The 72,089-nt window shown below is 33.0% G+C and overlaps 2 protein-coding genes and 1 long non-coding RNA gene across 3 annotated transcripts; all 3 read left to right on the top strand.

The window, feature by feature from the left end:
- The first annotated feature begins 5,430 nt into the window (after nucleotides 1-5,430).
- On the top strand, nucleotides 5,431-22,772 carry LOC110607377 (omega-6 fatty acid desaturase, chloroplastic). Its single transcript, XM_021746475.2, has 10 exons — nucleotides 5,431-5,785; nucleotides 5,888-5,942; nucleotides 18,389-18,627; nucleotides 19,759-19,902; nucleotides 20,019-20,170; nucleotides 20,576-20,698; nucleotides 20,862-21,039; nucleotides 21,631-21,749; nucleotides 22,209-22,323; nucleotides 22,417-22,772. Exons 1-10 carry the CDS (start codon nucleotides 5,747-5,749, stop codon nucleotides 22,576-22,578), a joined length of 1,326 nt encoding a protein of 441 aa, XP_021602167.1. The 5' UTR covers nucleotides 5,431-5,746; the 3' UTR covers nucleotides 22,579-22,772.
- Nucleotides 22,773-26,459: 3,687 nt separating this feature from the next.
- Nucleotides 26,460-57,991, top strand: LOC110607378 (formin-like protein 13). The gene is made up of 17 exons (XM_043950207.1): nucleotides 26,460-26,915; nucleotides 27,487-28,178; nucleotides 31,104-31,325; nucleotides 31,434-32,764; nucleotides 32,855-32,978; nucleotides 34,699-34,770; nucleotides 39,630-39,728; nucleotides 39,861-39,902; nucleotides 40,087-40,167; nucleotides 40,255-40,305; nucleotides 40,401-40,482; nucleotides 45,838-45,932; nucleotides 49,908-49,979; nucleotides 50,059-50,175; nucleotides 56,032-56,100; nucleotides 56,199-56,265; nucleotides 57,429-57,991. The coding sequence occupies exons 1-17, from the start codon at nucleotides 26,843-26,845 to the stop codon at nucleotides 57,599-57,601; spliced, it is 3,462 nt and encodes a 1,153-aa protein (XP_043806142.1). The 5' UTR covers nucleotides 26,460-26,842; the 3' UTR covers nucleotides 57,602-57,991.
- LOC122721705 lies at nucleotides 40,490-45,154 on the top strand. The gene is made up of 2 exons (XR_006348432.1): nucleotides 40,490-40,647; nucleotides 42,749-45,154. It is a non-coding gene; the product is annotated as an uncharacterized LOC122721705 (long non-coding RNA).
- Nucleotides 57,992-72,089: the final 14,098 nt, after the last annotated feature.

Below are 72,089 nucleotides of genomic sequence, written 5' to 3'. Positions count from 1 at the left end.
AGAATAAAAAAATATTTTAAGAGTGCATTCTATATTTTTTTAGAGAATATACATTTATTTATTCAATTTTTATTGGGTTGTTGTATCATAGAAGATTATCTAAGTGATACAAGTATTATACTATATAATTACTCATGATCATGTGCATGAAAACGTTTAAAATGGATGTTAAACACATCTGGAGCTTTGTGGGACTGCAAGACATTCTTAGTTCTAACTTTCTGCTGGCATTGATAATGCTTCTTTCCTCCATCTAACAGCTCTGCAGAGAAGTGAAGTTTCAAACTGCAGCAGGCAAAAAATCTGCCTTGATACTATTTCGATGCTTAAATCTAAAAATGGATCAAACTCGTCGGAGCAGGGTGAATATTGTCAGTATTTCACTTGAAGAGGTACCAAAATGAAAATTGGATACTACAAGTCATGTATAATTTAAAAACAACAGAACAGTTTTATATAAAACGGTTCTTAAGACATACGTGCTTAAGCCGATGGCAAAGCTAAAACCATCACTATGGTGAGCAATTAACCGTCTTAAATTTTGAAATTAATATATGGATCTGTTTAATTATATAGTTATAGTTTTACCTGGTTAATGTTTAAGAATACCCAGATTATTTAGTTTAATTTTTTTAAAAAATTACTATTTAGTCCTTATAATATGAGAAATTCATTGATTAATTTTTTAATTTTGAAAAATATATTAAAACGTTTTTAAAGTTTTAAAAAGCCTATTAATTAACCTTTCATTAATTTTACCGTTAAGTATTTTACTATTTAATTCATATAATTATGAAAAAATTTATTAGTTAATTTTTCAGATTTTTAAAAATTTTCCTAATTAGTAGGAGTCAGTTCAAACCGAAAAAATCGACCGAACTGAATTAATTTGAGAATTTGATTCAGTTTTTTATTCATTTTGGTTCGATTTTTAATTTTAAAAATTTTTACTGTTTCGATTCTGTTTTGGTAGAAAAAAAATAGAAAAAATCGAATTAAACCGATTAGTGATAATAGTATATTATTTTTAATAATATAGAGATTAAATCATATTAAAATTAAAATATTTCAATTAAATTTTAAAATATTAAAAATAAAGTATAAAAAATAAAAAATTTATTAAAAATTCAAATCGATCAAATTAATTTAAATTGAATCGAATCAGACCGATTCAATTTGATTCGGTTTCTGACTAAAATCAGTTTGGTTTTCATAAATACCAAAATTTTACTTTTTAATTTATTCGATTCAGTTCGATTTTGAATTAAATTGACCAAATACTCACCCCTACTAATTAATCCTAAATATTTAAAATTTTTTTATAATATTTAAATTTTTTTTATAATATTTAACTATTTAATTAATCCCAAATATTTAAAAAAAATTTATAATATTTAAAATTTTTTTATAGTATTTAACTATTTAAATAAAAAAAACTAATGGAGAAACTTTTTAAAATATCAACAACTTTTTAATACATTTAGCAAAACTGAAAAACTTATTAGTGAGTTTCTTAATATTATAGGAATTAAGAAATAATTTTTTTCTAATTTAAAAAAAAAAACTATAATATATTTTCTTAGTTTTATTTTAAAAGATTTATCAGTATTATAGAAATTAAATAATAATTTTTTTAATTTTTTTTAAAAAAAATTATAATATATATATATTTTTTGAAATAGGACTGAAAGAGTAGAATTGAGATCTCTCTGATGCACTTACCATCAAATTAAGTTCGTCAGGGCTTATAATACATTTTCTTAATTTTATTTTAAAATTATAATTTTACTATTAAAAATGTACGGATAAATCAGAATAAAATTGCAAAATAGCATATAAGCACTAAAATAATTGGTTAAACTTTTTAATTTATAATAAATAGTTTTTTTAATAATAATAAATAGAAAGATGGATTAAAAAAAATTAAAGTTTATAAAGATATCGATTAAACTAATATGCTCGTTAGATGATCATTCCATAAACTTAACATGATTATACAAAATAAATGTGGTAAGATTGTTTAATTACGAGTTGTAAACTCTCATTTTCGAGGAAATAATTAAAAAACAAAAATTAAAAACAAATAGTGAATAAAATAATTTAATGTTAGATGTTTATAGATGAAAAATAATTTATTTAAAATAAAAATTTTTATAAATTTAATTTAATTCAATTTTTTCTATTAAATTTTTGTTTGAAATCGATTTCTATTTTAACTTATAAAAGGTTTTATTTTTAAATAAAACAAATTTATGTATAATTTTATAAAAAATGATTTATTTATTTAAAATTTAAAAAATAATGTTTGAAACCTATAATAAATTTAAATTAGTTGATTCGGTAAATTTTGAATATAATAATACACATTAAAAAGTCAACTTATTTTTAAGTTTAACTTTCATTTATTTAAGAAAAATAATTTATTTTTTTAAAATATTTTCATGAAAAAATTTTCTATGGATTGTTTTTTAAAATCATTTTGTCTATTCAATTTTTATTTTATTTTACCTAAAAATAAAAAAATAATTTATATTTACAAAATACTTTTCAAATAAATATTTTTTAAGAAAAATATTTTTTAATAAAATAATTTATTTACAAATTATTTTTTATTTTTAGGTAAAATAAAATAAAAATTGAATAGACAAAATGATTTTAAAAAACAATCCATAGAAAATTTTTTCATGAAAATATTTTTTAATAAAATAATTTATTTTCATCGTTTTATTATAATTTAAAAAATAAAATATATTAATAAATTTATATATAAAAATTTTAATAAGATTTTCAAAAAGTGCATAAAGTGATTTCTTTTTTTAAAGAAAAATTTATTTTTTTAAATATGATTTAATTTATTTTTCATTAGTTAATTTTTTAAAAGTATTTCAAAGTGAAAAATATTTTTTAAAAAAATATTTTGAGTAAAACAAACGAAATTAGTTGCTCTTTTAAAATAAGTTATTTAGATTCTTATTAAAACTTCTGTATATAAATTTATTATTAAATTTTATTTTTTAAATTAAATAAAAAATTATAAAAATATTTTTTAAATACAAGTTATTTTTTGAAAATAATATAATAATTAAATTCACTTTTAACATGATTATACAAAAAAAAAAGTGGTAAAATTATTTATGACTTGAAAATTCGCATAGAGCAAAGAAACACTTTAATTTTCATGACAAAATAATTAAAAGAAAATTCGAAGTAAAAAACAAATAATAAAAAATACAATTTAATGCTTCATATTTATAAATGCAAAGTGATACAATTTCTTTTTTTTTTTTTACTAATAAAAATAAAAAAGAAAATTAATTGCATTACCATTGTATTCACCATATATATGGCTGCAAAAAATAAAATAATTTTAAATTATTTAAACGTTAAAAACATGTACATAAATTAAATTGAATAACTTATACATATTGAGTGCAATCGCTGAATTTAAATTAAAACTATAATAATTTTAATAAAATTTATTTGGTGATATATAAATTAACTTTTTTATTTAAAAAAGAAAACTAAATTGAATGATGTGCACAATTAGTAAAACTAATTAATTTATAAGAAAAAAAATAGTCATTCAATTTTTTTTTCCTTACAAACTCAAATGATTAAATATGTAAAATTATTTCTAATTTTATAAGTCAGAATATTTAGTCGAGTCAAGTTAAGATTTTTTTAATTCAAATTAATTTCAAAATTTATTTATTTTAAATTTTAAAAAATATTAATGAATATTTTAAAAAAATTTAAGATGAATTGAATTTTTATTGAATATAAATCTCAAATATATCATGAATGACTCAACTTATTTCCTCTTCTAATAAGTTTAATGCTAAAAATAAAAACTAAGCAATTTTATTTAAATGAGCATATTTACTAGCAGTTTACAAACTTATTAAATAAATAAGCTCTAAAATCTTAAAATCAAATATTTTTAAAATTAAATTTTGCCCATTTATTAAATGAAACACAAAATTATGTTAAAAATTGACTCATTTATAAATAAGTCACGAATTCTTATAAGTCGATCTTAAATAAATTTATAATAATTTAATTTATTTACTGCCTAAAAATTAAATTCAGTAGGGTCACTAAAAAAGGAATTGTATTTATGTACAATTTTATAATCAATACCAATAATATAATAAAATTTAGATTCTTTTTAACATATAATTTCTCCATGCAATTTATATTGCTAGTTGCTGATCTAGTCAATGTTTTTTTTTTTTTTTTAAAGCACCTAGTCAATGTTATAGATAGTTTTTGTTGTCCTAATGCAATCTCAAAATGTTTTCTTAATTCTCATTATATTGATAAAAGTATTTACGATAACGTATAATTGAAGCATGAAAAAAAAATTTCAAAATTTAATAATATATAAAATATAAATTTAATCTATTATAATTGAGTTTAACGTCAATCGTCTATAAATAAATTTTTTTTTGTATATTTTTTAATTTATAAATACACGTACAATAAACTAAAATGATGTGATATACGAATAATTATGATATGAATTAGCTGATATAATTATAAAAGATATTTATATTCTATTCGAATTAAAATAATTAGAAATATGTATATATATATTCTTAGCAAGTCCAAAAGAAAAAATATAGGGTGAGAAAAATCATCATTTTAAATTTTGAGAATAAATCTTAATCTCTTTAAATATAATACTGAACCTAATTATTTTCATTTACTACTAATATTTACTCCTCTTAGTTAATTTCTGTTGATTAATTTTTTCATTAAATTAAATTAAAATAATTTTTTTAAAAAATAAAATCTAATTTTGAATAATATAATTTAATGCTACATGCATGTTTTGTAATGCATTTGATTTTTTATTAATAAAAATAAAATTAATTAATTGGCTATCAAAGATAAAATTTAAGCTCCATGTAGCTATAAAATTAAAATTTTTTATATAAATTTCTCGACTTATTTACTTAAATAAGAAAATGAAGAAACTAAATTTTCACATTTTTAGAAATTTATTGATTTTTTTTCTCTAAAAATCAATAAGCCTATTTTTTCAATTTTCTTGATTTTAAGGTGAATTAAAATTAAATTAAAAATGTTAAACTAATTTAAATAAAATTTAAAAATGTGTTAAACTAAATTTTCCATCAAATTGAACTTTATTTTTTATTTTCTACACTAATTTTATGAAAAATATTTTTTATATTTTCTAAAGTCACTCAAAAAATTAGTTAATAAAAAATATTTTTTAATTAAAAAAATTAAAATATCAATATATAAAATTATTAATATATATTTTTATAAATTAAATTAAAATTTAACAATAAAAATAAATTATTTTATTCTAAAAAATTTTTCATAAAAAATATTTTCACATAATATTAAGTCATTTTCTGCAAATAAATCCAGCTTAAAAAGAAAAATAATGATTATTTTCCTCTTTCTATTTCCTCTCCTGTTTTGGAAGCCTTGCAGACAGAATGTAACAGTACCGGTTCCATGCGGAACAAAGGCGGCTAAGCCTCCGCATTTGCTATTCACGACTCCCACTCTTCGTTTCTCTCTTTGGCATTTCATCAAACATTTTTAAGGCTATCTCCATTCCAGCCCGCTCTTGAGCTCCTCTTTTGTTTTTCTCCCAGCAGAGAGGAAAAGAGGAAAGAAATCTGATACCCCTTTATCTCTCTCTCTTTCAAAAACTCATTGAAGTCCTTTTTGTTAAAGTGGGAGTTCTCTACACCTGCATTTCTGCTCAATGGGTTGCAGACTTGCAGATTCTGTTTCCCTCTTCATGGTATATCTCTTACCTTTCTCTATGTGTGAAAAAGATCAGTTCTCCTTGTCCCTTTTTTTTTGTGTGAGTTTTGTTAGTGTTTTTTTTTTGTTTGGTTTTCAGAACCCCCAACCAAGGCCAATCCGGAGTCAGAGGATTACGACTCATTTCTCTCCAGGTGCGTTTGTTTCTCAGTCTCTGCAACTTGGTTGGAACTTCAATGTTTTTCTCTAGTTGAGGTTCTCTGTTGTGTTAGTTCATGGATAAACTTAGATGCAGTAATTTGCATATCCATACTACTTTAAGTACTGTATTTTGGGTGAAGAAGAAATTCAAGGTTTGTGCAAGAATAGTTTAGAATATAGGAAGAATGTATTCTCTCAAACAATTAGCTGTATGCTTTGTAAATCAACAGCTAGTTCCTTTAAAATTAAAACAACTGGTAGTACGTTGTAGTATGAATCAACAGGTAGATTGGTACCAAGTTTTTGCTTCCTAATACCCTCTAAGTACTAATTTTCATATGAGAAAATTTTCAAGTATTCAGTTCTCAGATTTCCATGCTAGTACTACTGTACCAGTCAAAATGTTATGAGAGTTCTGCAACTGGTGAAACGCAGAGTACCACACAGGCCTCTCATTTGGGTGACGTGTGACCTTTTTGCAAGGGATGGAAATTTAGGAGGACTTGGAGGAAGTGGATACAATTTTAGTTCTGAATGATGCATATTACTTTTTGTTTTGAATGGGGCTGTATAATCACCTGGTTTGCCTTGCTGGTGCCTGCATGCTTAGAGATTTTTTTTCTATTTATGCAAATTTAAAAAAGAATTTATCAATTCATGCAGAATTCAAAAAAGAATTTATCAATTAATGCAGAATCCAATTTTCGGATTAATTATGTAAAACGACTATGTTCGGCAGTTGCTGATTCGACGTCAATGATGTCGAATAATGGAGTGTTCGAAACCATTGATGTCGAAGCTACGGAGTATTTTAAAATACTCCCGTAGCATTAGAGGTGGCATATTTGGCACCATATCGAGCACTTAAAGTGCTCGACAGACCACCTCTTTGTTAGAGGTGCGGAGAATCTCTGCACCCCTAACGAAGAGGGGAGGTGATTCACTGAGCCCACTCCTTACTACGCCGCGCACAGAAAGGATGGAGACTTTGGCTTTAAAGCCAAAGTCTCCTTTCTTTATTCCCATTTGTTTCACTCCCCTTTCTCTCCCAATTTTTATTTTTTGCTCTCCCCATTTCCTCACTGCTCCCGCTGCAGTTTATTTTCCTCTCCATCATCTCCATCGTCTCCTTCTCCACCATTTGCCAACATCTCCTTTAATCTCCGTCAGCAACTCCTTCTCTATTTAACAGATTTGTCAATAACCTAATTTTTTTTAAATGGTATATATTTTTTTTTCTTCATAAATAAAAATAAAATTATAAGTTATAATTTTATATAACAATTTAGTTGAAAAAATTAGTTTAGTAATAATTATGATAATTTTATAATAGAATGAATTAATAATATTTAGTAAGTCATATTATTATTGTAGCAAATTTTAAAATATAAATATGTAGATTTTATTTTTTTATGAGAGATTCACCTATATATATTATAATGAACTTAATTTATAATGGGACAAATATTTTTCTGTATAGATATAATCCATAAATCAGTGCTAATTATTAAAACTAATCATTAAAGATGTGTTTGGTATAAGGTTAAAAAAATATTGATTAAATGTTACTTCTGTAAATTTTTTAAAAAATAATTATTAATGATGTAATATATAAGTATTGGTATAATTGTTAATAGAGATGAATCTGATTTTCCTCTTACTCCATGATAGATCTGGTTTTCTTCTAGGTTCATCATATGAGTCTCTCAATGTTCGATTTGATGAAAGGACCTGCAAAATAAGGAAAGATGGTCAGGGGTCTACCGGGGATGCTCCCGGTGGAGACCCTCCGACGTTCAAGTCAGGTTCATGAACTAGTGTAATATGGATAGGTCAGAGCTGCAAATAAAAATAAAGTAAAAGAATATGGAGTCGAGGAAAAAGCAGGAAGAAGAAGGAAGACCCCCTCCTTTTTACCTGCCCCTCCTGTTTTTTTCCTCCCTGCTATTGTGCTATCTGTCTATGTCACTCAGACCCGTACGTACGGATGTGTCAGACCCCCTCTTCACACTAGGCAGCCATTTAATTCCCCCGGCGAGCGTGCGGGCGGGGCTGCGAAGTGACTGGACTGGCTCCTCTCCCTCACATCACATCACCGGACTGGGCTTCTTCCTGTTGGGTCTGGGCTCGCGGGTAACCCATCCGGCCCGGCGTGTCTAGGTCGAGGCCTGAGATGCTGAGTTGGTCAGTCTAAGGAGGGCTCGATGGGCTTTAGGCCATTGCTCTCCTCTTGGGCCCAGCCTCGCCCAGGGTAGAGGAAGCACGGCGGTCATTAATTTACCCCTTTACCTCCTCTGCAGTTATTACATGAGTGGCGAGGGGGTAAATCCTTAAACTCTATTTATGACCGCGTGGCCCGAGAACTGCTCCTGTCAAAAGTGTCATTTCCTTGCCTTTTTATTTCTTTATCTCTTTACTTTGATGTTTGAATGTATGGCGATCTTGAGATGTGTATTTGATGATGCATGATATTTCACCTCGGCCTGTACCTCATTATTATTTTTTACTTAGATTGTCTTCTGGCTTTGTCAATTTTACTTAATTGATGAACTAGACTACCTCTACTGGGACTTTGCTAGTCGAACTAACCCGGGCTAAGAGGTCGACATCTGGCTAAGCTTCTGACTTGCGAGTTTTTCTTATTCTCATGAGGGCATTTCTGTTTTTGGCTCATGACCTCGTCAGTGCTACGAGCTTGGATATATAATACCTAGAGGAATGTCTTATTTGCATGAGTGCCCCGCATTAGACGATTTTAAATCTTGTTCTTATTATGAGCTCGGACATCTTGTCCCTCTGGATATAACCTTCTGGCGGTCAGTGTGGTCTGAGCTGTGTGCTCCGCTGGGATAGGGAGCTTGGCCTTTTGTCGTCTTCCTCTTCCTGGGTCATCTTTGCTAGGTGTTTGTTTACTGTGGGTTAATCCAAGCTGTGAGACGACCATTCGCTTTCGTTTATCCTTTTGTGCGTTTCGTATTAGCGGGCCTTTTCATATAGGGAGCTCGGCTCTCTATTGTTTCTTCTACACTTAGTTTTATTCAGCTTGATTGTTTACTTGTTGTAAGTCCGTCCGTACTGCGAGTTCGGGAGCTCGGATTTTTGTTCTTTGCTTAGGTTTTTATGCCTATAGCCCGTGATGTTGCTTGTACTATGAGCTCGAGAGTTCGGAATTTCGTTTTCTTTACTTTGGTGCCCCGAGCTCTTTTGTGAAGTCGGACTTAATTTCTTACTTTCTTGTCTAGCCTTACATAGGCTATGTTTCGGCCTGACTGCTTGTTTGTTCAGCTTTTAACCTTTCTTTTATAGGTTTATAGCCTCGCCAGTACAGACATAAGGCTCAGGCCCCTCTAGGCTTTTGGGAAGATCGACCCCGGGTCGAAGAGGTTGGACTATCTGCTTTGGGTTTGACCATACTAGGGTTCGATTTTTTTTTTGTATCCAATGAGTCAAGACTTTCCACTGCCCTGTCCAATCATTCAGAATGGTTCATTTGGCCTTTTACATTGCTCCTGTCCCTTTGATTCTTTATCTGAGCATTTGGTCCTTGAGTATGTGTCGGTTGTTTGGGTTTTTTGCCTCCGAGTGCTTTCCGAGCTGTCTTCCCTCAAGCGTTTTGCAAGCTCTTTGCTGCTTAGACCTTTCTCTAGGCTAGCCGAGCTGGTTTAGTGCTAGCGGTCAATTCTCAAGGTCAGTGCCTCCTATGATTGCCCCTGATCCTTTGTTTGGTTCTCTATCTTGGTATGCATTTTGCTTAGGATTCGCCCCGCCTTAATTTGGTCTGCCTATTGGATTTACCAGTACCGAGCTCATTTTCTTGAGATCGGCATGGTGCTTTGGCGCTTTGGCACCGTGAGCCTTGCATTGGCCTTTAGTAGGTCGCATTGTTAGATGATACAGGCGTTGGGGCGCCTTAGTTTAATTTCATTATATGCTGGCTATTTTGCGAGATCGAGGTCTTATTAGCCTGTAATCCGAGCTCTTTCGAGAGGTCGGATTCAGATTTTTTTATTTTTGTTCCAACACCCTCTTGAGGTCAGCATGGCGCTTTGGCGCTTTTGGCTATTGTGTGAGATCAAAGTCTCTTTACCTTATGACCCGAGCTCCTTTGGGAGGTCGGAGTTTAACTTTTCATTTATTATCCAGTGACCCAATCTTTTATGTGAGGTCGGAGCTGTGTTCTTATGAGTTATTTTTGCGTGTTGTCATCGTATGCCGCTGTTTGCTGTGAGCATACAGTATTTTTTAATAAAAGGCGAAATAATAGTTCCCTTCGTCATCTCAGCCGGTTTTGTAGTGCTGACGGTCATTTTTCGAGACCAGTCACCTACCTCACTAAGGGCTTGCTCAAGATTCAGACTCTTAGGCCTTACTGTCGCTTCCAGGCTCTTTAGCCTTGCATGAGATTCAGGCTTATTGGCCTTACTGTCACTTCGTCATCTTAGCCGATTTTGTGGTGCCGGAGGTCATTTTTCGAGGCCGGTCACCTACCTCACTGAGGTCTTGCGCAGGATTCAGGCTCTTTGGCCTTACTGTCGCTTTATCATCTCAGTCGGTTTTGTGGTGCCGGGGTCATTTTCTGAGCCCGGTCACCTACCTCATTGAGGTATTGCGCAGGATTCAGGCTCTTTGGCCTTACTATCGCTTCATCATCTCAGCCGGTTTTGTGGTGCCGGAATCATTTTCTGAGCCCAGTCACCTACCTCACTGAGGTCTTGCGCAAGATTCAGGCTCTTTGGCCTTACTGTCGCTTCATCATCTCAGCCGGTTTTGCGGTGCCGGAGTCATTTTCTAAGCCCGGTCACCTACCTTATTGAGGTATTGTTCAAGATTCAGGCTCTTAGGCTCATCTCAGCCGGTTTTGTGGTGTCGGGGTCATTTTCTGAGGCTGGCCACCTACCTCACTGAGGTCTTGCGTAGGATTCAGGCTCTTTGGCCTTACTGTCGCTTCATCATCTCAGCCGGTTTTGTGGTGCCGGGGTCATTTTCTGAGCCCGGTCACCTACCTCACTGAGGTCTTGTGCAGGATTCAGGCTCTTTGGCCTTACTGTCGCTTCATCATCTTAGTCGGTTTTGTGGTGCCGGGGTCATTTTCTGAGCCTGGTCACTTACCTCACTGAGGTCTTGCGCAAGATTCAGACTCTTTGGTCTTACTGTCGCTTCATCATCTTAGCCGGTTTTGTAGTGTCGGGGTCATTTTCTAAGCTCGGTCACCTATCTTACTGAGGTCTTGCGCAAGATTCAGACTCTTAGGCCTTACTATTGCTTCCAGGCTCTCTAGCCTTGCATGGGATTCAGGCTCATTGGCCTTACTGTCACTTCGTTGTCTCATCCAGTTTTGTGGTGCCGGGGGTCATTTTCTGAGGCCGGTCACCTACCTCACTGAGATCTTGCGCAAGATTCAGAATTTTTTCTGCAAAATAAGAGCTTGCACAGAGCGTATATAACGAGGATGCTCGTTGTTAATTCAATAATATTCATCAATAAATAATATGTCGCACATGTCACTTAGTTTCATATTTCAGATGAATGTAAATATTAGCTCTAACTAACAATATTAACTCATGCAATTTAGAGATTCAATAAATAATATTTTGCATGTGTAAATTTTTCTAAGATTTTTCAATCTATAAAATACATGATCTTTTTTTTAGAAATGTTTGTACTAACATTAATAATAAAATTGTCATGACAATACTTGAATTTTAATGTTATGTAAGCAATTATCAAGATATTTAAACTCAGAGAAGTATACTTTAATTAAATTTAGCATTATTATTTATATGCAAAACATATCTTTTAATAATCTATGAAATCCTTTGTATTCAATAATAATTAATAAAAAACAATTGCCAGTAACTAAAGGCAGTCTTGAAATTCTAAAGCAAAATAATAAGCATACACAGCAAGAGGCAATTTTGATCTTCCGCTGATCTATTTTTCATCATTTGTTGTGCAGTCCGACCTCGCCTATTTGTTGTTGTCCAGTCAGAAAGCTGTCCAATCTACTCAACCTGCTTCATTTTTTCTCGCAGATCCTTCTTTTTTATTTTATTTTATTTTTATTTATTAATTTTCTCTCTAATTTACTAATTTGGGACTCTATAGTCGATCTGTCCATCTAACCTTTACAACATATATACGGTCGACCTCACAATTTCAACAAATATATACATCACTTATTTTATTTATTTATTTATTATTTTTTATAAAAAATATTAAAATTTTATATTCATAGATAAATATTTCGATCTGAAATTTCACTTCACCAGATTTTAAAGAAAAAGTTAGTAGTAATAAAATTCAATAAATATTAAAATAAACTATCTGAAAGACTATCAAAATATTCCTGAACATAATGAATCTTTATTTTCAGCTGGATTATTGTAAACCTCCCATTTCCTTTTTGTTTAAACTTTCATACTTTCATGTGGATCTCAATGGGTGAATTTAGGAACTTTAAAGATAGTAAAAATCTCTTTCGTCCCCATAGACGGCGCCAATTGATGAGTCTAATTTTCCTCTTACTCCATGATAGATCTGATTTTTTTTCTAGATCCATCATATGGGTTTCTCAATGTTCGATTTGATGAAAGAACCTGCAAAATAAGGAAAGATGGTCAGGGATTTACCGGGGATGCTCCCGCCGACGTTCAAGTCAGGTTCATGAACTAGTGTAATATGGATAGGCCAGAGTTGCAGATAAAAATAAAGTAAAAGAATATGGAGCTGAGGAAGAAGCAGGAAGAAGAAGGAAGACCCCCTCCTTTTTACCTACCCCTCCTGTTTTTTTCCACCCTGCTATTGTGCTATTGTGCTACCTGTCTATGTTACTCAGGCCCATACGTACGGACGTGTCAGACCCCCTCTCCACGCCAGACGACCATTTAATTCTCCCGGCGCGCGTGCAGACAGAGCTGCGAAGTGACTGGATCGGCTCCTCTCTTTCACATAAAAATCACCGGACTAGGCTTCTTCCTGCTGGGTCTGGGCTCGCGGGTAATCCATCCGGCTCGGCGTGTCTGGGTCGAGGCCTGAGATGCTGAGTTAGTCAGCCTAAAGAGGGCTCGATGGGTTTTGGGCCATTGCTCTCTTCTTGGACCCGGCCTCGCCTAGGATAGAGAAAGTCCGGCAGTCATCAAATAGTGTTTAGTATAAGGCTAACAATAAAATTGAAATAAAAGTACATAATTTATTATTATTTTATAATAATGAATATTAATTATTTTTTATTAAATTCATTTTCATTATGATATATTTTTACATTTTATATCCATAAAAAATTATTTTTTACACCTTATAATTTTTATTAAAATTTTTATATATAAATTAATTAATAAATTTTATTTTTTAAATTAAAAAATTTTATTTTCTATCAGCAACTCCTCTATTTAACAGGTTTGTCTATAACTTAATTTTTTTTAGATATGTATATTTTTTTCCTCATAAATAAAAATAAAATTATAAGTTGTAATTTTATTTTATAATTTAGCTGGAAAAATTAGTTTAGTAATAAGTATGGTAATTTTAGAATGGAATAAATTAATAATATTTAGTAAATTATATTATTATTGTAGTGTTGAATTTTTTATTGTTATTTAGTGATATATTTAATATTGATAATTAATTTAGGTTTAAAATATATAATATGATTTAATTATAATGAATTAATAATTTGTTGTGATTTTTGGATAGAATAATTTTAGTAAATGTATATTATTGTAGTGTTAAATATGTTATTGTTATTTAGTGATATATTTAATAATGATAATTAATTTAGGTTTAAAATATATAATATGATTTAGTTCTGTGATAATTATTTTATTGTGATTTAGTGAGGTAAATTAATTGGGATTAAATTTCATAAAAATTTATAAATGATAATTTAAATTGATGTTTGAATATTGTTGGTAAATTTGAATATAATAAAATTAGTAAATGTGTATTAGTATAACATTTCATTGTGCTGTGATATTGTATATTATCTTATATAATTAGTTATGGAGGAACGACGCAACCGCCGTGATTATATTTTACCGGGTATCCATACACAAGCAGAGTATCAGTCTGAGACTATATGGCAACAGACTATAGAAAGTGGAGCGATAGGTTGCAAAAGAACGGGTACAATTTTGCATTTGGACGATATTCCAGAGTAAATAATACCTCACCTACGGCGTATAGGTTTTTATGGCGTGATACGGCTAGATTTTTTTGCTTTGAATTAGCACTTAATTACTGCCCTCGTTGAGCGGTGGCGACCAGAGACCCATACATTTATGTTTCCGGAACGAGGAATGATCATTACCCTTCACGATGTGTGGCTAATTATCGGGTTGCCGGTCAATGGTGCTGCTGTTACAGGTCGATCACGTCACCATTTGCCATAAGTATGTGAGACATTATTAGTTGTCGTTCCACCTAATAATACCATAAGAGGGTGCTATTTGAAAATGATCTGGCTAGTTGAGGAGTTCAGTCAACTTCCAGATGATGCTGATGAGAAAGTTGTACAGAGGTTCGCACGAGCATATATTATGAGGTCATTTGATCTATTTTCAGTGATACATCTGCTTCGCGTGTGAATCTAATGTTTTTACCGTTGCTAGTCGATCTGAAAGAAGCTGGAAATTATAGCTGGGGTGGGGCATGTACGACATGGTTGTACAGACAATTGTGTAAGGCGACAAACCCTGATATTATGCAGATGACTGGTCCATTGTTCATACTTATGGAACCGTATCACAGCAGTATCGCCGACACTGTCTTACCGAATACCACATCATAATGCTCCACTAGGCAGCAGGTATGTGATATTATAAAATTGTTAATTTTTTTTAAAAATTTAATATTTAAAAAAATATTTGATAATAAGTTATTTGTCTGGTATTACTCCACCCGCAGAATACATTATATTATCAAATATTTCTTTAAATTTTAAATTTCTAAAAAAATTAACAATTTTATAATATCACATTCCTGCTGCCTAGTGAGCATCATGATGTGGTACTCGGTTGGACAGTGTCGACGATACTACTGTGATGCGGTCATTAATGGATCTGCCATCTGCATAATATCAGGGTTTGTCGCTTTACACAATTGTCTGTACAACCATGCCAGACATGTCCCACCCCAGTTATAATTTTCGGCTTCTTCCAGATCGGCTAGCAACGGTAAAAACATTAAGTTCACACGTGAAGCAGATGTATCACTGAAAATAAATCAAATGACCCTCATAATATATACTCGTGTAAACCTCTGTACAACTTACTTATCAGCATCATCTGGAAGTTGACTGAACTCCTCAGCTAGCTAGATCATTTTTAAATAGCAACCTCTTATGGCATTATTAGGTAGAACGACAACTAATCATGCCTCACATACTTATGGCCAATGGTGACGTAATCGACCTGTAACAGCAGCACCATTGACCGGCAACCCGATAATTAGCCCACATCGTGAAGGGTAATGATCATTCCTCCTTCCGGAAACATAAATGTATGGGTCTCTGGTCGCCACCGCTCAATAAGGGCAGTAATTAAGTGCCAATCCAAAGCAAAAAAAACCTAGCCGTATCACGCCATAAAAACCCATACGCCATAGGTGAGGTATTATTTGCTCTGGAATATCGTCCAAATACAAAATTGTACCCGTTCTTTTGCAATCTATCGCTCCACTTTCTATAGTCTGTTGCCATGTAACTTCAGACCGATACTTTGTTTGTGCATATAACAACGATGGATTGTTGGAATCCAATAAAATATAATCACAACGGCTGCGTTGTTCCTCCATGACTAATTATATAAAATAATATACAATATCACAGAACGATAAAATGCTATACTAATACAAATTTCCTAACTTTATTATATTCAAATTCACCAACGATATTCAAACCCCAATTTAAATTATTTATACATTTTTATGAAATTTAATCCCAATTAATTTATCTCACTAAATCACAATAAAATAATTATCACGAAACTAAATCATATTATATATTTTAAACATAAATTAATTAATTATTATTAAATATATTACTAAATAAGAATAACATATTTAACACTATAATAATATACATTTACTAAAATTATCCTATCAAAAAATCACAACAAATTATTGATTCATTACAACTAAATCATATTATATATTTTAAACTTAAATTAATTATCAATATTAAATATAAAAAATTTAACACTACAATAATAATATAATTTATTAAATATTATTAATTCATTCTATTCTAAAATTACTATACTTATTATTAAACTAATTTTTTCAGCTAAATTACAAAAAAAAAATTACAAATTATAATTTTATTTTTATTTATGAAGAAAAAATACACACATCTAAAAAAAATTAGGTTATAGACAAACCTATTAAATAGAGAAGGAGTTGCTGATAGAAAATAAAATTTTAATTTAAAAAATAAAATTTATTAATTAATTTATATATAAAAATTTTAATAAAAATTATAAGGTGCGAAAAATAATTTTTTATGGACATGTAGAAATTTATCATGGTAGATAATTTATCAGTACAGGATATAAAATGTAAAAATATATCATAATAAAAATGAATTTATTATTCATTATTACAAAATAATAATAAATTATGTACTTTTATTTCAATTTTATTGTTAGCCTTATACCAAACACAATTAACAATTATACCAATAAGACTTATATATTACATTATTAATAATTATTTAATAAAAAAATTTACAGAAGTAACGTTTAATCAATATTTTTTTTAACCTTATACCAAATACATCTTTAATGATTAGTTTTAATAATTAGCACTAATTTATGAATTATATCTATACAGAAAAATATTTATCCCATCATAAATTAAGTTCATTATAATATATACATAAGTGAGTCTCTCATAAAAAAAATAAAAAAAATAAAATCTACAGATTTATATTTTAAAATCTGCTACAATAACAATATGATTTACTAAATATTATTAATTCATTCTATCTTAAAATTATCATAATTATTATTAAACTAATTTTTTTAACTAAATTATTATACAAAATTACAACTTATAATTTTATTTTTATTTATAAAAAAATATATATACACATTAAAAAAATATTAGGTTATAGTAAACGTGTTAAACAGAGGAGGAGTTGCTGATGGAGATTAAAGCAGATGTTGTCAAATGGTGGAGAAGGAGATGATGGAGAGGAAAATAAACTGCAGCGGGAGCGGTGGGGAAATGGGGAGAGCAAAAAATAAAAATTGGGAGAGAAATGGGGAGTGAAAGAAATGGGAATAAAGAAAGGAGACTTTGGCTTTAAAGCCAAAGTCTCCACCCTTACTGTGCGTGGCGCAGTAAGGGGTGGGCGTGGTACCTGAGGGGTGAACGTGGCACATGGGCATGCAGGTGCCACGTGGGCGTGGCACCTGCATGCATGAAAAGTGGGGAATTCGAAAATAGATTTTGGGTCATATGAATTGAAAAAAATTTCTCATGCTTAGGTAGTATGGATTCGGGTTTAGCTGTATTGCTGAGTCTTGGGTTTAGTACAGGTTAACACTACACCAAAATCACATATTTGATCTCCAATTATTATTTAACATATGGCTTTTGTTCTGGATTCTTGTTCTATCTGTCTCTCTTTCCCACCTGTCCCCACCATGTTTCTATGTTCCTTCTTTGAAGAAAATTAACATCATGGCGTTGAAATACTTGAAATTTGTATGCTCTGCATATACTCATAATTTTCAAATTCTAGATGACTAAAATCATGTTACTCCACAATCTACTTCCATTTGTTTAATTTCAATTCAAATGAAAGATATCTAGTGAAATGTTTAGGGAACATGGTGTAAACCTTAGAGTTATTTATTTAACATCATTCATTTCATACACATCATGATATGTCTGCTTTTAAACAACCTTTGATAATAACTCCAAAATTTTAATTGGAAATATCAGCTTTGCACGCAGCCAAGGTGCTTATCCTTTACTTGATTTCCTCAGATTGCCTTCTATGACTTGGATAATCCTCTGAGTTTTTCGGTAACCTCAAATTATCAAAGACAATGTTTTCCTTCAAAGCTATTGAGCTTGGCAAAGAACTAGTCAGTTTAACAACTTCTCTATCTAGTCCAACAAAAAAAAAAATGTTAAAAAAAGAAAAAAAAATCCCATTTCCATTATTGCTGCAGCTTTATTGGGAGAATCAAAGTTGAATTGTTCTTGGTTATAATGAAACTTCAGTAAAGTATACTAACTTGGCTCCTTCGGTTCGTCATCGATTTTCTTGCCATTTATCACTTAGGCTTCTATATCAAATTCTAAGTAGTGTCTTGCTTATAGTCTGAGTTCATCATTGAAATTGTGCAAGCTTTTATATCCTTGTGTTCATCCACTTCTTGAATTGTTTCTCTTATATGTTATTGATACATAATGCTTGTTTTTTGGTGGACAGTCATTCATCACTTGACATGGGACAGGCTTCTTTGGAAAGGAGAGAAACAGAAACATGATTTGTTCCTCTTGAGAAGGGCCAAATCTTTACAAGCAGTGGCCACATCAGTTGTACCAGCATCAGCAGACGGTGCTCAGTATAGAAAACAGCTAGCAGAAAGTTGTGGGTTCAGGCAAATTGGAGAACCCCTTCCTAGAAATGTTACATTAAAGGAAATCATTGATACTCTGCCGAGAAAGGTAAATCTTCAAGGAGCTTAATCATGCTTTTGACTAATTTATTTTCTCTGCCCTGAACGTGGTCCATTGTTTTTGGAATTTTTCTCTTCTAGGGGAGCCAACGCACTTTTTTTATTATCATTATTCTGTGCACTATTTTAGTTTACTCTGGTATGTTTTCCACCAAGTATACACCCAGGAAAATATTAAATGCATAATAGGTGGTCCCAGAAATTGGGTTCACAAAATGTTGTGTACCCTTGGATAAGTGGAATCTATTGATCCATGTGTACATGAAAATTGTGCACCCATTTCATGTGCTACGAATGTAATGATTTTATGTAAAATATTTTGTGCTGGGATAGAAGGGAATATCATTGTTGTTCTGTTGGGTAATGATGCTTCACACTTCGATGTCAATTTCTCAATACTCAATCAGGGTACTTGATGGGAGTGATCTAGATATTGTCTTGCTCACTATCATTAGAATCTTACAATTCTTAACTCAATTCCCTATCCTAGAGATTCAAATTTATGGGATGAATCTACCTTGTTAGAATTTTATGACACATACAATTTGATTTTTGCAATTATGATCTTGTCCTTGAATATTATTTGCAAGTTCGAGGTCTAAGAAGATAGTAATGCAGAAACAATGAAGGATTATAAGGCTAATCTAGATTTCCCTTCTCAAATGCTGCTTCATTGGGATTTTGTAAAGATCCGCTTGTATTCTTCTTAACAAAGCTGGGCCCCTGATGATCAGGAACTTTGTCAGAGAATTATAGTTGATTATTGAATACTCGATCACTCAATGGCTTGATATAAAAATTACTGAAATTTTGACAGTGGCGGGGTCTAGGAAAATTTTTTTCCTGGGGTCAACAATAAAAAAAATTCTGTTTTTTTTTTTATATAAATAAAAAGAGGGTTAGTTGACCTTTTATTTACAGAAATGCATTTGTGACTGAAAAAGAGGGTTCGATAATTAAATCTATGAGGGGTCAATTTAGACAAATATATACATACACACATTCGAGTAATTTGTTTTTCTTTTTTTTTTTTTTATAAAAAAGAGAGGGGTCAATTGTTCCTTCCACTTCTATTAATTCTTCCACCAATGCTTATTCTTTTTCAATTTTTGCTTGTTAGGTGTTTGAGATTGATGATATGAAGGCATGGAAGTTAGTTTTAATATCTGCCACTTCATATGCATTAGGGCTCTTTATGATTTCAAAGGCCCCATGGTACCTACTTCCTCTTGCTTGGGCATGGACAGGGACTGCAGTCACAGGGGTTAGTTCTATACACGTAATTTGTTTAGGTTATCTAACTAGTTAATGGGCTTCCTTACGTTTTGAAAGTATCATCAAATATACATCTATTAATATTATCTTTTTCTCTTCATTCAGTTTTTTGTTATAGGCCATGATTGTGCTCACAAATCGTTTTCAAGGAACAAATTATTGGAAGATATTGTGGGAACTCTAGCCTTTCTGCCACTAATATACCCATATGAGCCATGGAGGTTTAAGCATGATAGGCATCATGCAAAGACAAACATGTCTGTAAGATATTCCTTATTAATTTGTTAATTCTGTAGAAATAGTTCCATTTCATGTGTCCCAATCATCAAGTAGTCAGCAACATCCAGGCATATTGGGAAGGAATACTTTATTAGAATGTCAGTATTTCTGAACCTAGAAGAATAAAGAATGATAAATGTTTACATACTGATGCACATAGTCTGTATTTTCATTTTATTTAAAGATAAACAATCCAATATTGAGTATGCAGAGTTACAAGCACAACTGTAGATTTAACATGATATATTTACACATATGTGAGATATCTATAAAAGCAAAACCAATATTTTGTTGCTTGCTTAGTAATCAGTCTAGATGACATCCCTTATCCCTTTGCCTTAGTTTTTGAATTATCAATTTCCACACTCATCTTGTGTTTATAGGTTGGATGAGGATACAGCTTGGCATCCTGTTTGGAAAGAAGAATTCAATTCATCTCCTATGTTGCGCAAAGCTATTATATATGGATATGGTCCATTTCGGCCTTGGATGTCTATAGCTCACTGGTACGCGATCAATAATAGAAGTATATACGTTTAGAATTATAATGTTTCTAACTACTTTTTTCCTTCTCATCAACATTACTTTTTTTGGAAGTAACTTGTGAACTCCATTCATAAATTGCTAGTCAATATACAACTGTCCTAACGTTGATAAGGTTCCTAAAAGGTTGATCTGGCACTTTGACGTAAAAAAGTTTAGACCAAGTGAAGTTAAAAGGGTGAAGATAAGTTTGGCTTGCGTTTTTGCATTTATGGCAATTGGATGGCCATTGATTATCTATAAAACAGGGATCATGGGATGGATCAAGTTCTGGTTAATGCCATGGTTGGGCTATCACTTTTGGGTAATGCTACTTTCTGATCGTTACTAGTGTTATAATTCGGCATTGGACATGTTAGATTATTGTGTCTTTTCAGTGTTTTGTTCAAGTAATTTTTTCTGTTTCATTGTACTTTTGCGGTGATATCATCATGTTATCATGAAGTCATGATTGGAAATATATATAATTCAAATGAATCTTCAATGCATAAGCCTATTAGTTAGGGCTGGATGCAACTTAAAAATTTATATTGCTCATTGGCTCATGAAATACTACTAATGCTTTATTTTGGAGAATGCAATGCACACATTTATTTTTATGACAACTTTGCCCTGCATATAATTGTTGTCTCTGCCGAAAATCATGCCACTGCACTTCTCTTTCCAGATTAAGTTTGTTGTTAATGTTAATTTACTGATCCATTTCGTAGTAATAAATTTGTTACCAAATCGTAAAGCTCTTTGGTTCTGGAATATCTACAGAACATATGTTTTATTATGGGTTCAATGCTTCGACATGCTGATCTCTCCTTTTTCTTGCCCAGAATGACTTAACAACGGAATTGCATTATCTATCCTTGGACCTGATTATCATTATTTTCCTTGAATTTCTTAGATGAGTACATTCACAGTGGTGCATCATACAGCTCCACACATTCCTTTTAAATCATCAGATGAGTGGAATGCAGCTGAAGCCCAGCTTACTGGAACAGTTCACTGTGATTACCCTCGTTGGTAATTAGTCTTTTCTGCTCTGTTCATGTATTCCATTTATTGTCTCTTGATTTTTAATTGGCAATAGGCTTGGGGTGTATTCCACAAAATGATGCTGTTAGACGTAGAAAGTGTATTTAACTTAATTGCTTGCACTTTGGTCAAAGCTCTCTTTTTATTCTTCTTCGTTTTTCCTATCGTAGAATACCTTAAATTTTGGGAAGTCAGATCTTCTGTCGACCATATTTAGTACCAACTAACGAGGTCATTTTTAGTACTTCTCTTCATAAAACACACAAATAAGGGAAGTCAGAGCTTTATCTAATATTAGCATGCTCAAAGTCTTTTTCAAGCCTGGAAGTGTTTCAACCAATGCAGCCAGTCAAGATTTAGAACATCACTTAGTTGCTGGTTTCCATATGGTAAAGTACTTCCTACCTGTAAAAATAAGTGAAAGATTTGTGATTTTCCACTTGGCAGGATTGAGATCCTCTGTCATGATATCAATGTCCACATCCCCCACCATATTTCTGCAAGGATACCAAGCTATAATCTACGGGAAGCTCATAAATCTATCCAAGACAATTGGGGAAAGGTAACATCATTTTGCTTTTGAATGTCTTAATAAGAATGAACTTGATTGATTTGAATGTTACCGTTCAAGTTCTTCCATTTATGCTTTCAACAGTACCTAAATGAGGCTACATGGAATTGGCGTTTAATGAAAACGATAATGACAATGTGCCATGTTTATGACAAGGAAGAAAATTACATTGCTTTTGACAAGCTTGCCCCAGCAGATTCTCAACCAGTTACATTCCTGAAAAGAGTGATGCCTGATTATGCTTGAATTTTTATGCTTCTCTGATTTTTGATTCCTCCTTGTCTTTATCCTTTTCTCCTTGGTTACATTAGGCATGCAATTGCAATTTTATACATGTTCTTTGCTGATATTGAACCATTCTTTTAACATTTCGACCATGGTGGCTGGGAGAAATTGTGGCAAGAAAATGATGAGGAAACAGAGAAACTTTTGTTCTGTGACTCGGGTTACAGAGAATTTCTTTAAATTATTTGGCCTGGGTTAAGAATTGGGCAGGCCTCTAAAGGTTCAATGCAATTGGCTCAAGTTTTAATTGGCTTTTTTTTTAATTTATTATTAACAAACCGAGGAGATTTGAACTTTTGTTTTAAATTGAACTGACTTGATGTAATAGAATAATTGAAAAAAAAAATCAAATTACATCGATTTGGTTCAGTTGTTTAATTTTCAGACCATTGAATGTTTTCATCTCCAGAGAGACTAGTATAAAATTGCTTCTTTCATAAGCACTCTTAGCAATAATGAAAAACAGTTCAAACCTAATTTTGAAGTCCTAAGTGTTAAAAAAAAAAAAATTCTTTCTATTACTGATATTCAAATTTTAAATTCAATTGTGATCAAATGGTTGATTTTTGAAGTTTAATTTTATATATTATTTAATAAAATAAAATATTTTAAAATAGTACAACTTTTATTTGTAAGAATAAATAAGCTTTTTATTTTTTAAAATCAGTGTATAAATAATTAACTATTAATGTTAACAATGAATTATTATTAAAATGGCTAATCTGGCTAATCTAATCGTTATTATAACAGTTAATATGTTGTTTTTTTTTTTTAAATAAATCTATCGATTGTATTAATAAAATTTTATTAAAGAGGGATATCATTCCAAATAGAGATTTTCTAGCCAAAGTATGAGCAGTTAGAGTAGTATTACGACAAATTTATTTAACAGAAATATTAGTTCTAGAGTCTAACAAAAATTTACAATCATTCAAAATCAAACCCTATATAAGATAATTTGGCAAAAATACTCTTGTTTAAATCTCTGCATAAGATAATTTGGTAAAGATACTTATCATTCTTTTTCATCTCTCGAGCATAAATCATTAAAATCTCCCGAATAAAGTCACAGAAGAGAGTTTCTACGAGATAAAACTCGAAAAAAGTTTTAAAATTGACGTCGTCGTTGCGATTCTAGAAATTCATAATAACTTGTAAACCTCCATTGAATATTACCTTTCGAAATAACCGAATCAATAAAATTTAAAGAAAAGTCAATCACAGAAATAGAATCATGACTCTTCCACATTAACGAAAGACGTTCTATCAATTATTGTCTATTAACTGAGAAGCAATCATCAAAATGTAAAAAATTACGAAAAAATTTCATACGAGAACTAAGAGTTTTTATTTCTATCAAAAATAAAATGTCCGACTTGTAACTAAGAATCAAATCCTTCAATGCAATAACTGTCCAATGATTGCCGCCATAAATCTATAAAAGATGTCTGCATATTCTGAACATTGATTGGATTGTATGTGAGAAACATTCCAACTATACAGAAATCATAAGTGACGATCGGAATATTTCTGGAGTTCTTAATAGGGACAATATCTTCTTTTTTATCGATAGTTAATTGACGCAGATCGTCTTTCATAGAAAAGGAGAAAGAAAAAAATTAAGTTTAAGAAAGAGAAAAATGCGAGAGTATCGAGTTACAAATGGACCACGGAGGGAAAAGGCGGAAGCCGCTCACACCTATTTAAAATTAGGTTAGACAATGTCTAATTTGTTTTTTTTTTGAAATGGAGAAATGTTTAAATTAAAACATAGCAAATAATAAATTAGATATTTTAATTTTAATTACATTTCAAAAGAAATATATGATTGAATGTTTGGTAAAAGTAAAATTAATGGAAGCTCTTAATACTAATAATTGAATTTTGTAGACAAATACTAGATTTCTAAACCTATGATTTAATTGTATAATTGATTTAATGTAAATAAATTAACTATAGAATATAATTTTACAATAATTTACCACTAGTTTAGTACTACATGGAAAATCACGTTTTCAATATCATTTGTTAAACATTCATATCCATTATTCATACTTCGTAAAAGGAGTCGGAGGAGCCGAGAGCAACGTCTGTAAGTAAGCAGCGGCCGTTGTAAAGCAATCACATCAATAGTTGCAGCATCCATCGTACTTAGAAACTCTAGCTCTGTATTATTTTTCAATTTCGATCTAATTCATTTGTTTGTAAAATTATTTATTTAATCGTAGACATTTTTAAAACACCTCAAATAGAAGGATAAATAGTTAATTTTAAAAAGTTTTAATAAATATAATAAAAAATAAAAATATTTTAATAAATTTTTGAACATATAAAAATAATAATATTTAAAAATTAAATAAAATATTTTATTTGAATACAAAATTAAATTTTAAAAATTTTATCTCTTATTTTTTATTTATTTTTAACAAAAAAAATATAAAATAATTATTTATTGACATAAAAAAATTTTTAAATAAATTTTTAAAAATATAAAAATTGATTTATTAAACATAATAATAATATCTAAACATTAAATAATAAATTTCACTGTATTTAAAATTTTCCATCCTAACTTTTTATTAATGATCATTGCATTAATAAAACTTAGCCGGTACAAAGCTATAAGATAACACCCAATATTTTCTAATTTCTTTGTTTTCCTTCCCTCTCGGGAGTTCCTCTCCACCCTTCCTATCTCTCTTATTCTGTAATCTAAGGAGTTCTTCAACACAACAATCTAAGTATTCCAGAAATTAATTAACAAATCAATGTGATGAGGAATCAAGTTGCACAGGAGAAGTGGGGACTTACCTCAATCTTATCTCATCTTCTCGACTTCTCTGCAAATGTCACTGCAACAAAAATCTCTAGCAACCCTTAGTGAGGACTCGATTTGAATTTGAAAGCAATGAGGAACCTTTAAATCATTAACTAAATTCAAGCAATTTAAGATTGAGGAGGCTATTATATATGTTGTTTTACTATTTTGGAGCTTTGATGCTAGTTACTGACGGCGAGAGTAAAGCGACGATGAGAGCATGTGTAGAGGTGAGTTCAATGAGAGCAAAGAGATAGTATACTGTGGGTGCAGAGAGACATAGAGCATGGTCTCTGTGGAAAGCAGTTGAGGATTCGTTGATCTTCCAATCGGAGATGGAGTAAGATATGAAGAGCAATGGGGAAGTCCATGATCACGCGACTATGAAAATCGTTGGCGTTGGGTTGGAATTGACCTTGGGCACTAATCAAGCCAAATTGGGACTGAAATCACAAGTTTTATGCTATATATGGGTGTATGTGGAGATTATGCATACAAGTTGTTTGATGAAACGTTGAAACGAAAGATTGCTGAACAATCTAGCTTTAAACGTGAGTATTGCCTTTTTAGGAATTTTTGAAGTTAAATAAGGTATTATGGTGGTTTCATATTTTTCCAATAACAATTTTAACAGAAAATTTTTAATTTACAAAAAAAAAATCAAAAATCAAAACTCAAAACTCAGGAATAGAAATATTGAATTTTAAAAGTAAAAGTAATTATGATATACAGAGATTAAAAAATAAATTTTTAAATATTTTTTTTATGAATAGTAGAATAAATATTGTTTTAATTAAATATTAATGTTATTCTATTAGTTATAAAAAATTATTATTTTTAGAGTTTAAAATATTAATATTTTTTTATATTTTTAAAATTACATTATTTTTTTATTAATTTAATAACTCTTCGTAAAATAATTATTATTGCATATAAATTTATAATAAAAATATTATAAGAAAAATTAATTATTTTTATAAAAATTAAAATAAAATATAAAATTTCTGTCACTATTCTCAGCAGAAAATAAAGTACCAAAATTGCTCTCAACAATTAACTGACACAATGGCCGTTATTCGTTAATGGTTTCCACGTCATAAAGAAAAACCCGCCACCGCCAGGCTACGTCGGCAGGTAAAGAGAGAAAGGAGAAAATGAAATCCCAGCAGCTGACCTGACAAACAGCTAACGAACAAATTCAACAGACACAATCAATCAATCGATCGATCTGATTGGTTTCTTGACCCGAAAGCGAAGTTTTAAACTCTCAACACAAACACCAAAATTTAACAAAAACCCAAAAATTCCCTTTTTTTTTTCTTCGAGCGAAAACCCAGGTACTCGATCATCACAAAATACTTTCTATTTGGATAATTTCGGAAGGTGTTGATTAAAGTTGAATAAGAGATGGCGTTGTTTCGTAAATTGTTCTACCGGAAGCCTCCTGATGGGCTTCTCGAGATCTGTGAGAGTGTTTACGGTACGTTTTTCTTCTTCTCCTTCTTCTTCTTCTTCTTCTTTTAATTTATTGGGAATTGCAAATTCTGAAATTCGAATTCTATGGTTTTAATGGATTATGACGATGAATAAGTATAGAATTGAATTGGATTATTTAAACTCAATTTTTGCACCTATTGTATCGATGGCAAACATAAATAAAGGTTAATTAATGTGATCAAAATGAGTTGGGGAGGTTTTAACAATTGAACTACTGGGTTCTGTTGCCTTGAATAAATAGGTTTAGGATCGTTCTTTTTTCTTTTTCTTTCCCCCCCACCCCCTTTTCTCAAGGCATAATGGTCCTAACAATACCATAGCTGTGTTATCTAAAGGGTATCATGGTTTTTGTTGGGTATGTACTACTCTCTTTTTGTAATGACATGTATAGAAGAAGGCTTTATACTTGAGCTGATTCAGTAACTTACTTGAAACTTAAAATGTTGTTTTGGCATAGAAATTTCAGACCGGCAACTGGGTTTCTTTGATTGGTTTAAATTTGCAACTAATGCTTTAATTTCATGACTAACAACCTACATTCTTTGTAAACATAGTGTTTGATTACTGTTTCACCACCGATGCTTGGCAAGAAGAAAATTATAAAAGCTATATGCGTGGAATAGTCGGTCAACTTAAAGAACACTTCCCTGATTCTTCATTCTTGGTGTTCAATTTCCGTGAGCGACAGAGACAGAGCCAGTTTGCTAACATCCTGTCTGAGTATGAGATGACCATCATGGATTACCCTCGGGAATATGAAGGTTGCCCATTGCTCAAAATGGAGGTGATCCACCATTTTCTAAGATCAGGTGAAAGCTGGCTCTCAGTTGGGCAACAAAATCTGCTTCTGATGCATTGCGAACAAGGTGGCTGGCCAGTTATGGCTTTCATGCTGGCAGCACTACTGATCTATAGGAAGCAGTACATTGCAGAGCAGAAGACTCTTGACATGATCTACAGACAGGCGCCTCGTGAACTTTTGCAATTGCTGTCACCACTGAATCCTATCCCTTCTCAATTGCGTTATCTACAATATGTTTCAAGGAGGAATGTGGCTTCAGAATGGCCTCCATTGGACAGAGCTCTTACATTGGATTGTGTTATTCTAAGATTTAATCCTAATTTTGATGAAGAAGGGGGTTTTCGTCCATTATTTCGAATATATGGACATGATATTTCAGAGAAAGCTATCAATATTATGTGCACAACTCCTAGGAAAGGCAAAACTGTCAGGGTTTATAAGCAGGTATTTCATATCATCTTCATTTTTTTATTTTATTTTATTGCCTTTTTATTTGCAGTCCTCATATTTTTGCTGGCATTTAGAGGCATTCTTATTTTTTTCCCATCTAAATTGTTCTTGTTTTTCAGATTGTAACATTTCCCTCTGTTGAAAAATTACCAGGCAGTGCACACACACACATGTTAAAATAATCATGACAGAAGAGGAGAAAAAAAAAATGTACAAGCAATTTTACGTGTTTCATTGATGTTGCTATGCCCATGGGGAGTAGTTACCTGCACTTTTCAGTATAAAATTTGGGTTTTCCTTATACAATTAGGAAGAAGATAAACTCAGCATTAGAAGATATCCCCCATAACCAGGAATATATATATATGAATGAAGGGAGACTTGCTATTGGTGAAACTAAAACCTGGTTGAAGTGCAAAAGCATAAATGTTGATAATATTATGATCATGTGTCTTATGTGGACTTTTAGTTATTTTGATGTGTGAAAACTAGAATTATCATGATTAATATTAAACAAAAACTAATATTGTAATTCTTACTTCACTTTGATACTAACCATGGATTTTTGAGTTGTAAGGAATTTAACTATTTAGTGTACATATCATGACTTCAAATCATTGTTGCGGCCACATTTGCAGTCACATATGATAGAAATAGGCCTGTAAACGCAATGATACTGTCCTACTGCTACACAAATTCTTCTGAAAAATTTGCAAAGTTAATGAAATGAATAAAGATGCAAATATTTACATGAAATTAAGATATGCAGCTAAATAATAAGTATAAATATATCAAATACAGATATTAAATTCATGTCTTACAGATTATTGATAGTAATCAATTTAAAACAAAAAAAACTAGGTTAATTGACTAAAAAAGGCTTACTGTTTACGTTATTTTTTACATTTTAATTTAAATATTTAAATTTTGGATGAATTGGCCAACATTTATATTTGAGTGTAATTTTGGCCAATTTTCAATAATTAAAATATGAGAGTTGACATGCCACATGTATTATTTTATTATTTTTTAAATGTAAACTATACTTATGAAAATAATATTAAATAGTTAATTGATATATTTAACTCTAAAGATAATAGTAATTTAACTATTAAATATGTGATCCATACCTTCAGCAGCAGTAGATTGATTTTGCTTTGTAGCAATAATTATAAAGATTTATAGCAGACATATTATTCTTGATTAGTTTTGTATATGTTGCTATTTTGGATTAAATAATATGTCTACTATAAAATATTCCTAATTATTGCTAGAAAAATTTTGGAGAATTTTAGAATATTCTTGTATTTCACTCTTAATTTGTACAAGTGATTTACATGACTATTTATACACAAATAATTACAACTAAACAGAAAGCAAATGTATTACAACTAAACAGGAAGTAAATAATCAAATAATTACAATTACAGAGATAATGAAGGATCCTAATTTATGCCTAAAATCCGTAATCAAATCAAATCATATCACTAGAAATCAGCAAATAAGTCGACAGATAAATAAACAATATCTCTCATTTTTCCCTAAATCCTTTCAAAACTGCCTTGTGTATTTGATGGTCTATGCTCTTAAACACAAAAATTTTGTAGAGAAATGAAGGATTTAACTTGAGTTGATTGTGGAGAAAATTGAGAGAGTTGAAAGAAAATGGCTTAGTTGCCTAGAGAGAAATTGAAGAGGAGCTAAAATGAAAATGCCAAGATGGTTTTCTGCCCAATAAAAGACCCCCTCTGCCACCTTTCATGTGGAAAATTTTGAAAAAGCCAAAAAATTTTTCAGCTGGAAAAATAATGGCAGTTACATATTTAAATAACAGTTGGTAACAGCTGTTACCTTTATATAACAGCTTCAATTTTAAAAATCCTTTAAATTACAGTGATAATGGTAATGGCAAGCTAGATTCTTTTAGATAATGGCCATTATGGCCTAACAGCTGTATTTATAGATTTTAAGACTATCAATTTAGTTTGCAGTTTATATTTTAATTTTATGCTTGTATTATAATTGAAGAGAATGAATCATCTTGAAACATTTATATTTACTCTATACAGACTAGAAAACTCATATATTATGCGTTTAAGGTTAATTGTAAGTTTGGAGATTATTTATTTTTCTTTTAAATTCTGCAATTATCGTGTATAGCTTGAAACGATTGATTTTAGCATAATTTTTAAATACTGCATGCAATTATCACCAGGCGATGTAAATTCATTTAATTATATGCAAAATTAATATACAAAAAGAGTCTCCATTTCATAAGCACCAATACAAGCGAATTGTGCCCTCATCATAGAAAGGAACTGTAGAATATTAATACTGTTCAAATTCAAGGTCTTTTTTTTTTTTCACATTACTTTTATTCTAATTGAATAAATTTGATTGCATAGTTAAACCATCCACTTGTCATAATCACTCTCCTAAACTACTACTTTATGCTCCAGCATTACTAAATTAGTAGTTAGATTCTACAACATGCTTATAGATATTTCTGAGAAATTTAATTTTCTCTCTTCTACATCATCTGTGCATACAGGATCCTCACTGTCATTATGGTTACTTTAGGTCTAGAATTTCTAATACATTGTGACTTTAACAATTGGAAATAGGAAGTCAAAACATGGCTAAGATTATCTTGTACTGTATCCTTATATTAGTAATTGGAAGGTAAAGCCAAGGACATATCCATAGGAGAGAAGATAATATGAGGTTGTCCAAATTCATTTTTTTAGGAGGGATTAAGTTAATGAGGAGTTTAAATCTTGTTCTCGCAACTTCGGCAGTCACTTTTTCCTCGTTGGTAAATTTTTTTTCTCTTTAAGCGTATTTTCTCCCAAAATATTCTAATAAAACTTTTCGTGCCTTAGAATGTATGATTTTTGAATTCCTTCACATTTTGTGCAGACTGAATGTGAACTGGTTAAAATTGACATCAATTGCCATATCAAAGGTGATGTTGTGCTTGAGTGCATTAGCTTGGAGGATGACATGGAACATGAACACATGATATTTCGAGCTGTGTTCAACACTGCCTTTATCAGGTCAAACATCTTGATACTTAACCGTGATGAAATTGACACATTGTGGGATTCTAAAATTCAATTTCCAAAGAACTTTAGAGCAGAGGTATAATTCTTGGCCACATGTATTTATTATAGTTGTCTGTGGTGCTTTTTTTGGGGGTGCGAGTGCACGCATTCTTTCTTCTAACACAATGTTTATTATCTGGTGAAGATTCTTTTCTCAGAGGTGGATGCTTCTGATTCGGTTGTTGCAGTAGATTTCTCTTGCTTTGAGGAAAAGGAAGGTCTACCAGAGGAAGCATTTGATAAAGTTCGAGAGATCTTCAGCTATGTTGATTGGCCAGATTCCAAGGCAGATGTTGCCCGTAATAAGCTTCAACAAATTAGTGCATCAAATGTTATCCAAGAAAATAGCCCTCAAAGTCCTCGAAGCCCTCGAGTACTGGACATAGGTCCTAGAAAGCGTCAAGAGAGAAAGAAACATGCAATCTTGGATATTGGAAAGGAGAGCTCCATGTTCTCAGCACAAAAGATTGAGTTTCTACACTCACCAAATTCATCTCCACATGCTCATGTGATTGAGAAGGCTAAGCACAAAATCCTTCAAGTTGGATCTCAACTTGCCAATCAGTCTGATCTAAGGTGTCAACAACCACCTCAGTTACCATTAGATTTTCACACTAAACCTCTATCGCATGTTGATGCCTCATGTGAAAGTGCTGATGTCACTCATAAGGTGATTTGCAAGGATACCTCAAATCAAACCTTGTCAATTCCAGATGGAACTGGACCTTTGGAACCTTCAATTGTTTCTATTTCACCATCAACACCTCCATTGCGACCTAGCATAAATTCTAGTGCCTCAAAAACTCTTCCAACTTCACCACCATCTTCTCATCATCTTTCTACTTCAAAACCAATAGATCCCTCATTTATAAAAGAGACTAAAACTCATTTAGGGGGAAAAGATCAATTATCATCAAGCATTCCCCAAACTACTGGTACTCCCTTAACTTCGCCACTACCTCCCACTCCTCCTTTGGGACTACCAACACCTCCCCCAATGGCACCTTTGAGAGATGAGCCGTCCATTAAGGATAGAGCTCCACCAACACCACCACCTCCTCCTCCAACTCCACCTATGAAGGAGAATGGTGCTATTAGAGCTGGACCTCCTCCACCCCCACCCCCTCCTCTTCATTCAGGCCAAGCAACCAGTTTGACTATTTCAACTCCAATGCCACCACCACCACCACCTCCATCCACTTTGTCATCCAATCCTTCTCATGTTCCTTCCGTGCCTCCTCCTCCCCTTCCTGGTAATAGTGGAGGTAATAATTTATTTGAATCTCCATCTCCTGTGCCACCAACTCCTGCTCCACCATTCATTTCTCCTTGTAGCACCAAGGGACGATTATCTCGTACTATAAGCTCAAGGAGCAATCAAACCAAAAAGCTGAAGCCATTGCATTGGTTGAAGTTATCAAGGGCTGTTCAAGGAAGCTTATGGGCAGAGACACCGAAATCTGGTGAAGCCCCCAAGTATGTTACAATCGAAAAAGAGTTATAACATTTCTTGGAATATGCTTTTAGTATCCCTTTAAGTAACACATTTGTTTTAATCACCTCTAGGGCTCCAGAGATTGACTTCTCAGAGCTTGAGAGTCTTTTTTCAGCATCAGCCCCAAATTCAGATCATGGGAGGAAGTCAGGCACGCGTAGCTCACGGGGACCTAAAGTTGATAAAGTGCAACTGGTAATCTTATATTCTATTCCTGATTATTATCATCTCTTTTTAACATTGCTTGAAGTTTTTGTGTATCTGTGACTTATTCTGACGCGAAGCACTTTAAGCTTATTACACAAGTTCGGAAATGATTTCTTTTATTTTTTATTATGTTATTCATAATTTCATATGGTGTTCATTGATTATTTATTGCAATTTGCAATTTTGAGGCTTTCATATGGACTCCTATCTCAATCAAATATAATTGTCATGTCTCGATAGTTTGTTAAAGTTAACTTCTTAGTCTTGTTAAAATCCAATTAAAATATCTCTATATTTTGTAAATTCATACTCTCTACCCCTTTTTTAGATGTTTATCGAAAAGAAAATATTAGTCAACTTGTTTAGCCTGGATCATAGGCCCTATATAGTGTAAATAATTATTAAAACTAAAAAGTATGTAGATTGGATATTATAAATATCCAAGCTAAAATTAGTTGACATACATTTTTTTTTAACAAAGGAATAGGACATTTGATGTTATAGTCCTGGGTCATGGATCGCGTCACAGGATAAAAATAAAGAAGAAACTCATCAGGCGAAACTCTTAACACCTCAGACTCGTTAACGAGAGAGTCTTAAGTATCAAATGTGTTTGTAATTAATTTTCTTGTCTTATTACTCATAAATCAACCCCATATATATAGTGAAGATTATACAATAGGATAAGAATTCCTAACGAATTAAATGTCCTACAACACTTGATAATTACTAGAGTGTTTATCCTAATCTAAACAACAATAAAGACTGATAATGATTAGAAAGTTTATCCTAATCTAAATAATGATAAAGATTGATAATAATTAAAAGTCTATCTTAATCCAAACAATAATTAAAATTAATTGATTCTGAAAAAAATTCCTTAATATTTGGACTCTATTGAAGAATGGATTTGGTGTACCCATTATCCATAACATTTGATTTTACAAAATACATAAATATTTTAATTAGGTTTTAAAAAATAGAGACCAAGTAGTAAGTAGTTAATTACGAAATATTACAGAAACTTGATAATAATCTACCCTAATAGATAACTATTATCTCTTGTATTACACATCACCAGAGAGTTAGGCATCATCAAACTTTCAAGTTATCCATGGTTGTCTTTCCACTGTTGCGATCTCATTGTCTCAGTTGTTTAGGTCTATATGGGGACTCGAGGTTTGAGAATCATTATGTTGTGAGAAATGATATTAAAATAAAAAAGGAAATATTTTTTAGGTCCACAACTCCAGATATATCAAGTTTGACATGTAAAACTGTTAGGTTGTTTAATTAAGAAACCACTGTGGTCTGGAAAGAATATTAGAAGAAAAAGAACTATTTGTTTGGATCCACATATATCACAAGTTTGACATGCAAAACTATTGGGTTATTTAATTAAGGAACCTTGTTAATTTTAATTGTTGTGAAAGTCTGTGTATCTCCCATGATTGATTCCTCTGCTTCACTCAGATGGATTAACATCAAAGCTTGGTGTATAGGACAAATCTGAAGCATGTTGATATTATTTTCATCCATCACTTTATTAACATTTTGTTTTTGGAATTTTACAAAAATTTGGGGTAAGCTGAATTAATTTTGCAGGCTATTATGTTTCTTATAAATTGTAATGTGACAGTGTGACTGAGGTGTATGATTTATGTGTTTGTATTTTGTATTTTCCTTTGTTTAATATTCTTTGTTGCAGATTGATCACAGACGAGCTTATAACTGTGAAATCATGCTTTCGAAGGTGAAAGTGCCACTAAATGAATTAATGGTAAGCTAAATGCACCACTTAGAGCTTTCTAGGATAGCTTCTATTCAACTGTAAATTAGACTCCATTTTGAATTTAGATGAATCTAGAACTTCACTCAACTCAAACAATTTGCCACAAACTATTGTAGTCACATCTTTTATGTCTTTGCTGGTGAAATATCCTAGTAGTGTCGCTCATTATTTCCTTAATCCCTCCATCATCCTGCTTCAGTTTGTCTCAGCATCTTCTTTTTTGTATGCTCAATAGAATCAGCTTCATATAGGGCCAGCGATGTGGAACATATTTCATCTGCATGAAAGTATATGGTGAACTAGGCCCAGGGTTTGCAATATGGGAATGTTAGGGGATGTAGAAAGGGTTTACTGCTCTTAGATTAATTCTGGTTTGTGTAAGCTTTCAGGAGCTAAACTTAGATTATGTGTCAAATAAAAGTTGTAGGCCATCTCACAATAAATGAATCTCTCTCTCTCTCTCTCTCTCTCTCTCTCTCTCTCGTATTATTATTTTTTCCATGTGGTTTGGATCTAGGTGCTAAGGTTGATGGTGTAAGACAGTGGGATTATGGAAAAAAGATCTCTCTCTCTCTCATATTATTATTTTTTCCATGTGGTTTGGATCTAGGTGCTAAGGTTGATGGTGTAAGGTGAGACAGTGGGATTATGGAAAAAAGATCTGAGGTTATCGAAGTTGGGGAATAAGAAATTAGAACCATTTATGTGAGCAAGCATGGTTGCAGAAGTTCTGGAAAGTTATTCAAAGAAATGAGAGAAGAAGAAGTCCAAAAGCAGAGAAAGAAGAACAAGTGTGCCTCAAGGAAAATATTATTGTTCTTGTTGCTTTCACTTTAGCTTGTCACTTGCTCTAGTGTACTTCCCTTTCATTTTCCTTTTGTCTTTCCTTTCTTTATTTTCTTTCCCAAAGAAAAGAAGAATCTTGCAGAATTTCTTAATTATTTGATTCTATTTTAAGCAACTAGTTCACTAGCAAATGCTATGTGAGCTGTTTGCTTATTGAAACAAACTAGATTTGTAGGAAATAATTGATTTGTTTATTCTATTCTGAATGGTGGTATCTATACACATATACAAGACCTAAAACAGGAAGAGATCCTACATTTAATCTTATAATAATTGATCCTATGAATCTTACTATGATTATGAACTCTATAAAAGATAAAGTAATTATATTGATTTTCTATATCTAGAGCGGTATATTGCACTACTCCCCCTTAAACTGGAGTATAGATGTTAATCATGCTCAGTTTGTTACAGAAATACTCTACTTGAGGCCCATTTAATGCTTTTGTGAATAAACACCTAGTTGTTCTCCTGTGACTGTTAACTTCGATGTGCTTGGTACCCTCATGACATACCGGATTAGAGGCAATATGACAGCTCACGGCCTTCTTGTCTTGGGGTAAATTAGCTAGTTCCCATATATGATTATATCTAGAGTCTTGATCTCCTCAAGCATTGTATCATGCCACCTAGATGTCGGTGGGATTAATTGCTGGAATATTACTAGCAGAATATCTGCCATTATTAGCATAATATTCTTACAGAATATCTATCATTTAAACCAGCAAAATTTGTGGGATTGTACAGCTGTAATTATGTAATTATGTTATTATCTCCATAATTAAGATGGCCCAGTTGTAGAATAGCATTTATAGTAATTTAGCTAATTTTTAGGGCTAAAAATCAGCTTTGTATTGCACTATGTATATTAGAATTCTCCAGCAGAAGAGAACACAATTTTGACCTAAATTTCAAGACTTTGACATGGTATTAGAGTGACGATTTTATTCTACCCCATCCAGAAATTCTTAGCCTCTTGTCTCTTTTATCTCCAATCTGTCCTTCTTTAGTCCAAGTTCCTGTTGTTTCTTGTCCCTTTTGTAATTTGTTCTTGTTCAGTTTTCATGGTGATATCTCTTATAAAATTTTATTTTCCACTAAATCTTTGTTTCCTATTGTGCCACGTATCATTGGTTGTATTTGTTTTGTTCGTGATGTTCATCCACAGATTACTAAATTGAATCCCAAATCACTCAAATGTGTCTTTCTTGTCTACTCTCGACTTCAAAAAGGGTATCGTTGTTTTTCTCCTGATCTTAATCGGTACCTTGTGTCTGCTGACGTAACATTCTTTGAGTCCACTCCGTTCTTTCTGCCATCATCTGTTTATGACACCCAGGGGGAGAAAGATGATCTCTTGTTATATACTGTTTGCTCTCTGTCTCCTTAGACACTTCCTGCACCTTCCGCTCATGTGCCAGGTCGCCCTCTCATTTTTCATGTTTATTCTAAACGCTTAGAGGACTCTGACTCCGCTTTGCTCCCAACTTCTTCATCGACAAACCCTGCTCCCATCGATCCTTCACTGTCTGATTTGGATTTGCCCATTGCTCTTCGCAAAGGTAAACATACTTGCACTCATCCTATTTCGTCTTTTGTCTCTTATGGTTAATTATCCTCTTCTTCTCATTGTTTTGCCACTGCTTTAGATTCTATTTCAGTCCCCAAAACTGTTATTGAGACTTTATCCCATTCTGGTTGGCATGCTACAATGAAAGAAGAAATGATGGCCCTAGACACTAATGGCATTTGGGAGTTGATATCCTTACCCCCAGGAAAGCGGGCTATTGGGTGTAAATGGGTGTTTACAGTGAAAGTAAATCCTGATGGACCGTTTAGTGGCCAAAGGTTATACTCAAACTTATGGAGTTGACTATTCTGATACTTTCTCTTCAGTCGCCAAGCTCGCATCTGTTCAATTGTTTATTTTCTTAGCAGCTACACATGATTGGTCTTTACATTGACTGGATATTAAAAATGTTTTTCTCCATGGTGACCTTCAGGAGGAGATTTATATTGAACAACCACTTGTTTTTGTTGCTCAAAGGAAGTTAGGCAAGGTTTGTAAACTTCGAAAATCCTTCTATGGCTTGAAACAGAGTCCTCGGACATGGTTTGGCAGGATTAGGGAGGTGGTCCAACAGTTTGGAATGAATATGAGTAAGTGTGATCACTCAGTGTTTTATAGAAACTCTGATAGTTGAGTAATTCTGCTTGTAGTTTATGTGGATGATATTGTTATCACAGGAAGTGACGTTACTAGCATTGCATCTCTAAAAGAATTTCTCAAAACACAATTTCATACAAAGGATTTAGGCTCCTTAAAATATTTTTTGGGCATCGAAATTGTGGTGTAAGAAAAGTATTTTCTTATCTCAAAGAAAATATGTTCTTAATTTGTTGACAGAAACAGGAAAATTGGGTGCTAAGCCTTGTAGTGCACCAATGGCCCCTAATCTTTAACTTACCATAAAAGACAGTGAACCATTTGCAGATCCTGAAATGTATAGAAGATTAGTTAGCAAGCTGAATTATTTGACGGTGACTCGTCCTGATATTGCATATTTAGTGAGTGTGGTAAGTCAGCTTATGTCCTCTCCTATTGTTGCTCAGTGGGATGCTCTGGGATAGATTTTTTTCTACTTGAAAGGAGTCCCAGGACGAGGCCTCTTCTATGGTAACCATGGGCACTCAAATATTGAATGTTTTTCTGATGTTGATTGAGCAGTCTCGAAGGTTGATAGGAGGTCAACCACTGGATAGTAAGAAGCAAAATGTGGTCTCTCGTTCTAGTGCTGAATCTGAATATCAAGCTATGGCACAAGCCGTATATAAAGTCTTGTGGGTGCGTCAACTGTTGGAAGAGGTTGGGTTCACAAATTCGGTGCCTGCTAAGTTGTGATGTGATAATTAAGTTGCTATCCACATTGCCTTCAATCCAGTATTTCATGAGAGGACTAAACACATCAAGATTGAATGTCATTTTGTTCATGAGAAGGTCCAACAAAAGATAATCTCAACAGGACATATCCGAACCGGAGAACAATTAGGAGATATCTTCACTAGAACTCTAAATGGGACTCGAGTGATTATATATGTAACAAGTTGCGCATTGTTGAGATTATTTCTGTAAATAGCCTAGATTTGTACTGATAATTAGGGATATGATTGTGTGATATGATTGAGATATGATTAGGCTATAATTAGGGAATTAATTTATTTTCTTATCTAGTATGTACTCTTGTAAGTAGTATATATACCCCAATTGGCTTGAGGGGAATAATCAAGTATTTTCTCTCAAATCTTCTGCTCTCTTTTTCTTCTTTTCATCAAAGGTTTCACGCATGATTAACATCTATACTCCAATTTGAGGGGGAGTGTTATAGGTTGTAGGAAGTAAATATGTTAATATACAAAATAAATATTGATAGATGTGTTAGTTGCTTAATCTTAGAGATTACATGATCATATGTTTGATTTCCTTTCCTTTCTAGATACGGTCTCTCATGTATAAATATATTGTAATCTCTATTGTAATTAACAACAAATATTATCTTTCTACAATTTGTTTGTGATTACTTCTTTCAACACTATGTATGCTCTCTTCGTCCCTCCTCCTCCTCCTCCTCCTCCTCCTCCTCCTCCTCCTCCTCCTCCTCCTCCTCCTCCTCTAGTGTTTTGCTTCCTTAGTCCTCCTTTCCTCTCTCTCCCCTTCTTTACCCATAACCCCACTACAGAAAAAAAAAAAAAAGGAAAAAAGAAATGAAAAGCATGTATTCACAAGCACATAATTGCTAATTATACATATCTATGTTTACTTTCCTATCTCATTCCTTTTATGCTACAAATAATTTCCATGACTCTCAGATTGTGATCTTTTCGGAGTTATCTAGAACATTTTTCTCAGATCATGAAATGATTTTACCTGAACTTCTTACGATTTAGTGGTTTTGGTTACATCATCCATCAAGTCCTCAACCTAACCCATGATTCATTTACAGAGTTCAGTGCTTGCCCTAGAGGATTCAACATTAAGTACGGATCAGGTTGAGAACCTCATAAAGTTCTGTCCTACAAAAGAGGAGATGGAACTACTGAAGGTGAATAATTTTTGGAATTGCTTTGGACATAATAATTTTCACCGTTGATCTTATGGCCTATGATCAATACAACAGCCAGTAGCATCTGGATGATACTCTTAACTAGTTCATGTTTCGCATTCCTGTGTTCAGGGCTACACTGGAGAACAGGAAAAGTTAGGGAAATGCGAACAGGTCTGTAGTATTTTATTTCTGCTTGGCCCATTTGTATTTTTAAAATGAGTAATTATTGATTAAAATCCTTTCATGTGCAAAAGAGTATTCTTAATATTCAGCTTAATAAGATTACAAATCTGTGCTGTAATAAAGGCGTGCTTTATTTTTCCCTGATTAATATGTGAATGAATCTTTTTGACAGTTTTTCTTAGAGTTAATGAAAGTACCAAGAGTAGAATCTAAGCTCAGAGTCTTCTCATTTAAGATGCAGTTTCATTCCCAGGTTAGATGATGAATTCAGTTGTCTACTTGCTAATTATTCTCAGTTTTGTGTTGAGTACAGATCTATCATTTCTTATTTGCTATCTAGGTTTCTGACCTTAGGAAAATCCTGAATGTGGTGAATTCTACAGCAGAAGAGGCAAGTTACAATGCATTGTGCCTTTTTTTTGTAACACATCTCAGGTGACTATTCACGTTTTACATTTATTTCATGCTTCTAATTGTATTTTTCAGATCAGGAGTTCGGCCAAATTGAAAAGCATCATGCAGACTATTCTTTCATTAGGAAATGCCTTAAACCAGGGAACTGCCAGGGGTAAGTCTATTTTTGTTAGTCATGTCTTGCTGTCATCTTGTTCAATCAAAATGTACCAAGTCATCAACTTCCCTGTTGTACCTTCCAGCAGGAATCAATGTTTGATAGAAAATATTACATTAAAGATATTAAGGACTCGACCCTTGTGCTGGAAAATTTTATGAAGTTAACTGTCTTTATTAAAAAATTTGGACAACGAAGCATGTGCTTCATTCTTAGAACATCAACCATTATGCAGACAACCAGTTATATGTGTGCACTGAAATCTTCATTACATGTCCTGGAAGAGTTCTTTAGTGCACAATATCTGATGTATATTTTACAACATCACGAGTATGCGATTATTTGAATTTTATTATTGTTGTCAGTAGCATTATCAAACCCTAAAATAACTGCACTCTTTTATCTTAAAAGAGATTATAGACAAATCCATAAAAAAGTTGAGCTGCTGTTTAATTCTATATTTACATTATTCCTCAGGTAGATTATATAATTTGTTTATGAATCTTTATTCAATAGATATTAAGAACATTGCCAGTTCAAGCATATTGCTCTTTTGTTCCACATGTTCAATTATCACTGGGACGTAGAAAGTAATCTTATAATGAACATGAGAAACTGCATGTGGCCAAAAATAAATTTAACCTAAAATAGTCAAAATAACAGGCCAAGCATTTTGCACTCTATTCCTCCATACACACCTTCACTTGTCACTAGGATGTGGAAAGTAATATGAGACATGTAATGAATGAACGTGAGTGCATGGATAAAAAATAAATAGTGAAGAATTTTGAGAGAAATTTTTAATTTTATTCCAATCGAATTGATCTTATATACAAGGAATCAACCTAAATTAGAAATATTTATAATAAGAATAAAATCTTTATAATTAAGCCCTATAATCAAGCCTAGTTAAGATCTCAAAGATCTGAATCTTTCTAATTAGGAACTGTCTATGTTGGTCAACACTCCTCCTCAAGTTGGTGTATAGACTATAGATATCTCACACGCCTAACTTGCAAACCAAGGTGTGATAGGTTTTGTTGCTGAGCCCTTTGTAAACACATCAGCTAGCTGTTCATCGGAAGTCACGTGATGTAATCTCAAGACACCATTTATTAACTTTTTTTAATGAAATGTCGATCAATCTTTATGTGCTTCGTTCGCTTAGGTTGAATCGGATTGTGAGCTATACTAGTGGCAATTTATTGTCACAGTGTAAGAGGAGTTTGTCCCTCTACAACAGTTTCAATTCTTCCAACAATCTCTGTAACCATAGGAGTTCATAAACACCTTGCATCATCGCTCTATATTCCACCTCAGCACTTGATCGAGCAATCGCACTTTGTTTTTTGCTTCTCCAAGTAACAAGGTTTTCTCTCATAAGTGTACAGTAATCATTAGTTGACCTTCTATCATCAAGGGATCCAGCCCAATCTGTATTTGTGAATACTTGTATGCAAAGATGACCGTGTTTAGAGAATAGGAGACTTTTTTCAGAAGCAGATTTCAAGTATTGCAAAATGCGAAAAACAGCTTGAATGTGAGACTTATGAGGATCATGCATATACTGACTGACTAAGCTAACTGTATATGCTATGTCTGGTCAAGTATGTGGAAGATAAATCAGTCTGTCTACTAACCTCTGATGTCTGCTAATATCCACTGATTTACCAATCCCTATTTGTAGCTTGTGATTGCTCTCAATAGGAGTTTCTGTTGGTCTGCAGCCTAACATACCAGTTTCTCCCAAAAGATCCAGATTGTATTTTCTCTGAGAAATAAAGATTCGACCTTGATTCTCAAGAAATATTAAAGTTTTCCTAGATCTTTAATTTCGAACTCGTGAGCCAAAAGCTGTTTCAACTGAGTTTTGTCATTACTATGTCATCAATATAAACTATGAAAAGAGTAATTTTACTTTTATGATGTTTGATAAATATAGTATGGTTAGCATTGCTCTGTTGATAGCTAAAGGAAATCATAGCTCTGCTGAATCGATCAAACTAAGCTATGGATGACTGCTTCAAGCCATACAAAGTCTTTTTTAACCTGCACACCTCTCCTTTTGTTTTTTCATCAGTAAATCCAGGAGAGATTTCTATATACCCTTCCTCCTCCAAGTCTCCATAGAGAAATGCATTTTTCACATCAAATTGTTGTAAGTCCCAGTCAAGATTGGCAGCACAAGATAGCAATACTCTGATTGAGTTCATTTTGGCAACTGGGGCAAAAGTCTCTTGATAATCTACTTCATAGGTTTGAGTGTATCTCTTGACAACTAGTCTGGCCTTGAATCTTTCAATTGATTCATCTGCTTTGTGTTTCACAGTGAATACCCATTAGTGTATCCTACCTTGTGTTTCATAGTGAACACCCATTTGTAGCTAACTGGCTTTTTTCCAAGTAGAAGAGACATCAACTCCCAGATCTGATTTTTAGTCAAGGCTTTCATTTCTTCAATCATTGCTCCCTTACAATTAGAATTTTTGAGAGCTTCCTTCCAATCCTATGGGATAGACAAAGCAAAAGCTCTATAGGATGGAGACAAAGAATCATAAGAGAGAAAGTTATGAATAGAGTGCTTTGTGCAAGCTTAACTCTTTTTTTAAGCAATTGGTCTATTTAGATCATCAATAGGCTCAAGGTTTAGGGATGACTCACCAGATAGAGAAGAAGAAGATTCATGACACTGAGTAGGCTGCAAAATGCTTTTTCTGCTTTTGTTGTGTCTCTTCTTGAGTATCTCCTTAAATCTGGTTTATCCAAATGCCCAATTATCTTTTTCTGATCACCAATAGTCTCTTCTAGAGTAAAACGCTGTAGAGTTATAGGACTAGGAATCATCTCTTCTCTCTCATTGTTCTCCTCCTGAAGAGGTGATGGGATGGTACTAAAGTAAGGTTCGGACTCTCTAAATGTAACATCCATACTGACAAAGTATTTTTTAGATGGAGGGTGGTAACACTTGTAACTTTTTTGTGTGAGAGAGTACCAACAAACACACATTTAAGATCCCTCGGATCGAGTTTCCCGCATGTCCTAGTATGAACAAAACACATGCATCCAAATACCTTTAGTGGAATAGTATAAGCATTTTTTTTCTTGTAACACCTCTAAAAGACTTTTAAAGTTTAGAGCTTTGAGAGACATTCTATTAATGAGATAAGCTGCGGCTAAGACTATATCTCCGCAATAGGTTTTTGGAAAGTTCATGGTGAAAAGGAGAGATCGGGCTACTTCCAACAGGTGTCTATTTTTTCTTTCAGCAATACTATTTTGGGCACTAGTGTAAAAATAAATAGTTTGATGCAGTATCCCATTAGACTCCAAATAAGCTGAAAAATGGCTATCCATGTACTCTGTACCATCATCAGTTCTCAAAACTTTTATCTTAGCATTAAATTAAGTACAAATCATCTTGTGAAAAGATTGAAAGTAAGAAACTATATCACTCTTTGCCTTTATCAAATAAACCCAAGTCATGCGAGTGCAATAATAAATAAAAGTAATAAACCAATGATTACCAAATAGTGAGACCGTTTGAGTAGGTCCCCAAACATCAGAATGGATGATTACAAAAGGGATCATACTCCTATTATTACTGTTACTGGAAGGATAAGAGGTTCTTGTGTACTTAGCATACTCACAAGTATCACAAACTAAAGAACCACATTGAGCCTTGAAAAATAAATCAGAATAAAGTTTCTCTAAAACAAAGAAGGATGGGTGTCTTAACTGTCAATGCCACTGTATGATTTCCTGATTTACATTCTGATTTCTTCCAAAAAGAGACCGAGGTGAATTCAAACCCAGATTCCCTTCCAACATATATAGCCATCGTACAGTCTGCTATAGCTAATCCTCTTTCCAGTTTAAAGGTCCTGAATAACACAATGGTCAAGAAAAAACTAAATTTTACAGTTTGGTAAGAGCACTGACAGATAAAAGATTAACAGGAAAATGAGGAACATAGATAACAGAAGATAGCTTAATATTGGAAGTACAAACAATCGATCTGGTTCCAGAGACAGGAATAAAAGAACCATCGGCTATTCTGATTGTGTCCTTTTGTAGACTTGGAAGGTAATTACGGAAACTTTTGGAGGAACTCGTTATGTGTTTATTTGTACCAGAATTAATAATCCATGGAGCAGTATAAAAAATACGTACATCACCTCCATTAGTGTCTTTCTTATCTGACATTTTAAAGGTAAAAAGAGGCCAACAACACGAAGTAGGAACGACCAATTTGATGTTAAAACACCTTGAAAAACCCAAAGGAGAATCCGGTCACAGAACAGGGCCAGTTAGAGGTGCGGCATGCCAGAAAGAGAGCTGAAAAGGAGTGCATCGACGAAAAAGGAGCCCGGAGAAAGGCTGACATGCCGGTGCGTGGAAGGAGACGTAGAATGCTTGTGGTTGCGCATGAAGCCAGTTGGACTGTGGACACGTGTCTTGATCAGAAGGGAGTCCATGCTTTTTATGTTATCATGCACCAAATAACAATATTTAAGAAGGTTGAATTTTTTTATCTTCCAATACATAGTGTATGATTTTAAAACATATGAATGTTACGCTTGTGTCACATGTGTTGTCTTGGCCTAATAACTCCTTTTAAGTGTCAACTCCCTTACATGTTTTCTTAGCAACCCATCAACTTTTTGAAGTACGCAATATTTAATTATTCATCAAAATGCTCCTTTAGTTATTTTGTTTTGATATATCACTTATATAGTACATTAATTGTTTTATTTTTTATTTTAGTAAATTTGGTAATTTGGTGAATAAATTCATCCTAATGATGGCTTATAAAATCATGCTTTGTTAATGTTAAATTTGGGTCAGGCCTAACTCACCCCAAAAGCTAGCTCGAGAAGGAGGAATGCCTATGGGTCATGTAAGGGGCACATTACCCCTTTTCACAACCGATGTGGGATTCAACACACCCCCTCACGCCCAGAATTTTACTGGTGTGTGGACATATTTATGGGAGGCCCAACATCGGATGGGGAGGCTCTGATACCATGTTAAATTTGGGTCAGGCCTAGCTCACCCCAAAAGCTAGCTCGAGGAGGAGGATTGCCTATGGCTCATATAAGGGGCACATTACCCTTTTCACAACCGATGTGGTATTCAACAATTAACAACACTGCCAATTTTGATTTTGTTATTGACAACCTTGACTTTAGGTCATAATTTTTGGATCTCTATTTGATATCCTTTCTTACCCTTTTTTATAAATTTACATAAATACATATATATATATATATATATATATATATATATGTAGTACTATCTTTTGTTCTATATTGTTTTATTCCTTCTAGTATTGATTGCTATTTTTTCTTTTAGGTTCTGCTATTGGATTTAGGTTGGATAGTCTTCTTAAACTAACTGAGACTCGGGCAAGGAACAACAAGATGACTCTCATGCATTATCTTTGTAAGGTACAATTTTTTACTTATCCTTGGTGAAATTGTCTAGTGAAGATTGTCCTTTAATATTGTACTTTTTTCTACTAAGGTATGAAATAGAGTTGAACAATGAAAGGGATCCATATAGTCGAATTTAACTAGTTTGAGATTAAGACATAATGGTTGTATTGATTTTTTACTACTAAGGTATTAGAGAATAATTTGAATTTAGGCCGAATAGATCTACAATTGAGCCTATACTTTTATTAAGAAGATTAATGGAATTTTTTATGAGGAAGAAGAATCTCCACATCGTATTCATTGATTAGAAAGACATGATAAAATATTGGAGGAAGTTCTAGGTGAGTGATGGAGAGAAAATGGATACATCTAAAAAATATGTGAATGTTATTAGAACATGTATGAGAGGGCAATCACATGTGTTAGACAAGTGAAAAGTGATTCAAACAAGTTGCAATTGCCTATAACAATGGGTTTATATCAAGGATGAACTTTGAGTCCACACTTGATTTCTTTAATTATGGATGAGCTAAGTAGTCATATTTGCATATTACATCGTTTTAGTGGATGAAATTAGTGGAGTTAATCTGAAGTTGTAGTTGTGGGGAAAAATTATTGAGAGCAGGGATTTTTGGTTAAGTAGCAATATGACAAAACATATGCATTGCGAGTTTATTTGTCGTATGAGAAATGTAAGTGAAGTTTGATTGGGTGGAGTTTTAATGTATATGACCAATTTAGTTTTTTGGATTTCATCATTCAGAAAAATTGGTTAATGGATAATGATGTAATTTATAGGATTAAAGCATGATAGATGAAATGGTGCACAACAAGAGTGTTATGTGACCGTATATTCCCTAACAAAAATAAATAGTTAGGTGTATAGTACTGGATCAAGCCAACTATATGTTATAGAAAGTGAATGTTAGGCATCTTTAAAACAACATACCTACAAGACGAGTTGATGGATGTTTGGCACACAAAAATAGGCAAGACATCCATCAAAGCATGCGTGCAACACAAACTAGAGATAATCTGAGAGAGGTCAATCAAGATGGTTTGGTTGTGTCAATGTAGAGCATCCAATATGATAAGTTGTGGTGGAAGGAGGAAGAAAACAAAGGGGAAGATCTAAAATAACATGAAGGAAAGTGATATCATAAGATTTACAATGTTTGAACATTGACACGGAATTAGTTCTAGACAAGGTTGAATGGCAATAAATTATGCATATGGTCAATCTCAACTAGTTTGGGGTTAAGCCTTAGTTGCTGCTGTTATATTGATTTTTGGATTAGATGGGATCTTATATCTTATCTTAATAAGGGTGAGATTTGATATAATAGTAAGGTTACTTTCTTTGTGATTTGAAGGTCGTAATGTCAAATTATAGAAATAGCCTTTCTCATAGAGCTGGGGGATGACCATATATGATAGACAACTCTCCCCTACTCACACATGCACATGTCTTGAAGTACTATCAAAATAGCCAGAAACAGAAATTTCCAGGCAGCCAAGCAACATGTCCATATAAATTTGTAGCTAAATTTGAGCCTTAAATTGGATGAGGAGATAGATTCAGTTGTGTATAATCACACCAATAATTATATCGTATGATTGAATTGAATATGGATCTAAACAAAGAAAACCTATGAAAAAAATTATAGAAAAAGGAATGGTGTTAAAGCCTTAGTAAGTTGTGGAGGCAAGTCAATGAGGCATTGCTTTGCTAAGTAGCAGTACACTATTACTTCTCCTTTTCCTTTTTCTACAATAAATTCTTTTTTTAAATATTGATGTGCATATAATTTATGAACTGGTTTCCTGGTTTTCAATGGCTATATATTGTATACTTTAGGAAATCTCATATTTTATTATAAGAGGAAATGCACCATGTATTCTAGTGATTTTCATAAATCATACACCTATTTTAACTTCTTGATATCATTATATTTTAAGAGCAGTGTCAATTAGATAAAAGAAAGGCCTAATTTTAAAATTTTGAGGGTTAAGTCTTAGTGGGGAATTGTACAACCTGAGTTCCATTTTAGGTTTCTCATTGTTTAATTATAGGAGATGAAACATCATACATGTCATTTGCTTTACTTTCCGCAGAACTGCTATCGAGATGCAAATGGTGACTGGGAAGTTAGAATTCAAATAATAACATAGTATAGTTTCTTATGGTGGTTTGACATGTTATTAATGCAAGTTTAATGTGGTGCTTGTCTCTACCATTGTGTGTTTTTAACTTTTAGTTTGGTAAAGCTATGTCCATGATTTTCTTTATCTTGTGTAAACAAGCACTACTTAGCTTATCATTTTTTTACAAAGTTGTGTACATTGAATATGATACTTTAGGCATAAACATCTTGAGATGTTATGTCTTAGGTCATATTTCTATTTTATTTAAAATTTTAAAGTAATGTTTGTGGGGAAATAAATTTATATTATTCATAATAAATATGAAAATTAAGTTTTTTCAAAAATTTAATATACATAAGTTGTTGTGATCAAAATTGTAGGGATTAAGATAATATTAAAGTAGGTAAAATTTATAAATGTAAATGTTGTAAATTTTCTGTTTTGATAAAATATTAGGAAATTAGAAAAAAAATATTTAGTTAGATATATTTTATTTAAAATTTTAAAGTAATGTTTTGTGGGGAAATAAATTTATATTATTCATAAGAAATTTAAAATTTTAGTTATTTAAAAAAATTAATTTACATAGATTGTTGTGATCAAAATTGAAGGGATTAAGATAGTATTAAAGTAGGGAAAATTTATAAATGTAAATGTTGTGGTAAATTTTTTATGTAGAAAAAATATTAGAAAATTATGAAAAAATTATTTAGTGAGATATATTTTATTTAAAATTATAAAGTAATATTTTGTGGGGAAATAAAGTTATATTATTAATAATAAATTTAAAATTTTAATTATTTAAAAAAATTAATATACATAGGTTGTTGTGACCAAAATTGTAGGGATTAAAATAGTATTAAAGTAGGAAAAATTTATAAATGTAAATGTTGTTGCGAATTTTTTATTTAGAAAAAATATTAGAAAATTATGAAAAAAATATTTAGTGAGATATATTTTATTTAAAATTTTAAAGTAATGTTTTGTGGGGAAATAAATTTATTTTATTCATAATAAATTTAAAATTTTAGTTATTTAAAAAAATTAATATACATAGATTGCTGTGACAAAAATGTAGGGATTAAGATAGTATTAAAGTAGGAAAAATTTATAAATGTAAATGTTGTGGTAAATTTTTTATATAGAAAAAATATTAGAAAATTATGAAAAATTATTTAGTGAGATATATTTTATTTAAAATTTTAAAGTAATGTTTTGTGGGAAAATAAATTTATTTTATTCATAATAAATTAAAAATTTTAGTTATTTAAAAAAACTAATATACATAGATTGTTGTGACTAAAATTATATGGATTAAGATAGTATTAAAGTCGGGCAAATTTATAAATGTAAATGTTGTTGTAAATTTTTTGTTTTGAGAAAATATTAGGAAATTAGAAAAAAAATATTTAGTTAGATATATTTTATTTTAAATTTTGAAGTAATGTTTTGTAGGGAAATAAATTTATATTATTCATAATAAATATGAAAATTAAGTTTTGTTAAAAACTTCATATACATAAGTTGTTGTGACCAAAATTGTAGGGATTAAGATAGTATTATAGTAGGTAAAATTTATAAATGTAAATGTTGTTGTAAATTTTTTAAGTAGTAAAAATATTAGAAAATTATGAAAAAATTATTTAGTGAGATATATTCTATTTAAAACTTTAAAGTAATGTTTTGTAGGGAAATAAATTTATATTATTCATAATAAATATGAAAATTAAGTTTTTTTAAAAATTTAATATACATAAGTTGTTGTGACCAAAATTGTAGGTTTTCTTGTATTTATTCATTGATGAGTATGCAAATCATGGTTATTCTGATTGATTGCTATAGGTGCTTGCTGACAAATTACCAGAACTTCTAGATTTTTCAAAGGATCTTGCCAGTTTGGAACCTGCATCAAAGGTATTCTTATTACTACATTATTGTAATAAAATAAGAAAAATTCAGTGTCTTGTGACTGAAATGTGTGCTATCCACCTAGATACAACTTAAATTTTTGGCAGAGGAAATGCAAGCCATAAGCAAAGGATTAGAAAAGGTTGTACAGGAACTTTCAACCTCTGAGACTGATGGTCCTATATCAGATAATTTTCGCAAGGTATTTTGAGCATATTAGTTGACAGTTTGTCTATGCCTATAGCCAAAAGCACATCTCTCTCTTACTCCCTCTCCCCCCAACCCCCATATATATATATATATATATGTATATATATTGTATTGTAGAGAGAGAATGTCCTTTTGCCTATATGTTCTTCACAGAATATTTCTATTCTTCGATAAAAGCATTGAATTTTGTTTGTTGGGTTTAGAATCATACATCTCAATTGCAGTAAGCAGCAAGCAGCAAGATCCATATATTCATCTCAAGGAACTAACATTTGGCCTTGTAACTTTGAAAATGCAAGGATACATGTAACTGAATATATCAAATAGTTATCATTACCAATGAATAAGAAGAAATTTTGACAAATAGTTAATGATATGATTGCCTGGTGTAATGTTACTGAAGAATTTTGGAGAAGTTTAGAGTATTTTTGTATTTCACTTTTGATCTTTACAATTGGTTTACATGACTATTTATACACAAAGAATTATATTTAAACAGGAAACAAATAATTAAATAATAATCACAGAGATAATTAAGGATCCTAATCAAATCAAATCATATCCCTAGAATCAGCTAGAATTAGCAAATAAGTCAACACTCCCCCTCAAGTTGGTGCAAAGATGTCGCACATGCCCAACTTGCAAATCAAATTATAGTAGATCTTGTTGTTGAGCCCTTTAGTAAACACATTCGCAAGTTGCCCAGTAAAAGTCACATGAACTAAGCTCAAAACACTTTCTGTTAATTTTTCTTTAATGAAATGCCGATCAATCTCAATGTACTTCGTCCGATCATGTTGGACTGGATTTTGTGCTATACTGATAGCAGCTTTGTTGTTACAATACAAAGTTATCTTGTCTCTTTCGGGCAACCTCAACTCCTCCAATAACTTCTGCAACCATAAGAGTTTATACACACCTTGAGCCATTGCTCTGTATTCTGCTTCAGCACTTAACCGAGCAACAATACTTTATTTTTTACTCCTCCAGGTGACAAGGTTCCCTCTCACAACTATGCAATAGCTAGAGGTGGATCTCTTGTCATCGAGAGATCCTGGGCAATCTGCATCTGTAAAAGTTTCAACTCGGAGGTGACCATGTTTGGAGTAAAGAAGCCCTTTCCCTGGCGTAGACTTTGGGTATCTCAAGATGCAAAGTACAGCTTGCATATGAGTTTCGCGAGGATCATACATGAATTGGCTGACTAAGCTAACAGCATAGGCTATATCCGATCGAGTGTGTGAGAAATAAATCAATCTTCCTACCAATCTCTAGTATCTTTCAATATTCACGGACTCACTATTTCCTGCTTCCGGCTTGTGATTATTTTCAATGGGAGATTCTATTGGTTTATACCCCAACATATCAGTTTCTTCCAAAAGATCCAAAATGTACTTTCTTTAGGAGATGAGAATTCATTTTTTCTAATCTAGCCACCTCAATACCTAGGAAATATTGCAGTTTTCCTAGATCTTTAATTTTAAATTCTTGAGCCAACAACCTTTTTAGTTGAGTCATTTCCTCTTTGTCATCACTTGTCACTACTATATCATCAACATACACAATAAGAAGGGTGATTTTACCCTTGTGATGTTTGATAAACAGAGTGTGATCAGCATTACTCTGTTGGCAACCAAAAGACATCATGGTTTTGCTAAACCTGTCAAACCAATCTCTGAGAGATTATTTTAGCCCATACAAAGCATTTTTTAACCTGCACACCTTTCCTTGTGTCTTCTCATCAGCGAACCCAAGAGGGATTTCCATGAACATTTCTTCCTCTAAATCTCCATGGAGGAAAGCATTCTTCACATCAAACTGTTGCAAGTCCCAGTCCAAGTTGGTTGTGCAAGATAATAGGACTCTGATTGAGTTTATTTTTGCAACTAAGGCAAATGTTTCTTGATAATCCATTCCATAGGTTTGGGTAAATCTTTAGCAACCAATCTGGCCTTAAACCGTTCAATTGTACCATCAGCTTTGTGTTTCACTATGAACACTCACTTGCAGCCAACAAGTTTCTTTCCAGGTGGGAGAGTGATAAGCTCCCAGGTCTCATTTTTAGCTAATGCTTTCATCTTTTCAATCATTGCTCCCTTCCATTTAGGATTTGCAAGAGCTTCCTTCCAATCCCATGGAATAGACATAGAGGAAATAGACAAGGCAAAGGCTCTATAGGTGGGAGACAAGGATTCATAAGAAATAAAGTTAGAAATATGATGTTTAGTACAAGATCTGACCCCTTTTCTTTGTGCAATAGGTTTATCTAAGTCATTGGAGCATTCAAGAGTTGTGAGTAACTCAACAAAAGAATATTCTTGACTCTGAGTAGACTGCATAATGGCTTCTTCTGCGTTGTCTCTCCTCAAATACCTCCTCAAATCTGGCTTGTCCAAATATCCAATTCTCTCCCCCTGATTAGACATATCCCCATGTCTACTAGAACTCAAACTCTCTAGCTGAATCATATCATTCAGAATCATAGAATTCGGGATCACTTCTTCTTACTCATTATTCTCCCCCTGAAGAGGTGAGTGGGTGGTACTGAAGTAGGGTTCAGTTTCTCGGAAGGTAACATGCATATTGACAAAGTATTTCCTAGACGAAGGGTAATAACACCTGCATCCCTTCTGTGTCGGAGAATACACAACAAACACACATTTAAAGGTCTTGGGGTCCAACTTCCCTGCCGTCCTAGTATGGACAAAACAAACACACCTAAATACTTTTAGTGGAACAATGTATGAATTCTTCCTTTGTAGAATCTCCAAAGGACTCATAAAGTTAGATCCTTGAGGGGTATTCTATTGACAAGATAAACAGATACAAGGACTGCATCTCCCCAATATGCTTTGGGTAGATTCATGGACGTAAGAGATTGAGCTACCTCCAATAAATGTCTTTTCCTTTTAGCAACGCCATTTTGAGCCCTAGTATAAGGACAACTAGTCTGGTGTACTATACCATTATTTTCCAAATAAGTAGAAAAACTACTATCCATGTACTCTCTTCCATTGTCGGTTCTCAAAATTTTCACCTTAGTATCAAATTGAGTACAAATCATCTTATGAAAAGATTGAAAACATGAAAAGACATCACTTTGAGCTTTAATCAAATAGACCCAAGTTATTCGAGTGCAATAATCAATAAAGGTGACAAACTATCGATTACCATATAAGGAGATAGCTTGAGTTGGCCCTTAAACATCAAAATGAATAGTCACAAAAGGAATTTAGCTTTTATTATGAGTCAAAGGATAGGAGGTTCTAGTGTGCTTGGCATACTCACACGCATCACAAAAATAGAGAACTAAACTGAGTTCTAGCAAACAAATTAGGATAAAGTTTTTCTAAGATAAAAAATGATGGATGCCCTAACCACCTGTGCCACTGTATTATTTCTTGATTGACATCTTTATTTTCTCCAAAACAGGCTTGAGATATCGAAGAGCCTAGATCATCTTCCAACATATATAAGTCATCATGCAACCTACCATTGCCAATCCTCTTCCATGTGCGAGATCCTGAATAACACAATGATCAGGAAATAATTCAATTTTACAATTAAGAGTATTGGTGATAGCACTGACAGATAAAAGATAGATACGAAAGCAAGAAACATGAAGGATAGATGATAATTTAATATTGGGTGTGCAAATAACAGAACCTGTTCCGGATATGAGAGTAAAAGAGCCATCAGCAATTCTGACACTACCTTTGGTTAGAGAAGAAAAATAATTAAAAAAGCCTTTAGAAGAACCTGTCATGTGTCTATTCACACCAGAATTAATAATCCATGGAACATTATCAAGAGAGAAAGTATTACCTGACTTTATAAAGTTAGATGTGGCACCGGAGGATGAAGACGTGTCAATACGAGACAAGAGGTGCTTAAGACTGAATTTCATTAGGGGAAAGGAACTTAGTTGTTGTTGTCTCCTTAAAGGGCTCCTCCATAGTTTCTGCTAAATTAGCGTGAGTTCTGGAGGTACCTCGTTTCCCCCCACAGCCTCTAGTAGGATGACCATGTAACTTTCAACAAGTCTCCTTGGTATGCCTCAGTTTCTCACGATAGTCATAGACTCATAGTGTAGGTGATCTTTCTCAGAATTAGGAGGCTACGGTGTGCTCAAACTAATAGTCAATCCAGCCTTTTCAACTGGTGTAGTATAGAGTATAGCATGTCGAAGACTTTCCTCTTGTTGAACATGGCATGGGCTTCTTCTAGAGAAGGAAAATGATTTCTTCCCAACACTTGAACTCGAATTGGATGAAAATCATAGACCCGCTCCTTTTCAATCATTCTCGGAAATTTGACTGCATCTCTAGTGCAGTCTGCCCGGAAGTCTTGATAGTAATCAAGTTCTTGCCATAAGCCACATAAATCAAAATAAAATTGGGAGGTAGTCATTTCTTCTTGTTTAGTACCATGGATCTTATTCCGAATATCATAAATTTGGGCATCATTCTCAAGCTTGGAATAAGTTAAGGACAAGGCCTTCCATATTTTTGCAACAGTATCAATTAATAAATAGGACTTAGAGATATGAGGTTGCATAGAGTTAAGTAACCATGTCATAACAAGATAATTATCCGAGTCCCATTGAGAAAAATCTGGATCACTCTCATCCGATTGCTTCTTATTACCAGTGACATAGTCCTGCAGTTCTCTAGCCTTGATAAACAACAAACAAGACCTTGACTAGCTAAGATAATTGGTTCCATTAAGTTTTATGGGACTAATTTGCAAGGAAGGATTATCAGAGTTAGGAATTGAGACTTTTTTACCTTCTGTCATGGAGACCCGTTTACCTTCTGCCATAGCAAAGATAAATGAGCAGTGAAAGAATAGGGGTTACCCAAGGTTGTACACATAAGAGAGCCCAACTAAATCACCAAAAACCGGGTAGTGGTACGGTAAGGCCGGAAAGACGGTCAGAATCATTGCCGGAGTGATCGGAGCAGCAAAGCAGTGTCAGGCGATGTATCACGTGGCGGGAAGGTAAGGCGCGTGAGCCTCACGCGCGGGCTTTTCCGACGTCGGAGCTGGCGGTCGGGCTAACGATTCCCCTAGTGCCTATGGTGAGAGGTGGAAAAACTCCTAGATGAGTTAATACCAAAAAGGCAAATATAAGATTTTAAAGTCTCAAAGAAGATAAAATTGAATTTAAACCCTAAAATCATGAAAAAACTATGATACCATGAAGAATTTTGGGAAAGTTTAGGGTATTCTTGTATTTCATTCTTGATTTTTACAATTGGTTTACATGACTATTTATACACAAAATATTATATCTAAACAGGAAGCAAATAATCAAATAATAATTACAGAGATAATTAAGGATTCTGATCAAATAAAATCATATCTTTAAAATCAGTTAGAATCAGCAAATAAGTCAACAGTTACTTTCTCATGAGATCGAGTAATGAATCTGGTCTGACAGAGAATTAACTGATACAATGTTTTGGTAGATTTCTATGTACTCCAATCTGTAATTTGATGGTACTGGTAAACCTAGTCTGACCTGATATGAGAAGTAACTCCAAGTAGAGCTGATATGGATGCAACAGGTGTGACATTAAAGAAAATTATGGCATTGAAAAAGCATATTTTTGCATTTGAATTCTTTGACAAGAATTTTGAATAGGATTAAAATAATACCAAAGTAAGAAAGGCAGCTGAATAGAAAAGGATTTGCGTCCAATAATGATCAAGAAGGTCTTATGTCCAGTTTTGGATGATGGTTCTATTATAGATTAAGCAAATATGTTAAGTTCTAATATTCAGCTCCTTTATCTGTGAGTGTGCACAGCATGTATGCTCATATGGTGTATCTTCTATCATTCAGATTTTAAAAGAGTTCCTTCGTTTTGCTGAGGCTGAAGTGAGGGCTTTGGCTTCTCTATACTCAGGAGTGGTAGGTCTTATCTTTTCTTTGGTGATTACTAATTTTTTAGTGTACTCGTATGATTCTATACTTCATCCTGGACATTGATGCTTTTTATTCTATTGCAGGGCAGAAATGTGGATGCATTGATTCTTTATTTTGGAGAAGATCCAGCACGTTGTCCCTTTGAACAAGGTATTTGTTTGTTACATCAATATGTTGTGCTATTGGCCTTCCAGTTGTTGATCAAGAGAACCTGGGAGCTTATTGTAGTATAATTTCTACGTATCATTATGATTCTGTGGTTATACATGAAATTGTCTTAGCTTTGTAATGCTTATTTTTTGGACATAAAGTTCATGTAGTCCTTTTGGTATTTGCTGGAGTCGATCTCTGAGAGCATCTACTCCTTTGGATGGTTTGGCTTTTGAATCCCTTTAGTATCCGCTAACAGCATTTGTTTCCCAAGCAACAAATTTACTTTGCAGTCAAAGTGAAACATTTGTTATATCACTAGAACCTTAAAATGACCTGTGGATCAGTGAGAAATGACCATCACAGGTTCAGTACTATAATAAAATTGCATGTGATCTCTGTGGAATTCAACAAAGCAGCTTCACATGATGGGATGTTTGATGGGAATGAGAGATTTTAATGCTGCTGATATAATAACTGAGGATTTTGCCATTGACAAGAGCATAAAAAAGCCAAGCAGCAAGATACTAGAGCATATATTTATTGTGTTTGGCATAATTTAACATGGTTGCCTCAATTAATCCAAAACTTCCAACCTTTAGAAAAATTAATCTTTGCTGCATTGATTTGAAGGCTATTCAATCATTGTGCAAGGTCTTAAACTTTTAGTACCAGTCATCATAAATTTTGCAGGAAGGTGTAACTGTTTGAACTTCTCTAATGTCCATGCAATCCTAAGTTGTGAAAGAGGACCATTCCGGAAGTTGAAACATGCATTTGCAAAGAACTCTTATGTTGTCTGGTGGTCATTTGCTGAGTTTGGTGGCTTCACCTATAGCAACTACATATCCCTGGAGCTAGGATATTTCTTTCTTTGGCTAATTTTGCTCTAGGGCGTTTGTGTTATGATTGATGCTCCTTTCTTAAAACAGCTCATTATCTCTCTATTGATCCTGAGCATAGCCTCCGCTCGCTCTCAAAAACTTTGTGCATTATCGGATTTGCTCAAAACTGAAAAAGCACTGTCTTGCAACATTTTAGAGCTCACCAGTTTTGTTCCCAAACAGCTACATAAACAGTTCGTAATTTTGAAAATAACCATGTACAGTTGTTTTTCTGTGTATTTCCTTTCTAACTTATATATTAAAAAAATGATTCTGCAGTTGTTACAACTCTACTGAATTTTGTGAGATTGTTCAACAAATCCCATGGGGAAAACTGCAAGCAGCTTGAGATAGAAATGAAGAAATCAGCAGAAAATGAGAAGTCGAGACTAAGTGTTTCACGGGGTTCTGAAGGTATGTCACCCAAAACAGTTAAGAGTGGCGGCGTCTAGTAATTGACCACTTGAGGATGGGTATACTCAGAAGAAACACAGCATGGCACAGGCATCCGAATGGGGGTTAGCAGATGATGATCTTATCGATGTTGGTCGTTGTAGATATGCAGTTACCTCATGGTTGCATTTGGTTCTTCTAAAAGGTGAGCTTATAATCATATTTTATGTTTCTGTTGATCCACATGATATCTTTCTCTGCGCGATAAAGGAATATAGGCTTTTCCACCCTTTTGTGAAATAATTATTAATGTTGTTACTCTCATTCTCTTTGGAGCAGACATCATGTAAGTCTGCTTTCATGATCATCATCTTTGGTAGGCAACTTGTAAAGTAACCCATATAACAAATCTCTTCATGTAAATGAGGATGTTTACTGTTCTTCTCTTCCTCCCTTTTTTTTATTTGCCTTTTGTCTTGGGTTTGATTTTCTTATCTGACATGAACTGTTTTATTTTGAAGATATGCTTGTACTTATCAAATTTACTTTAATTGTTTATCGAAATAGGAAAATAAGATTGAAAGAGTATTTTCTCAACATAATTAGTTCAGCTCATACAAGGGCATGTATTTTGATGAGGAGGATGCTCTTATTTTCGCTTATGTTACTCTCATATACAACAGGAATAAGAAAACAAAGTAAGAAAAAAAATAAAGTTAAGAAGATAAAGTTATTTTTAAATGTACATGGAACAAATACAAAAGTTATACAAAACGTCCTTACTTTATTTCTTCTTTCTTTTCTTTTTATTTTTAAAGAAAAAAAAAGTAGGTTTGGGTATTCTCAGCTTTTATGGGCTGTATGATTGGATGTATTTCCCTTTTGTCTCCTTTCTCTATTTGAGTTTTTTGTCATTCATTTGTGCTAAAAGGGAGGCTGTGTGTAGAAAGTGATTCATGCTATCTTAATCTTAAGGGGCTACATCTCTATTTAGAGGCTGTGCAAAAAAAAAAAAAAAAAAAGATTTAAGGGATGGCCTTTGAGCTGTTGAAAATTTGAGATATTTTCTTTTCCCTTGTCCTTTCTTTTCCGACTGAATTGAAATGTGGATTTAATGACTTGTAGAATTGAAAGGCGAGTTGAAACGTTGATGATTTAGCCGTCAAATAGTCTTCATCTATGGTTGTGAAAAGTGAAGCTCAGGCTGAACTTTTCCTAGCTCCACCCCTTCATTCTTGTGTGTGCAAAAATATTCCAAGCAAATGTACAACGCTTAGATTTTGATTATTAATAATGTGGGATTTACATAAAATTCATTATAATTGGTAAGTATAATAAAACTGTATATACAATAATTATGTTATAAAATTTCATGTGCATACACGGTAATTACTACTTTGATCTTGTGGATACAAAGATTGGGGAGTTGAGTTTAATAATTTAATTTGTAATTAAATAAAAAAAATATCATTTTATGATTTTTGCTTTTTAGTATTTAAATAAATTACGATTTAATTGTGGAGGTTGTATTTTTAGATTTAATAAAATTATTGAGAATGCTGCTAAATAAATTTTAAAGATAAAAAAAAAAAAATGTAATTGTAGCTTTTAAATCAGAATGTGAGTGCTTTATCTTTGATAAGACGCTGGAATCCCCACGTGATACTATTACATATAAGATTGTGCGAGTGATCTTAGGTTATTGGGTAGCCTATTTCTTCACTACTGTTTAAAATAATATTAAATTTGAATATTATTTTAAAATTAATTTAAAGAGATAAAATATTCATAATCTATATATTATTTTTTTACTATTGTGTTCAGAAGTTTTACCGGTATATAACACATTTATAAAAGATTTAATCAAATAAAAAATTTTAATATCATATTAAATTTGAGTACATATTTTTTATTTTAATTAATTTTAAATTAATTTTTAAAATAAATTAAATTTAGTCTTAATTTAATAAATAATAATAATAATAAATAAATTAATAGACAATAGGACACGAGCTTCGGGCAACATGGGTCAACGGTCGTAGCTGCCCACTGGTGACTTCATTTTCTATGTTCCACAACCTAAAAAAGAAAAAAATACAAAATACAAAAGGTAATTTCCTTATTTTTAAATAAGTCATTTTCTTTTATTATAAAAAAAATAATTTATTTTCATATAAATTGAGTTCTTATAATCACCTAATATTGTTATTAAAAAAAAATACTACACCTAATACTGTTGTAAAAAAAATTAGTAATTAATGAATTTTTAAAATTTTAGATTAAAATTATAGAATTTACTTTTAAAATAGTATTAAAAAAAAATAAAAGTGCATTGGAAATAGAAGATATGGATGGGAATCTACGAACGTGCAGTGAGTGTGAGTGTATTGGATCATGGTTAACACGATTTTGTTGCTAAACCCAATGTCTCTTCATTATTACATTTACAAGTCATGTGCCTGAACAGCACGTTTGGATATGTTACATTCGTTTCATTAATTTTTACTTTATTTAAAATAAAAAATAAAATAATAATTTTAAGAAAATAATATTATTTTATTCTACTTCCTTTTTTCAAATATGAAAAAATATATTTTTTTTAAATTTTTCATTAGTTCAAATATGATGAAAGAAATAAAAATTATTTTTTTATTATTTTACTTTCCCTCTCTCTCTTAAATCGCGACCACCATTAAAGTTGAATGGAGATTATTAAAACAGTAATAAAAATTATCAATATTATTGAAAAATATTTTTCAACAATAATATTTATTATTATAAATAATTATTTTTTACTAGCACTTAATAATTTTATTAGAACATATTTAGTCATAATTTTGTAACAATAAATATATATTTTTAAAAATTAAACTTTTTCTACTAATTTTATTATTTTTTATAATAATATATTTAATTTATTTTATTATGCAAAATTAATTTAATTTAAAGTCCAGCAGAGCAAAAATAAACAAGCCTAACAGAATTTCATCCAGCCCACAATTCCAACCCATAACTCATAAATTGAAAAACTAAGCCAACAATAAAAATTCGATTACAATTTTAGAAAAATAGATTTAACAATTTTTAGTATAAAAGTGGTTCTGTCGAAATTGAAAACTAACAGTGATGAAGTTGATAATTTTTGTGATGAAAATTGTTATATTAAAATTAAATTATATTAAATAGTCTAAAATTACAGAAATTGCCTAGCATTGCCATTATTTTTACTATGAGTATTGACCAAGCAACAACTCAATCAGAAAAGGTGACCATTCCATGTCTAAGAAATAAATAGCAAAGAAAGCAACGACATGCAAAAAAATCACAAAGACAAAAAGCCTGAAACAATAACTTCACCGCAAACCAAAACCATCAATAATTAAACGTAAACCCATGATTTGAATCGTCAATAAAACAGATACCACACAAAAGGAGCGATGTGACAGAGGGCAATCTCAAATTATCGTCATCAAAATGTAAAAGACCCTAAATATGCAGAGATAAAGATCCGACTAGTCAGAAAGATGATGAAGCCCCTCATGTCCAATGGCTACAAAACCGATTATTTTCAATCGGATCCAACAAAGTCTCAACTACAAAAATCAAGTCTATAAAAACTAAAATAATATCCTCGCTTCCAAAAAAATAAAATCTTTTTTTCTTTTAATATATTTATTCTTTATATTTAAATACTAAAAAAGGTATAACTTTTTAATAAAAGAAATAAATAATTTAATTATATAAAATATAAAAATATTTTAACTAAATAATTTTAAAATAAAAACCAAGTATATAGGCATGAAAATAATTCCCTCAAAATTTGGAAAGTTCTGCGCTTTTTTTCTAATCGAAAATTGCAAAAAATGGGAGAAAGCGAAAATTATTGTCGGTGGAAAGAAGCCCTTACCCATTTCACCCCTTTTGGATTTGGCCTCACATGCTCTCCTAATTAAAATTTAAAAAAAAAAAAAAAATTAAATAAATAAAGAAGATGGGGCCACTTTAGATATAAAGCATCTTGTGTTATTATTAACCATCAGGGTAATGATTGCTCATTCCTTTTCTCCCTTTCCGCTTTCTCTTTTAACTGGTTTAAATGTAAGCAGTTATCAAATATAACACATTTTTAATTTGAAATTAAGAATATTAATTTATATATAAATAAATTACTCCAAACAAAGAGTAAATAAGAATATTAATTTATATATATATAAACTACATTAATTAATTTAATTCTAAAATGTTAATCTTTATTTAAGCATTTAAAATTAAATTAATTCTATAAAATATTAACAATATTAGACTTGACAGGGAGTGGTCGTATTTAAATCTAATTTATTTTTCTTTCTGTTATTTTATTTAGAGTTTTGAATATGTATTTTCAGTTGTTTAATCTGAATAAAATTAATTTTTCAATTAAAAAAATACTGAGTTTGATAATACTTTTAATTAAAATTTTTTTTATCGATTTTTAATTTGATTAATATTTTTTGTTTGATTGTAGAATAAATTCATATATCAAATATTAAATTAAACTAAATTAAAAAATATATATATATATATATATATAATTTAATATAAATAATTAAATGAGCTTGCGTAATTTTATGTAATTCTTTATTTTTATTTACTTTATATTATTGTGTTTGGAATTTTTTTTATCTTTTTATAATATGATGTTTTTTTTTTTCTTGTGTTATTTGTATTACTAAAGATTAATGGGTCGTTCATAAAATGCACTGTTAACCATTTAAATTCCAATAAATTTAAATTTAATAATATTTAATAAAATTAAATTTTAATAATATATAATTTTATAAATTTATTCTACCTTTAAATAAATCCAAAAATTTTCAAATTCTACTGTATTATTTTCGATCTCTATTTTTCAAAAAATATATATATAATTTTATAAATTAAATTTAAATTTTTTAAAATTTAACTCATGTCAGTTGAATTACGCTTCTATTCATACTTCAGTCACGTGATCATCATGGTGCGCTAATATTCATTAATGTTTTTATTAATATTTCAATTTGATTTATTTTTAACTTTTACTTAACTTAAAGTTTCAATTCAAATTCAATTTAATTTTTAAAAAATAAGCTTCTTAATTTTCAGCTAAATCAATACATAAAGAAAATTTTAAAAACATAAACTTATTAATTTTGAGCTACCTAAAAAAATAAACTAATTAAAAATTTTAATTTTTAATTCAAATTAAATTTAAATTTTAAATTGATTTTAATATTATGAAAATGGACTGAATTGAATATTTTTAACAAATGTGTGACTGAAATTAAATATTTAGCTAATAAATTAGTAATAATTTTAACCAAGACATGATAATTCTTATCCATAATATCAAGTCCGTCTATATATAACAGTTTAAATATGTGTTTTTTATTTTAATTTAGTGTGTATTAAAAAAAATATATAATTTTAACTAATTTTAACCGATTAAATATTAAATTATTTAATTATTCACTATTAATCAATTGAAAGACTTGTTATAAATATAATCGTCTAATTTAAAGGAACATTTACAAGACATATCTCATACAAAAGAGGAATATCAAAATCCATGTCTTCTTAAAATACACAGTTTCTACTTTATCTTCCAGACCTTTAAACTTTTACTTTCATCCCATAATAACTTTAAACACTTCTTATCTAAAACCATTAGGTATTAAGCTCATTCAATATTTTCCATTCTCATTCCTATCAGACCTAATATTTTAACACTCTATATGTCTTAATTTTATATTGTTTTATAAATTTATCGATTATCAGTCGGATTAATAGATATGGATATATCGAATAAAAATTTTGACATAATTTTATTTCATTTTAAATTAAATTAAATTGACTAAATTATATTTAAAATATTGTTGGATAAAATGATGATTATGTACCATTATTTCAAATTAGAAATATCGTTTTTGCTTGCAAGGGATACAATTTACTTGAGATATTGTTGTTTTTGTAGATAATTTCAATATGACTGAGTTAAATTCTACCCTCGTTCTATAAGAGGCATGTATTTATGAAAAAGAAAAATTTATTAATTTTAATAATAATTTAGTAATGAAGCAACATAATTTAAAGGTTTATTAGAAAATTATCAAAAAAAGGTTTATTAGGAAAAATATATAAAATTTTACTAGATTTTGACCATATTAATTATATTTTCTTAATTTCTTAATTGCTTGTAAACTGCCTATAATTTAGTAATGAAGCAATATAATTTAAAGGTTTATTAGAAAATTATAAAAAAAAGCTTACAAGGAAAAAAATATATAAAATTTTACTAGATTTTGACCATATTAATTGTATTTTCTTAATTTCTTAATTGCTTGTGAACTGCGTCAGACTCACAGCTGGTTAACTTACTTTACTTGTATTTTCATGTTTAGACTATTTTTATGTGCAAAGCCTGTAAACTTCACAGCTGGTAGCTCGTTAATCTTGTTTTACCTATATGACATCTTTTCCATTGTATTTTTTTTTTAATTTATTAAATGCCTTAGTATTTTTTGCTTTCTATTTTCTTGAAGTTTTTATCTAAGCTGGATTTAGTTTTTTCACAACTCCTTATTTCAACTCGTACTATAGTCCTACCTTCAGTTTTAGGTGTGTTTCCTTTACGATTTTTTCTGTTATTAGCATTTCATTGATGGAGCTTAGTGGTAAGACTTATTTTTGTTTTGATTTTGCCTTGGCTTTGCTTGCCTTTGATTTTCGAGGTCGCCGTGGTGTTTTGGGTTTCTGAGTCTTAAATTAGCTTTTTAGTGATTAATACTCTGTCATTAAGTTGGCATTATAATGCCATAGGTTAATTTTTTATGTACCAAGCTTTACTATGAAGTTGACATCATGCCTTAAGCCAGTTTCTCTACGCGCCAAGCTCTTTTTTGAGATTGACATCTTGTTTTCTTATGATCTGAACTCTCTAGTGAGGTTGGAGCCAAATTCTTGTTTGTTTGCTGAATCTTATGTGTGTAGAGGTCCCTTCTTAAGTCGGCAGCGTATTTCTCAATCAGTTTTCTTTGGGTTTATAGCCTTGCTGATGTTGGGCCTTTTTCATAGGCCTTTATTCCCCCAACAAGTTTTGTAATGTCGACGGTCATATTTCGATACCAGTCGCCTACCTCATTGGGGTCTCCGTCTCTCCAGCCGATTTTGTAATGTCGGTGGTCATGTTCCGAGACCGGTCACTTACCTCACTAGGGTCTTCATCTCCTCAACTGATTTTGTGGTGCCGGCGGTCATTGTAACGACCCGAAAATCCGGACCGCTACCGGCGCTAGGATCCAGATCGGCATAAGGCCGCCGGGACCCGTAGCAAGCCTACTATGCATCCTGTACAGCTGGTATAATCCCAAACATGATCCAACATTTTCATAAAACATTTAAAACTTTACCTTTAACCAGTTTGACCTGTGTATGCACTATGACTGAACTCATAGAACCCCTAGGGTCAGCATACCCTACGTCAAATTCGGTCCATCACATGTAACAACATAAAATAAAACTCATGTACAAAGGGATTATCCAACTCAGGCCAAGCACAATACTATAACTCTGAACATATAACATAAAGTCATATTACAATATAACTCTTTTACATCCTTACAAAACTTTACATTACATCATGTCCATTACTATTCTATTACATAAACATGACCATAGACATAACCTGCTGATCTCCTGACTATCTCTGACCCTGCAAACCTGGGGTTAGGGGAGAGGGGTGAGCTAAAAAGCCCAGTGAGCAGAAACCATAAAAGAAAACAGTTCATTTTAACATATGCTATCATGGAATGCATCACATCACAAATATATCACTTCAAGGATGAATCTGTCACCAATAGCCCTCTACATATCAATCTCGTACCATAACAAGTCAACAATACTCTATGCCAGGGGCGATACGGCCACGCCTGGACTCCACATACTCTATGCCAGGGGCGATACGGCCACACCTGGACTACTCATGCTCTATGCCAGGGGCGATACGGCCACGCCTGGACTCCTCATCTCATATCATATCGTACATGCCATATCATATCATTCCATATCATGTCATAACATACTGAGGGCTAGAGGATCATCCAGTATCCATCCACATCATTGTCATCGTATTATGCAATGCGTCATATTCGTGAGTTCTAATGCAAACAACCTATTACATAACATGGTATCCATGATGCATGAACATGCTTGAACATGCTGAAAACATTTGATTTAAAACATAAGGGTTAGTTCCACTCACCTCTGGCTAGCTCTGGACTAACTCTGAAGCAGCTAACACTGCTAAACACCTCGGTTCCTCGGGTCCGATCCTACACAGGTGGACTCCAGTGAGGTGCCAAACATACTCTAAACAACTCATAAACAACTACCCAAAAACCCCCCCAAAGCATCACTTAAACATGCATAGAAAACACTCAAGAAAAGGCTGGACAGGGCACTTTCGGCGGCACCTTCGGCGGCCGAAAGTCCCAGACAGAGACGAAAGTCAGGCAGGTTCGGCGGCACCTTCGGCGGCTGAACCCTCTCTCCAGAGACGAAAGTCAGGCACTTTCGGCGGCCGAACATTACCTTCGGCGGCCGAAAGTCTGCTTTCAAGCCAAAACTCAACTTTCGGGGGCAAGGTTAGGCGGCCAATCCCTGCATCCTCAGGCAGGTTCGGCGGCCGAAACCACCTTCGGCGGCCGAACCTGAGTTCATCCAGAACTCAGCCTTTGTGCATTTCAAGCCTCCCTAACCTTCCATACACCCCAAAACAAGCACCTAACTTCTCAAACACATGCATACATCCTTAACCATGCACAAAGGAGCTCAAACAAGCTTAAACTCCCAAAAAACAACATCTAAAGCATACATAGATAGTTTATGACCCACATGGGTCAAAACCATCAAAACAAACCAAACCTCACATACTCTCTCCCAATCATGCATACTCTCTCCCATAAGCTCAAGGGGCTTGAAAACTAACTTAGACCCCAACACAAACATCATAAGAACATACATTATCATACATTGGGCATAAAACCCACATAAACCCTAACATGCATATCTACCCATACTCAACCATCAAAACCTCTTAAAACTCACTTAAAACTTCATGAAACGTAAAAGAAAGCATAGATCCACACTTACCTCTTGAAGATCAAGGGTCTGTGCGAGCTCTAACTTGGAGATGGGAGGAAACTACTCCTTGGGTCTCCAAGCTCTCAAAACCTTGATCAAACTTCAAAACTTCAAAACAAATGGTAGATCTCATGAAAACTTGAAGGATGGGTAGAGAAAAACATGAAAACGACCAAAGGAGGACCAAAACTCACCTGAGCTCGAGAATGGGGAGAAAACTCGCCCATTTTCGGTCTGAGGGGCTTTTATAGGTGGCCAGCCAAACCTCCTTCGGCGGCCTAACATGCATGCAAAACACCCCTATGTTCGGCGGCCGAACTTGAGGTTCGGCGGCCGAACCTGGTTTGTTCAAACATAGCTTTCGGAGGCCAAAAGAACTTCCGAAACCAACTCATGTTCGGCGGCCGAACTTCACTTTCGGCGGCCGAACTTGGCAAAAACCTCCTTGGTCTTTCTTTTCAAAACTCACTTCTTTTTTTTTTTTTCCTTTAAAACCATGAAATCAGTAAAAATCATTTTAGAAATCACATTTTACCCCTCTAGAAGACTCTGGCATCATCAAAATTCCATGTTCCAATGGAGATTTCCGCCGGAAGGTAGGGATTCCGATGCCGGAATCTAGCCGGGTATTACAGTCATGTTCCGAGACTTGTCACCAACCTCATTGAGGGCTTCATCTCCCCAGCCGAATTTGTGATGCCAACGGTCATGTTACGAGGCCGGTCACCCACCTCACAGGGGTCTTTATCCCCTCAATCGGTTTTGTGATGCCGACAGTCATGTTTCAAGACCAGTTACCTACCTCATTGAGGGCTTCGTCTCCCTAGCCGTTTTTGTGGTGCCAGCAGTCATGTTCCTAGACAGGTCACCTACCTCACTGGAGTATTCATCTCCTCAACCGGTTTTGTGGTGTTGACGGTCACGTTCCGAGACCAACTACCTATCTCATTGAGGGCTTCATCTCCCAGTTGGTTTTGTGGTGTCGGCGGTCATGTTTTGAGATCGGTCACCTACCTCACTTGGGTCTTCATCTCCTCAATCAGTTTTGTAGTACCGGCAATCATGTTTTGAAATTGATCACCTACCTCATTGAGGGCTTCATCTCCCCAGCTGGTTTTGTGATGTCGGTGGTCATATTCAGATATCGGTCACCCACCTCACTGGGGTCTTCATCTCCTCGTGTCAGCAGTCATATTCTAAGACCGATCACTACCTCATTGAGGGCTTCGTCTCCCCAGCTGGTTTTGTGGTGTCGGCGGTCATGTTTCAAGATCGGTCACCTACCTCATTGGGGTCTTCATCTCCTCAACTGGTTTTGAGGTGCCGACAGTCACATTTCGAGACCGATCACCTACCTCATTGAGGGCTTCGTTTCTCCAGCCGATTTTGTGGTGCCAGCGGTCATATTCTGAGACCGGTCACCCTCCTCACTAGGGTCTTCATCTCCTCATGTTCCGAGACCGGTCACCTATCTCATTGAGGGCTTCATCTCGCCAGCCGGTTTTGTGGTGCCGACAGTCATGTTTGGAGATCGATCACCTACCTCACTGGGGTCTTTATCTCCTCAACCAGTTTTGTAATGCCGGCGGTCACGTTCTGAACTCATTGAGAGCTTTTGTCACATTCCAAAACCTACAGATAGAAATAGAGCAACTATTAGATTTAAATTGTATCATTCCAAAGTTAGAGTAATTAGCTTCAGGGGAGGTGCTAGCTTGACCTCAAGCTAAATAGGGAAGGTGCTAGCTTATCCATAGCTGTTTGACACACAATTCGTTTATAGATAGAGCACTAAAAGTTGTGTTTAGAGGTCCAACTTGTATTTCATATAGAGTTATACATGCAAAGACAGAGTTAAAATAAGAATGACAAATAATAGTATTTTAATATCTTTAAGCTATAATAACTGAATCATAGAAAGCTCAAATGAGAAAACAGACATATCTTAAAATAAAGCATCTAATGTGATAAGCAAGTCGGAATCAAGTTGCTATCGGGAGGTGCTTAAGGGTTTTTCCGACATGCTAGCTTGAGGTGCTTACTAAAACCGACATGTTTACCTAAATGAAATGAACTTCTAAAGGTCGAAAATGTAAGTTTAGTAGGTCAATCTATGAATATTGAAAGTTTAAAAACTAAATTGAAACATGTGGAAAAGTTTAGTAGGTTAAAGTGTGAATATAAAAAGTTTAAAAGTAAAATTCCAAGTTTGGCCTCCACCTTTTTCTACATTTTCACCTAAACCTACCATGTGTCACCTAGCCATACATGAAGAGATGACCAAGCTTGAAAGGAAACTTTATCTTTCATTTGGTCCATCATTGCCGTACCTACACTAAAAAGAAAGAGAAAATCATTTTGCTTTCTTATCTTTCATCTCCACCATATTTCTCCAAAAAGACAAAGTCTTTGTCCATGCAAAATCTGTTCCTAGGTATAATAACTAGCAAAGAAACCATAGAGAAGGAAGGAAGAAGGTGTAACGACCCGAAAACCGGACCGCTACCGGCGCTATGATTCAGATCGACTTAAGGTTGCCGGAACCCGTAGCAAGCCTACTATGCATTTTGTGTACCTGATAAAATCCCATACATGATCATACATTTTCATAAAATTTTGAACATTTCACGAACCAAAACCTGACATGTGCATGCATCATAACTGTATACATAAAACCCACACTAGAGTCCTCATCAAATACTCTAGCATGGTAAACATCACATGCCTGAAGTTTGGTTCCAACATAACTTATCATTAAAAACTTTTACATAAAGATCATGTACAATAGGGATTTACAACTATCAATAGCGTCAAGCACAATACTATCCACAATACATTACATATTACATGTCCACTACTAACTATTACATAAACATATACCATCAACCTTGGTGACTTCCCCATCTATCTCTGACCTGCAAACTTGGGGGGTTAGGGGAAAGGGATGAGCTACTAAAGCCCAGTGAGCAGAACAGTAAAAACAGTTAATAAACATATGCTTTCATGAAGTGCATCACAACACAAACAATACACATCAAGGATGGACTTGTCACCAGTAACCCTCTACATATCCAATGTGCCCGGCCCTCGACGGAGCTCCTCAGGACTTTCGCTTAACATAACATAACATATCTAACTGTGCTAAGGGCGTAGTGCAGGCCACACCTGGTCTTTCTCTTACATATTGCTAGGGGTGTAGTGCAGGCCACACCTAGACTTCCATATCATATCATAGAATAGCATATCGAGGGCTAATGGGTCATCCAATATCCATCCACATCAATAACAAATTATGCAATGCATCATATTCGTGAATTCTAATGCAAACAACCTATTACATAACATGGCATTTGTGATGCATGATCATGCTCAAAAAGTTGATTACTTTAAAACAAGAGATTAGTTCAGTTCTACTCACTTCTGGCTGGTACTCAACTGACTCTGAAGCAGCTATCTCACTGCTGGTCTCTTCGGTTTCTCAGGTCCGATCCAACACAAGTGGACTCAAATGAGAGACCAAACATACTCTATCAAGACTCTAAAAAACACTCCAAAAACCCCCTAAAACATCACAAAACATGCATAGAAAACGAGCAAAGGAAGGCTGGGCAGGGGACTTTCGGCGGCAAGTTCGGCGGCCAAAGGTCCCTACAGATCCGAAAGTCAGGCACTTTCAGGGGTAAGGTTCGGCTGCCGAAAGCCTTCACAAACCCGAAGGTCATCGACCTTCGGGGGCAGGTTCGGTGGCCGAAACTCCCCTCCAGAGCCAAAAGTCCATCTTTCGTTGGCGAGTTTAGGCGGCCAAAGCTGCCTCCCCTAGCAGGTTTGGAGGCCAAACCTGGGTCTTCCTGGGTGACAGAACCCGATTCTGCCTCGCCCATCCAGCCACCAAAACTCTCCAACACACCTATCCAACTATTCTAAAACATGCATACACATTCATTCGTACATAAGGGGTATAAAACTAGCCTAAACCCCAACAAACAACACACAAACTGTAATGATCCGAAAATCGGACCGCTATCGGCGCTAGGATCCAGGTCGGCTTAAGGCCGCCGGGACCCGTAGCAAGCCTAACATACATCCTGAATACCTGCTTAATCCCATACATGATCAACAATACATAAAAATTTTGAACTTTTCTTTCATTCATTCACCAAACTCAACCTGTGCATGCACTATTCATAGACATAATCATAAACATTAACCCCTCCTTGGAGTCCTCATCAATGCTCCAATGGGGTGACATAACATGTATTAAGTTTGGTTTACATAAGCATCATTAAAATCATGTACTCAAAGGGATTAACAACATACTAGGGTCAAGCACAATTCTATCCTCAATAACATCATTACATTACATAACTGATTAATACTATTCATTACATGACTGTACTAAACATTACATTTCAACATTTATCATGTCCACCACTAGCTATTACATAACCAAGACTTTACTCTAGCTGACCTCCTAGTCTATCCCGTACCTGCAAACCTGGGGGTTAAGGGAGAGGGGTGAGCTAAAAAGCCCAGTGAGCAGAATATAAAACATTATATTAAAAGTTCATGCTTTCATGAAATGCAACACATCACAAACAAATCACATCAATGATGAATTTGTCACCAATAGCCCTCTACATTTCCATTAGTGCCAGAACGTAGAATGGGTCCTGATCTTTCTCTTACATAACATAACATAACATTCCAAGATGCCAGGGACGTATAATGGGTCTCCTTGGACTTTTTCTTACATAGTGCCAGCGACGTAGAATGGGTCTTCCTGGACTTCCGTACCGTATCATCATCATATCATGACATAACATACGAGGGCTAATGGATCACTCAACATTCATCCACATCAACAACATAATATGCAATGCAACATATTCGTGAATACTAATGCAAACACCCTAACATATCACATGGTATCCATAATGCGTGAATCATGCTGAAATATTCATCATTTACTTTAAAACATAAAGAGTTATTCCACTCACCTCTGGCTAGCTCTGACCAGACACTGGAGCAGCTGACTCACTGCTGGGGTCCTCGGTTCCTCGGGTCCGAACCTACACAGGTGGACTCAAATGAGGGACCAAACATACAAGAACAAGACTCTAAAATACTCCCCAAAATCCCCCTAAAATACCTCAAAACAATCATAGAAAACATGCAAATGAGGGCTGCACAGGGCACTTTCAGCGGCAGGTTCGGCGGCCGAAAGGCCCTCCAGAGCCGAAAGTCATGCACCTTCGGCTGCACTTTCGGCGGCCGAAGGTTCCCTCCAGAGACGAAACTCATGCATGTTCGGCGGCATCTTCGGCGGCCGAAACTCCCTTCCAGAGCCGAAAGTCCACTTTCGGGGGCAGGGTTCGACAGCCAAAAGCTGGC

This window comes from Manihot esculenta, chromosome 14, assembly GCF_001659605.2.
Source record: "Manihot esculenta cultivar AM560-2 chromosome 14, M.esculenta_v8, whole genome shotgun sequence".
Lineage (NCBI taxonomy): Eukaryota > Viridiplantae > Streptophyta > Magnoliopsida > Malpighiales > Euphorbiaceae > Manihot > Manihot esculenta.
This window is presented reverse-complemented; position numbering and strand designations above follow the sequence as displayed.

Excerpts from the sequence above, each read along its gene's own strand:
- LOC110607377 (XM_021746475.2), top strand. The coding sequence starts at position 5,747 with ATGGGTTGCAGACTTGCAGATTCTGTTTCCCTCTTCATG. Across the intron at positions 5,943-18,388 it reads TACGACTCATTTCTCTCCAG|TCATTCATCACTTGACATGG; the intron begins GTGCGTTTGTTT and ends TTTGGTGGACAG. Across the intron at positions 19,903-20,018 it reads CAGGGACTGCAGTCACAGGG|TTTTTTGTTATAGGCCATGA; the intron begins GTTAGTTCTATA and ends CTCTTCATTCAG.
- LOC110607378 (XM_043950207.1), top strand. The coding sequence starts at position 26,843 with ATGGCGTTGTTTCGTAAATTGTTCTACCGGAAGCCTCCTGATGGGCTT. Across the intron at positions 39,729-39,860 it reads AGGAGATGGAACTACTGAAG|GGCTACACTGGAGAACAGGA; the intron begins GTGAATAATTTT and ends TCCTGTGTTCAG. Across the intron at positions 50,176-56,031 it reads TATCAGATAATTTTCGCAAG|ATTTTAAAAGAGTTCCTTCG; the intron begins GTATTTTGAGCA and ends TCTATCATTCAG.